Source organism: Felis catus (assembly GCF_018350175.1).
Source record: "Felis catus isolate Fca126 chromosome X unlocalized genomic scaffold, F.catus_Fca126_mat1.0 chrX_random_Un_scaffold_85, whole genome shotgun sequence".
Taxonomy (NCBI): Eukaryota; Metazoa; Chordata; class Mammalia; order Carnivora; family Felidae; genus Felis; species Felis catus.
Genome location: NW_025408531.1, coordinates 1 through 67605, shown reverse-complemented (window position 1 = coordinate 67605; position 67605 = coordinate 1). Strand labels below are relative to the sequence as shown.

Sequence of the window (67605 nt, the reverse complement as noted above, 5' to 3'; positions counted from 1 at the left end):
ATCAAGCCTCATGTCGGCCACCCCGTGTCAGGCTCCCCACTGTCAGCACGGAGCTTGCTTGGGATTCTCTCTCTCCCTCCCCCTCTCTCTGTCTGTCCCCTGCTCATGCTCTCTATATTTAAATAAATAAGAAAAATTAAAAAAAAATAAACTGCCTATCTGATCACGTCACTGCTTGGCTCAGAACACTCCAATGGCTACCTGACTCCTGTCCATGGCCTATAGGTCCTTGCCTAGTCCTCTCCAGTGCAGCTCCCACTCATGTCCCTTTCAGTGGTTCTACTCCAGGCAAGGGGCTTAGGCCTTTTTATATCTTGAAAACGCCTGTCTCAGAGGTTAAACCCTTGTTGTTCCTTTGCTTTCCCAGGCTTTTCCCCAGTACTCCCAAAATTTGGGCTCCTTTTCATCCTCTCACCTTCTTAAAGTGGCTTTTTAAACCACCCTGAATACAGTAATTCTTCTTCAATGCTTACTTTTCATCCTTTTGTTTTCATATTGACCATGATTTGCAATTATATAGATTTTCCCCTTGATTTATTGTCCATTCCCCTCATTGACTGTAAGGACCACTGGAGCAGGCCTCATTATGACATTCAGTTTGGAATCGCCAGCATCTGGTGCAAGTCTTGGACCAGAGAAGGCCTTCCAGAAATGGCTCTGAATGAAAGAGCAAGGTGGTATCAGTGTTAAGGGGGAAAGTGCTTGATGTAAGTACTCACTAGAGGGCAAACCACCATGTCTGTATGTGTGTGGTTGGGGGGAAATGGGGCAGGTTTATGCACAAATGAAATCAGAGTGCTTCTCTGCCCCACTGTCACCTTCTCTGCCTTCTCTCTGGAGCGTTTCTCTCCCCTGGCCACATCCCTGAGTTCCTGGGCTAAGGGCTGCAGCAAAGGCAGAGAGACTGGAGAAAATGGAGATGACTGGGTCCTGTGGATGGAGAGCAAAGATCTTGGAGAAAGCAGGAGCCCAAAGGGGCTGGAGAGAAAGAAGCAAAGGAGTAGAAAAACTGTGTCCATCTGGGGAAGGAGAAGGAACTGTTCCTACAAATGGCAGGGGCTGCATGGAGGAGGCCCCTAGGCCCAGCTAGCTTCTCCCCACCCCTCCACCCAACAGTCCCAGCACCCCTGAGCCCCCACGATGGAAAAGGTGCACTTGGGCCCCTCTTTGGGGGTGATGGCAACATGAAAGGGGAGCCTTGGCCCTGGGCAAGGCTGCACTGGATGGACTCGGTGGGACAGTGCCCCTCTGAACTAGGGTGTTGCGAATGCCACCACCGCTCCTCTGTACTTGAATGACAGAGAAAAGGAAGACCCCCTTCCCCTGTCCACCAAGTTGTGCCTGGACACAGCCACTAAGAGCTTAAGGTTCCTCAGGAAGTCCTGGAGAGACAGGGACATGGCCTGAGGTAACAAGTCCCAGCTTGGAGCTGTGCAGCTGGAGCCCCAGGAGAGGGAGTTGTCCCAGATCCAGCAGGGGTGTGGGCGAGGGGGTAGGGCAGAAGGGGTTGTCCTGAGGGTTGTGCCTGAGGAGGCTGAGGGCCTCCAGCAACAGGCGATGTGCTCCGCTCCGGGGCAAGGAAGCACAGCCCTGGGAACACCAAGTACAATCTAAGGGGACAGGAGCTCCTTGTTTCAAACTGCATGGTTGCTGCAGGCTGAGGGGGTCGGTGAGAGGACTGGCAAGGGACACAGGGTCCACAGGGTCCGCGTATGTGGGCAGTGGCCTGGCCCTGATCACCCCGAGGCCCTGTGGCCTCTCTGGGGCCTTACCCAGGCCTCTCCCAGGGACCAGTTTCTGCCCCAGGAAAGACCCCAAAGGCTCTGGGACAACGTGGGCAAAGGCATCCCCTCGTGCCAGCTCAAACCCACTGGCCCCACGGGGGGCTCCCCATCTTCTTGTGCAGCCTCACCTTGCTTCCTGCCCATGTGCCCAGATCCCCTCCAATTATAAAGCTGTGCCAAGCCCTTTCAGTCCTGTTCCTTGGTCTCTACTAGGAAGTCTGACTCCCAGGATGGGGTGGGAGTGGAGATGGGGACATGAGTCCTGCCTGACATGCACTTCACACCTGAACCACTGATCTGCCTCCCCTCTGGGAGTCCATTTTGCCCTGGGCTTCCACAGAGCCTGGTGCTGGTCCCCACATCTTCTGGTCTGAGGACAGCCACAGCATCAGACGGAGGGCCTGGGAAGGACATGAGGGTCCCCCAAGGTCAGGTACGGTGGGATTAGAGCCCATGTCTGCAGGCCCCGTGTCTGGCGTCTGGTGTGCTTTCCGGAACAGGGACTAAGGTGAGCCGAAAGGCCTGTTCCACTTCTGCCTTAGCCCTTCTGTTGCTCTCTTCCTTTCCATTTCCAGGGGTCCTGGCCACCCTTGCTTGTCATCATGCTTGGACCAGGGTACCATGTGTGCAACAAGTTTGACCTGGCTAAGAGTGAGCAGGTGGTGTGCACAAAAAAATGGTGCACAAGGAGACACCCAGTAGGGCCCCAAGACAGGGAAGGGATGACATCCCAGGGGACGCCAGAGAGACATTCCAACACCTGCCCCAGCAGAAAGCTGGCAACAGGGCCATGCCTAGGAGCATGTGGGAGGTGAAGACTAGGGCACACCCCACTGGGTCTCTTCTGCCACTGTGTCTAGGAGTGCACGCTTGACTAAAGGCTTCAGAAGAGAAGCTGAGAATTCACCATCATCGCATCTCATAAGCATGCAGTTGCCGTGAGTATGTGACACATGTACATCCAACCTCTTTCTTGGAGGCTTTAAAAAGACATCGACGTTCTTGAGTTTTTGCTTTGATGGCAGAAGCACCACATACTCCCCACCCAGGGAGCATCCATCACTGCTCCCCATGTGCGGTATGTCTTTCATTCAGCTATTTCTCAGGGCTGTCACCATTAGCAATCTGCCGCGTGTCCGTCGGCTCTGCTTCCGGGACCGTCACTGCTACCCACATGCCTCGAGGTTCTTTCCGTTGTTTCCAGGGGCCGGGCTGTGTGGTCTTGCCAGCCTGACCTAGAATCCCAGCACATCCACTGAGGGGCTGTGGGACTTTGAGCAAATCTCTGCATCTTTCTGCACCCAGTTCTCATCTGGAGAAGAGGGGCCACAACAGTGCCCACCTCCCGCCAGGGCTCCTCTGAGGACTCTTGGAGAGAGCGCAGGCCCAGTTGCTCAACCCAGTGCCTGCGGCATGTAATGAGAATTGATGTTACTTTTAGTTGTTGTTTGTTTTGTTTTGTTTTCATAGTTAAGGCTATGCTATTTATGTGTGCAATTTCATGTTTTGGCTTTTTTCTTTAGCACTATTAACCATGTACCTCTGTTCTTTAAGTCTTTGTTTCTTTTTTTAACTTTTTAATGTTTATTTATTTTTGAAAGGGGGGGGAGGGGCAGAGAGAGAGGGAGACACAGAATCTGAAGCAGGCTCCGGGCTCCGAGCTGTCAGCACAGAGCCCGATGTGGGGCTCAAACCCACGAACTATGAGATCATGACCTGAGCTGATGTCGGACGCTTAACCGACTGAGCCACCCAGGCACCCCTGTTTTCACTGTTTTTAAGCTCAGAATATTCTTTCCTATCCAGAGCCGATGTAAGTACTCACTGGTATTTTATTCTAATATTTGTCTTTACATTTAGCCTTTAATCCTGTGGATACATATTTTAGAGTACGCCATGTGTTAACGATCTGCTCTGTTTTCCTCCAAATTGCTAAATGTTCTGATACCATCTCTGAATCATCCCTCCATGGTGATGACTGATGTTTCCTTCATTTATATTGTACATATGTGTGCATGTGTATACCACCTGTAGTCTCTTTCTAAACCATTTGTTTGTTTATTTTGACGCCACAGTGACTTGGTGACTCTACAGTCTAGAGTTCTATGTTGTAGCACTAGGAGAAGTGTGAAATTCTGGCATCAAGTGAACCCCAGTCAAAAATAGATGAAAAACAATTTGTAAACATGAAGTTTGTTGTGAAGGAAACCTATGGTGGCATTGTGTTAGTACCTAAGTTTTAGTTTGCTTTAATGAATAGAGTTCAGTTTTGTACCGTATTTTGGCAAGGAAACTTAAGCAAGGAGGCAGGAACTCCCTCCTCCAAATATACAACCCTGAGGGCCACAGCTCCCAGAATTTACTGTCTGAGCTGCCCCACTGGCGACAACATTCAATCATTACAAGGCAATCACTAAAAGGTCTACGTGTCTTAAGTGAACCAAGTGATTAGCAGCTATGTAATGTGAAACACACAGTTAGTGAAGAGAAAGGAACCAAGGAGCATTTGGAAGAGGCCCGGAAGTAGCCAAAGCTACTGGGAGTGTAGCACAATGACACAAAGCAAGTGTTTTTAAGAAAATATGCACTGTCCAACATAGAGAAGCACAAGAGAACAAGGATGAGGGCCAGCCAATGGGGACCTCCTTCAGGAGCAGGGGTCACATGTTAAGTACACATTGGAGGAATTTGACAAATTCCTTCACACTTCATATACTAGAAAAGGGAATAGGAGTAAGTATGAAGTTCTGATTCTGATGGAAGGCAGAGAATGCATGACTTCAAGAGGAAAGGATGAAGTTGCTGAAGGGAGAGAAGACATAATAATTATGGGGACAAGGGCATGAGGACAAATTAGGATGGGCTTCAGAGTGCAAGCAGAAGGGCATGCTTTAAAGAGGAAACTAGAAGGAGTAAGAGAATCCAAATATCCAGGTTAAGGGTCTATGGTTCGCCAGATCCCCTGTCATTAAAAGGGGAGCCTGAGGGAACAGGGGAATAAAACAATAAATGGCCAATAAGCACTTGAAAAAAAAGTTCAAAATTAAAACCGTTTTTCCCCTTTTCAAATTGGCAGAGATTTTAAAAACTACAGTACATGCTGGCAGGGTATAGGGACATATGCATTCTCATATACTTCTACAAGAATGTAAACTGGAAAGCTTTTTGACAAGCAATTCATAACACAAATCAAGTACCATGAAAATTCCTCTTCTAGTTATTCTAGAGGGAAAAAACAGAGCTGTGGAGAGACATTTAAATGCAAAGATGTTCATAACAGTGTAAGTGAAAAGGGAAAAAAATTAAAATTTCCCAGAACACATAAATGATTAAAGTAATTATATATCTAGATGATGAAATAGTCATTAAATATCATGATTTTGAAGAATTTTTTAACTTTTTTTAAGAGTTTATTTATTTATTTTTGAGAGAGAGAGAATGCTCGGGAAGAGCAGAGAGAGAAGGAGAGAGAGAAAATCCCAAGCAGGCTCTGCACTGTCAGTGGAGAGCTTGATGCAGGGCTTGAACTCAAACCTTGTGACCTGAACTGAAACCAAGAGTTGGACGCTTAACCGGCTGAACCACCAAGGCACCCCTAAAGATTTTTTAATGATTTGTAAAACTGGTTATGATTATAAAATCAAACAAAAACCAGTATACATGACCATAATCTTTTGTAGTTATAATGTATAAGTACATATATACTTACATGTGTATATAAAAAATAATGGAAGGAAATACACTAAAAACATTAATAGTGCTTTCCTCTAACAAGTGATTTTATTTGCTTCTTTATACTTTTCTGCCTGTTAAAATTTTTTTCTGCAACCAACACAACATACTTTTATGATTAAAACAAACTCTGCCAACAAGAGACATTATTTACAAACAAGGAAGGGAGAAATCCCAGTTTCCTCCAGCCCTGAAGTTTAGAACTGCATGAAAGAATCAAGGTCCTATGCAAAATTGCCCACTGCCTTGAATAAGGAACCAGAAGAGACTTTTGTTCCAGAATGAGTATGGTGAACTTGGCCTTGAACAATAGGGAGGGGAAAGAGAGATGTAGAAAGCAGGATCTTGTATTAGTTCTAGAGGGTTCATTCAAACACAAGAGGCTTACATCCTACCAAATGAACACAGGTAACTTCCACATCTTAATTCAACTGAGATGCTGGGGGAGGAGGGGATTATGACTGGCTGCTCACAGAAGTTGAGTAGCTAGGGCATGGAGCACCTGTGTCTACCACCTTTGTGAGCTGGCAAGGGAAGGCACATTGGCTTAGATGAACCTGTAAGCTTCTGGAGCCAAACTGCACAGGTTTTATTCCTGGCTCAACCACATATTTGCTGTCTGAATTTGAACAAATCATTTAGTCTTTTAGGGCCTACGTTTCTTCACCAGTGAAATGAAGATGTTGGCAATTTCTACCTAAGACTTTTTATAAGATGAACTCAGCTATATTTGAAAAGTACATACCACTGCATGCCTGACACACTGTACATGCCATACAAGTGTTTGCTATTGTTATTATCTGTTGCCATTACCTGTGTACTAATTTGAGACGACCTAAAATACAAATGGTGAATGCTAAGGGGTTCAGTTCTAAAATGGGGAAAGTCATCAATCTGTGAGGGAGGCACAGAAGAAGTGAACACAATAGAGACTTGGGTGAAAATGAAGAAGTTAAAGGGAACCCCACATCCCAGTATCATCAATCTCCCTCACAGGCCTGGGGAAGCTTTTAGAAAATGTTGTCAATTACTTTTCTAAGATCAATTCACTGCATTTGGCTTTTAGTTAAAAATGATTCAGGAGTATCATGAGTTTAAAGGAAACAGCGTATTTTAGATGACTTGAACGTCACCATTTGCTCCATCAATGCCACTGCGAGGAATTTATCCATAAAAGATAGCCTGACAAGTTTGCAAAGATGTAACAGAAGGTTATTTGACTTTGGTGTTGCATAGAATAATGTAAATCTGGAAACAACCTCGTTATCAATAGTGGACTGGGGTAAATAGAGGACAACATGCTGGTAAAGTGCAATGCTATGCAGCCACTGAAGGGGATGAATACCCAGCTACACATATATATGCAATGACACGGAGAGCTGTCCACACCACACTATGAAGGCCAAATGGCAGGTAAAGGATCACAGCACGTACCTCAGAGTAGCCACATCTCCACAAGTAGTTGTGTGGGAAGAAAGGGATCAGAAGAATGCTTATACAAAGGTTGACGGTGATTGGCTCTGGGAGTTAGGCTTTCAAGACATTTGTGTTTTCTTCTGGATGTCTCTCTCATTTTTTTTTTGAGCACATATTATCTTTGTCATAGGCCAATCTGGGTAAAAAAATCTATTTGTTAAATGAATGAATGTCTTTTTAAAAAAACACAAAATGCAACAAATAGTTTTCGTTGTCACCCTACTTCCACCCTTTCTTTGGGGTCAACTTGCCTTAATTTAAAAAAAATTTAAATGCTTATTTATTTTTGAGAGAGAGAGAGAGAGAGAGAGAGAGCGAGTGTGAGTGAAGGAGGGGCAGGGAGAGAGAGGGAGACACGGAATCCAAAGCAGGCTCTGGGCTCCAAGCTGTCAGCACAGAGCCTGACACAGGGCTCAAACTCACACACTGTGAGATCGTGACCTGAGTCGAAGTCGGACGCTCAACCAACTGAGCCACCCAGGCGCCCCTCAACTTGCCATTATTAAACACGCTATTCTTTTGACTGGAATGTAAACGTCCTGTGAAGGAGAATGCAATTGGGAACACCTCACACAGAGTTATGAATGCTGAATGTGAGTAGGTAGCAGAGGCCAACAAAAACACCACACAGCATTTAGAATTCTTAAAATGTTCATTTTTCTTCTCAGAGCTAGAATTGCAAACCTTACTTCAATCCAGGGTCTCCAAATGGTCAGTTTTCACTTTCTCTGAATGGATCAGGTATGAGTACCTCCCATGGGGGATACAAAATAAACATAAAACTGCTCTCACTACCGGAAAGTGAAAAAGGCCTTGCACGCTTTTGCTAACCAGAAGGATATCAACTTACTTGGCTTTCACTCACTCACCTAGACAGAGGCTTCATGGCCCTTCTCCTTTAAGCATCCATGATTCCTCTGCTGCTCTAACTGGGAAATCATGTCTGGTTTGGGAATTGGAATCCCTGGTTTTTGAAAAATAAAGGGGACTTAGATATTTGTGCTAGGGTCACAATGGTGTCCCACAGATCCATTCCAATCACTTGGCTTCCAGGAGGAAAAGGTACTCTAGGACACCACACGGTGGTACCAAGAATATCTCCACAGGGTCCAATGTGACTTCCAAGAAGGACAGGAGGAAAGGAAGGAGGATGGGTATGGGGGCAGGAGTGGGAAACTCTCAGCTGCAAGGAACAACTAGCTTTGCCTTCCCAGATAGAATGGAAATCTGGTCATCTCCAATGGAATGTGATAGGAAAACCCCTGACCTAGAAGATCAGAGGACAGAGAGACCAAAGTCTCTGAGCACCATAAGGAAGTTTATCAACAACTCCATTTGTCACAGGTCTTGCAACAGAAAACAGAAACAGAAACGATCTGTTTCTGGCTCCATAAGAAACACAAATCAGAGCCCTGGCTCTCCAGCCCCGGCTCATAGGGTCCAGAGAAGGAATGCTGTCCTTACCGAGGGAGATCAGGGTCTTGTACTTCGCTGGTGTCCCATCCTTACCCACATCCTGCTGAGCAGGGGCCAGCTAACTACCACCCTCTTGACAAAAGTCTGAGGGCACATCTGTGAATATTACAGACTCCTAAAAGACCCAAACCATTCCTACTTACCATGAGCCTCCTTGGGGAAGGCTGGAGTTGGTAGCATTGTAGGAAGAGAAGATGGACAGGAAGGTCTCCTCGGCTCCAAGTCCGATGCCTACTGAGCACCTAGTGTATGTCTAGCTGAGTGTTTTACTCCATGGAAACTACAAAAAAAGAGTGGACACATGTCTCTCAAGAAGAAAGTCATTTAATCGGGAAGAAAACACTTAAAGCAGATTCCAATGAGCCCCTACATGCTGGGCATGGTGGAGATAGGAAATTCAGCAGCAAGGAACTGGCTTGATTTGCCCCGTGGTATATGCTGAGGACTCCCAATTCTAATCCCTTCCAGCCCCAGATCTCTGCCTGCTCAATAAATAATTGTCAGGAGAATAATTAAAACAATTTGATTTTGGGGTGTTGAGTTTGATAAGTTCTTTATAGACTTTGGATACTAACCCTTTATCCAAAATGTCATTTGCAAATATCTTCTGCCATTTGGTCAGTTGCCTTTTAGTTTTTCTGATTGTTTCCTCTGCTGTGCAGAAGCTTTTTATCTTGATGAGGTCCCAGTAGTTCATTTCTGCTTTTGTTTCCTTTGCCTCCAGAGACATGTCTAGTAAGAAGTTGCTGTAGCTGAGGTCAAAGAAGTTGCTGACTGTTTTCTCCTCCAGAATTCTGATGGTTTCCTATATTACATTTAGGTCTTTCACCCATTTTGAATTTATTTTTGTGTATGGTGTAGAAAGTGGTCCAGTTTCATTCTTCTGCATGCTACTGTCCAGTTTTCCCAGCACCTTTTGCACTGTTGGTGGGAATGCAAACTGGTGCAGCCACTCTGGAGAACAGTATGGAGGTTCCTCAAAAAGTTCAAAAATAGGGGCGCCTGGGTGGCGCAGTCGGTTAAGCGTCCGACTTCAACCAGGTCACGATCTTGCAGTCAGTGAGTTCGAGCCCCGCGTCGGGCTCTGGGCTGATGGCTCACAGCCTGGAGCCTGTTTCCGATTCTGTGTCTCCCTCTTTCTCTGCCCCTCCCCCGTTCATGCTGTCTCTCTCTGTCCCAAAAATAAATAAACATTGAAAAAAAAAATTAAAAAAAAAAAAAGTTCAAAAATAGAGCTACCCTATGACCCAGCAATTGCACTACCAGGTATTTATGCAAAGGATTTAAAAATACTGATATGAAGGAGCACATGCACCCCAATATTTATAGCAATGCTATAACAATAGCCAAAGTATGGAAAGAGCCCAAATGTCCATCAACTGATGATGAATGGATACACACACACACACACACGCACACACACACACACACACACACTGGAATATTACTCAGTGATGAAAAAGAATTAAATCTTGCCATTTGCAACAATGTGGATGGAACTAGAGTGTATTATGCTAAACTAAATAAGTCAATCTGAGAAAGACAAATATCATCATTTCACTCATATGTGGAATTTAAGAAACACAATAGATGAATATAGAGGAAGGGAAGCAAAAATAAGATAAAAGCAGAGAGGGAGGCAAACCGTAAAAGACCCTTAAATACAAAGAAAAAACTGAGGGTTGATAGTGGGGAGGTGGGAGGGTGGATGGGCTAGATGGGTGATGGGCATTAAGGAGGGCACTTGTTGGGATGAGCACTGGGTGTTATATATAAGTGATGAATCACTATATTCTACTCCTGAAACCAATACTACACTATATGTTAACTAACTTGAATCTCAATTAAAAAATATGAATGGATATAAAAAGAAAAAACAAACAAACAATTTGAGAATGAATGCCCTGATTACAAAGTCAAATGATTAGTTTTATTGTAGAGAGCATACAGCCTGCTGGAGCCACAGAGAAGGAAGAGAGATGGGGGTGGGGTATGGTGGGGGTAGTGATAATGGATTGAGAGTGGCTTTATGAAGGAAGTGGTCTTTAAGGGAGGGTAAGACTTGTAGGGGACAGTTCCCACATTTGGCCCATGGCACCAGAAATCCTTACAACAGTAGTTCAAGCCCCTTCAACTGCCATTGCTTTGTAGGGAGGCATCCCCACTGCCACAGCCTTCTGCTGGATTACTGTGATTGTTTTAGAACTGGATTTACTGCCACCTCTAATCTCATGTTCTACCATTCCATTGTCTACACCAGAGTGGCCATTCTGAAAAGCAAACCTAGGCCCAGCACGTTTATTTTTTAAAATCCTCTGCAAGCACTCCTTCAAAGATGAAACCACATTCCTTCAGGTGATATTCCAGACCTTTACCAACCTGGACCTGACCTACCTGTCTGTCCTCATCTACTCCAACTCCTGCCCACATAGACTCCATACTCCAGGAAAACTGTCCTTTTCACTGTTCTCCGAATACATATGTTACTATGCTCTTTTATGTTTCCAACGCTTTTGTAGTTGCTTTCAAACACATTCAAGTTCAAAGGTAATGACCATCTGGTCTTAAAAATATCCTCACTGTCTCCTTGGGGATTTAAAACATCTTGGGGGGGTCTAGGGGGCTCAATTGGTTAGGTGTACAACTCTTGATTTTGGCTCAGGTCATGGTCTCACGGTTCGTGAGTTCAAGCCCCGTGTCAGGCTCCATGCTGATAGTATGGAGCCTGCTTGGGATTCTCTCTCTCTCACTCTCTCTCTCTGCTCCTCTCCTGATCGCTGTCTCTCTCTCTCTCTCTCTCTCTCTCTCTCTCTCTCAAAATAAATAAAACTTTAAAAAAATTATAACACATCTAGAACCTCTTTACATGCATAAGTGGAAAAGGTGATATGATATAACAAAATAGATGTACAAATGGACAAAGATTAGAAGGAAATACACAAATTTGAAATAAGTCTTGTTGAGTAATAGAGTTATAAACAGTTTCTTTTCTTCTACAAGAAAAGATACGTTAGTGTTGCTTTAATATCTTGTTTAATGATTAAAAAACCCAGCAAGCAATAGTGTACCAAATGACAGGAAAGCTTTAAGGTAAAGAATCTGCTTTGGGGACAATTATTCAAGTGAAAGAGCACAGTGGGCTGGATTTACCACAGATGCCATCATGGAAGAGAAGAGTTTTGAGTAAAAAGTAGGAGGGAATGGCCTAAAGCACGTCACAACATCTAGAAGGAGCAGGAGGTCTTGTGCTCCAGAGACACAAACAAAGACTATAAAAGGGGGGTCAGGTACCAGAATGGAAAGGCTTTGGGAGTACAGGAAAATGGATGGAAGTCAGACAACTCCTAGACAAGAGATAATGTGACCATACTTGGGGCCTGGAATGGCCACCAATATCTAGAAATGGTACATGACTTGGTACCTGAGAACACACTGGTTCTGCTGCACAGTTACCAGAGCCATATTCTTGAGAGTGGAAGAGTGGTGAATTCCCAAGGAGCCTGTTATTCCTTTGGGAATAGCAGAAGTTTCTAAGAATAAGAGGAAGCAGGAATGAAAATAATATTTGTTGATTATCTACACATGCTAGGCACCATGGTCAGAAGTTACATATAGTAGGCTGTGAAACCTTCACAACAACCCTGTGAGGTATATACCTCTTATATCCTTTCACAACAGAAATGCATTCAGAGTGGTTCTAGAACTTGCTTAGCACCTAGCATGCAAGTGACAGAGCTAAGAAGTGCCTATGTATACTTCTGAGCCCCCTGAAAGGGAATACAGACAAAATAAAGTTAATCACATTGAACAGTGAGATCATGGGTGCTTTCCTGATGACCTCTGGTAGTTTTTCTTAATGTTGTTATAATAACATTAAAGCAATTTCTTTTGACTGTAAATGAAGAAGGAATTAGTTTGATGGATTCCTAGATGTACCCCCCCCCCTTCCATAACCATTAATGTGATCTGAAAGTTTAACAAATTTAAGTATTAGGATTAAAAGTCTCAAAAGGCGATTGTTATAATTTTTCAAGTAGTTTTTTAAAAGATAAAATAATAGGGGCACCTGGGTGGCTCAGCCTGTTAAGTGTCGGAAATCAGCTCAGGTCATGGTCTCAAGGTTGGTGCGTTTGAGCCCCACATCAGACTTTGCGTTGACAGTGCAGAGCCTGCTTCAGATCCTCTGTCTCCCTCTCTCTCTGCCCCTCTGCCTGCATGTTTTCTCTCTCTCCGTCTCTCTCAAAAATGAACATAAAATAAAATAAAATTATTAAAGCAAGATTTTTAAAACACTATACAGAAAGATCTTGAAATGTAAAAACAGCAATCATTTAACTCTATATCAACTTTTTACAAATCAGGGAATGAAAATATATGGACAGTTCCCTGAGAAGCAGCCAGAGGCCAGGGATCTTGGTTCAGACAGCTGAGCCCCTGAAGGGATTTATGTGCCTTGCCAACAGGGCAGGAGAGAATCTGGATGTTAGTGTTCCCAGAGGGAAACGAGTTTGCAGAGTGAAGCTTCTAGAGGAGGTGACTTTGTCAGAGTCTGCATTGTTGAGTCACGGGCATTTCTACAGGGGCTGACAGGGCAGATGAGCAAGCAGGCCAGGATTCAGCAAGGTCAGTACCCCACAGGCAAACAGAGCAGGTGTCAGTCCCTGTGCCTCCAAGCAAACCAGTCCCAAGAAGGAAAGACTATGGTTGGTGCTGCAAGGTCGATATCAGCTAATATGTTTATACCACACAACCCAATGCTCACATCACATTCTAAAGGCAAACAATACAGTTTTATATAATGTGGACAATAAAGACTACAAAGGTTTATGCTCTGACTAGAAAATGCAACTGAACCCTGTTTACTCTCATATCTGTGAAAGAGCTGATTCCTTTAAGCTGCTTCTCTCTCAAATTCTGTGTCTCAGGTATGTAAATCATGTTTAACAAATAAGCCTAAAGTATGGAAAGCAATAGTCTTATTTAGATCTCAGAGTCTCTGAAAACCTTGTGACAATTCACATGTCCAACACAAGAAATGGATATAAACAAAACTTGAAATCTATTCATTTATTTTTGGCTCTAAATCCACTTCCCTGGTCTTGAGAAGAGTTGCACTGATATTAGATTTGTAGATCTGAAATTATATGCAATGTGAAATTAAAAAAAAACCTGCTACTTTGAAAATTGACCTAAACTTCTTAATTTGAAAATTGACCTAAAATCACAGGGAATAAACACCTTCTTTATTGTGGCTAATACAACAGTAAAAGACTAAACTCTCTTCTGCCTGTTTTCTTGCATCCAGTCAAAAACAACTAGCTGGCACCAAAAAGCAGCCATTTCCTCCAGGTCTCTGCCTGACCAGGTTGTGCCTCGTTAGTGGACTACAGGAAACCCTTCAGGAATCCATGACTGACTACTTGAGGCAACTGCCCAGGAAAAAGTGGGGGCCTTTTCTCTTTTACACAGTGCCAACGGCCTGGAAATTAGATCTTTGAAACCCTTCTTATGTGTAAAACGATGGATTCTTGGAGGGCTTCCTGAGGCCCGCTAAAGGCTTCTCATTTAGGTAATAAGGGCTGTGGTTGTGACAGCCTTTGAGCTAAAACAAAACAAAACAAAACAAAACAAAAACAAACAAACAAAAAAAACCCCGCATACACACACAAAACCACATCAGGTCACTTTGGGTCTTCCCTCCTCTAAACACCCTATAGACTTTCCCTAAAATACTAAATGTTTCCCAGCTTCCTGATGCACACGCAGTAAGGCCCAGCGAAGCTGACTACCAACAATATACACACCAACCTGGAGGACGTTATGCCTAATGAAAAAAACCAGACACAAAAGGACACATACTATAGATTCCACTTACTAGAGCAAGATCATAGAGACAAGAGAGTCAAATGGTGGTTACTGAGATGCGGAGTTAATGTTTAATAGAGACACAGAGTTTGGGAGGATGAAAAAGTTCTGGGGATGGACAGTGGTGGTGGCCGCACAACAATGTGGATGTGCTCAGTGTAACTGAGCTATACACATAACAATGGTTAGAATGGTAACTTCTGTGTTATATATATTTTGTCACGGTAATGTTTTTACAAGAGTGTAAACACCACCTGCGTTTCTTCTTACATATAAACTTTGATTTATGCCCTCACACACCTTCTACTCCAGCCTATCTTCTCATTAGTCCTTGGAAAATCTGTTCGTTTCTGTCCCTGAGCCTTTGTCATACTCTCCTCTAGCCTGGAAACACCCTGTCATTTCTACATCTCCAAATGCAGCTTAAATTTCTCCTTCTGTTTTTCCCCAGAGTACTTCCTGTTTAAACTTCTGATATGGGTAGTTAATCATGCAGTTTCTTATTATTTCATCGTTTCATACTCAGATCTTGTCCTGTTCTCTCTCCCCCAACAGTCCCTAAGTTCCCTCATGCTCGGGACTGGGTCCCACATAGTAGAGAACGCTGAGGCACAGAGTAGATCTCAAAGGTGTGATGAATGATTAAATGGTGGGTGGAGAAGAGAAAACTGAAGAAAGGTGTCCTATGGGTTCCATCTTCTTCCAAGATGGGAAATCTATGAGGAGTCTGAGGCTCAAGCTCCTGAAGGAAACTGGCTTGGCAGAGACACTGCAGGGCAGGGACGATAATACCCTCTCTCCCTAAGAACTGAGGGGGCCTTTCAGAGAGGAAAAAGAAATCCCAGCTCACCTCTAAACACCCTCTTCTTCTGGGTCATCCTTCCGGGGTAAGAGCAGAGTCCTGGGAAGGTAGTGCTGGAAGAAGAGGAAGAAACCGTGAGAGACTCTGGCCCTTCCTGCAGCAAGGTAAGATAAAAACTCACCTTGGATTGGATACTTCTCACCCATGAAATAGTGTTATCACCTATCCTACTTGCCTTACAGGCACTGGAGTTCAAAATGAGATAAGAGACATGGCAGTGCCTTGCTAAGGGGAAGCCAGAATGAAATAAAAGGAATGACTGAAAGCCTAAATAGCAGAAACCTTGGCAAGGCAGGATTTGCACTGCCAGGAAATAGGTGACATCTGAGCTACCCCTCTATACCCAGCTCCACTGGGCTGCACTGTCCAATGGGGCAGCCATGCAGTCATGTGGCTATGGACACTTGAAATGTGCTGAGTGTGAGTTGAGATGTGCTGTACAGGTCAAATACACGCTGGATTTTGAAGACTTAGTGAAGAAAAAAAGTGTAAAATATTTCACTGATAACTTATTATATTGATCACACATTGAAATGATAATACTTTTGGATATGTTGGGTTAAATAAAACACATTGTTAAAGTTAATTTCACCAGTTTCTTTTAACTTCCCATACGGCACACATGTACCTCGCATTATGTTTCTACTGGACAGCACCGTCCCCTACGGAATGGTGGCGGCTTGACATCTTCAAGGCAACCGATGCTCTCTCTGCACCAAACATCCAGTCTTGCAGTCCTTCGCACCTCCCAACCCCAAGCATCGGTTTTCCCCTCCCTCAGTCTGGGTAAGGGCTGATCCACTCCTTCAGTTGCAGCCCGAGGGGCTCTCCTCTCTGCCCCCACTATCTGAGTTGGTTCCTCCACGTCACTCTTCCCATATGAGCAGTGGCTCTACACCACGCCTTCCAGCTAGGGCTCCAACACTAAGCCATTTAGGTTCCAAGATTTGGGGCAGAGGGACGCTCCCGTGTGCAGCTGCAGTCACAGAGTGCATTTGGTCCTTGCGCCAGCTTACCTCCAGCGCCAAGACTCGCCGATCTCCTCCAGCAAGCTCTCATCCAGCCATCATATGCTCCAAGGCACGGCCGCCACGACAGTAACTTAGCCTCACAAGCTATCAAACTCACTCAACGACAGCAAAACCGCAGCCTCGGGAAGGCCACCAAGCCTTCCACAGGCACACAGGGCGCTTGCGCTCCACTCTGCAGCTGCAGCCACAGCCGCCTCCCGAGCTCCTCCTGGACCCGCAGCCGCGTTTCCGCAGTTGCTGCCTCTCAGATGTACGCTCCTAAGATCGCACTTTTAGCCATCTCTAGCCCCCAGGACAGACGGAGGCGGTCCCGCCCTCCCGAATGATCTTGGGAGTTGTAGTCCGCAGCCCAGACGCAGGCGGGGTCGACATGAGCACCGCCCCTCCACAGGTGGCTAGCTTGGAGGCCACAGCCTTGGCAGCTGCATCAGCTGCAAGGTCCTTGAGGACGAGAATCTCGGGGATGAGCCGTCTGGCGGCTCCTTCAGCCCAGCTGCCTGCTAACACACCTGCAGCCATGGGTGTCCTGGCAGGAAAGGCACCAGCGTGGTTACAGGACAGGTACTTGGTGTTCCAGCAGACTGCAGGGGACAGAGTGAGGTCCTGAAGATTAACTCTGAGTGTCTCTCGTGGGCGAGGCACTAGCCCAGTAGGGAGGCACTAGCCCAGGCTCAGGAGAACAGAGAACCCAGACAGGCACAGGCCGCACCCTTGGGGAGTTCAGCAATTACAGGGCAGTGAGTCTAGGTGCAAGGGTGCAGGAAACTACTGAAAAGGGTAGCCAACCCTTAGCCTACAGTAACAGTAGAGGTGGGGCCCAGTAGGTAACTTTCAGCCAGAAAAATGCCTGAGATACCCAGACCTCATCTCTGCAGAGCCCAATTCGATTCTGGGTCTATGGGTCACCTTCATGTATCAAAGCACTACTATAAGGAACAACACAATTTAGCCAGACAAAGGTGAAGGACTGTAAGGGTTAAATTGTAGTGTAAGGCTAACGCTTAGCTTGAAAAATAACAACTTTGTTCTGACCCTGAAGGTCAAAAGATAACAGCCTTGCTTTTACTCTTGTAAATCATACTTCATACTCTTGTGAATCAGGCTTTACCAATGAAGGAAACAAAAGCTCAAAAAAAGAGCATCAGAGACAAGGCCAAGGAGATCCACTGGTTGCAACTTAGCGGCAGAAAGTCTAAAATAATCACCTCATTCAATAACTGTTTCTAACTCATCTGGGAACTGTTTCTCTGTTCTGTTCCCAGATAACGATAAAACGATGTGATCGGCTTTAAAAACTCTGTACCCCGGCTGTTTGGAGCCACACTCTTATCAAGAGTGTTGGTCCCGATCGGTCGGCCTTGCCTCTCATTGTAATAGACTTTGTTGTGACTGTCACCGGTGCCCGTAGCATTCTGTTTCAGGAGTCGTGTGGATGCAACAGGACAAATACCAGTTACATCAATAATCTCCTTCAACACCCCTAAACATTATCCAATCTACCTTCAAACTATTTTCAAAATTGTTTACTTTCCTCCAGTTCTTTACCTACCACCATAGTCCAACCGAGTGGCCTACAAAAATGGGGTTCATGTGCCCCTGGGGATGTGCACACTTTCCAAGGGTTGGGTGGGTGAGGCTATCTTTAATTTCCACATTCAGGTGCTTAAGAGCCTGACACTTTGGTCATGCACTCTCTCCATCTCCACAATCACGTTTCGTGTACTTACTTTATAAAGGAAAGCATACTCATTATTCATCCTGAAATACTTATACTGACAACTGAACTATATAATCCCAGGAGTTAAAAACTCCAGTGGGTTGGCAAAATAAAGGAACACCACCAATCATTAGTTTGGAAAAACCTTCCATCAGTGAGTTAATGAAATCATCAAGAAATTCCTTAAGACTTGAATTTTCCTACCGTACACACACTAATTTCTGCTGGAAATGAGGCATGGTTCAAAAACATCAGTATTTTAGCCTGTGTTGAGATATTACGATTTCAGATATATTGTATGCTAGAGCATGGGAGTGATTTGACATCTAATGTGCCGTAATATTATTACTTAATTTATATTTTCTTAAAAACAGCCTTTTATTTTTCCCCGTAACAATTATTTTGCCAGTTATTCTTGAAACTTTTGCCTAGAACATGTAAATAGCTAGGGAAAACTACAATCAAATAACTGAATCAGGTTAGAACAATCATCATTTTGTGATTATCTGGACAATATTTAATTTAATTTAATTTAATTTAATTTAATTTAATTTTACTTTATTGTTTTACATCTGGAACATTTTCTAATGCTACCAACATTCAAGATACACTGAATAATATCAACAAATAAAAAGTTTACAAGATTTTGAGATAAATTAACTTTGTAAAATAGTTAAAAACTACTTTTACCAAATTGAATCGAGAAGTGTTCCAATTATCATTACCTATTTCACTGACAAAATGTTTTATGTTTTCCACCTCCTTTTATAAAACAAAAGGCCAGCTAACAGACTGATTAAATTTTAGCAGTACATCCATTTCTCTCTTTTTTTTAATGAAATTTATTGTCAAATTGGTTTCCATACAACACCCAGTGCTCATCCCAACAGGTGCCCTCCTCAATGCCCATCACCCACTTTCCCCTTCCATTTCTCTTTCTTAATGACATGAGGAAAGGTTGCCCATAATGCCTAGTATAATTAATGAAATTATTTCTGAGATTCACATGACTGTGATTTATTTATTCCCAAAGGACAACACTAGCATGAAAAACACACAAGGATGCATGTCATGCTTTCCGTTATAATGCCTTATTTGATAACATAAAATTTTAGTTACACGGGTGCCTGGGTGGCTCAGTGTGTTAAGCGTCCAACTCTTGATTTTGCCTGGGGTCATGATCTCGGGCTCTCTTGGTGAGTTTGGGCCTCATGTTGGGCTCTGCGCTGCCAGTGTGCAACCTCCTTGGGATTCTGTCTCTCCCTCTCTCTCTCTCTGCCCCTTCCCCGCTTGCTCTCTCCCTCAGAATAAATAAATAAACTTAAAAATTTTAGTTATAGTTCACATAGGTTTATCATACACTAGGTGATGAGAAACAGCCTTATTACCCAGTTTTACAATTGATTATAAAATGGATAAAGTATGTTACCTCTGTAGTATTTAAATCTCGATATTGAAGACTCTAGTAATATCTATATTCAAAGAAGTATCCTATCATGTATTTCTTAGTGGTTTAAAAGATGTTCTTCCAAAACTGAGGGTTGATGGGGGGTGGGAGGGAGGGGAGGGTGGGTGATGGGCATTGAGGAGGGCACCTGTTGGGATGAGCACTGGGTGTTGTATGGAAACCAATTTTTTTTTCAATATATGAAATTTATTGTCAAATTGGTTTCCAGACAACACCCAGTGCTCATCCCAACAGGTGCCCTCCTCAATGCCCATCACCCACCCTCCCCTCCCTCCCACCCCCCCCATCAACCCTCAGTTTGTTCTCAGTTTTTAAGAGTCTCTTATGCTTTGGCGCTCTTCCACTCTAACCTCTTTTTTTTTTCTTCCCCTCCCCCATGGGTTTCCAATTTGACAATAAATTTCATATATTGATAAATAAATAAATAAATAAATAAATAATAAATAATAAATAATAAATAATAAAAGATTTTTTCCAACTGCATATTAATTATGCAATTATTCAAATTGCCTAAAAAAAGTCAGACTGTTCTGACAGAAATTAAGGCTGATTTGCCTCGTTGGTGTGACAATGATGAGGGCTTTCTCCAACAAAGTTCCATGGCATATATTTCCCATATATTGAATGAGCTAGATCTGCAACTTTAAAGTTTCAGCAACAATATGTGGAAAATATGCATAAGGTAAGAGCATTTTTATCAAGAATTAATTATTGTCAAAACTGTATTTAAACTAATTTTCAGTGTGCCCAGACTTTTCTGAGCAAATCAGATGAAACAGAAATTTGTTTTCTCTTTTTTTCTTTTTTAAAATGTTTATTTATTTACTTTGAGAGAGACAGAGAGAGCACTATGCATGTGTGGGGTTGGGGGTGGGGTGGCAGAGGGACAGAGAGAATCCCAAGCAGGCTCCCTGCTGGCAGCCCAGAGCCCTATCCCACAAACCGAACCGTGAGATCATGACCTGAGCCTAAATCAAGAGCTGGTCGACAAGCGACCGAGCCACCCAGGAACCCCTCTTCTTCTTTTTTTTTTAATTTAAAGTTTATATTTATTTTGAGAGAGAGAGAGAGAGAGAGAGAGAGAGAGAGCACACGTGAGCAGGGAAGGGGCAGAGAGAGAGAGAGAGAGAGAGAGACAGAATCCCAAGCAGGCTCCACACTGTCAGCGCAGAGCCCAACTTGGGGCTCGAACCGACAAACTTTGAGATCGTGACCCAAGCTGAAATCGAGAGTCAGATGCTTAACCGTCTGAGCCACCCAGGCACCGTGAAACAGAGTAGTTCTAAGTAAAAGAGTAAGAGAGAGAATTTATAGCCATGTCTTTGCAAGGGCTTTTTGGTATGTCTCAGAAATTGTGAAACAAAGGACCGTAATGAGTGGAGGACCAATCCTTTTGCAGGCCAGGTGGTTTCCAAAGGGACTTACTTGAGTTGTCAGCTGATTGATAGGTCCTTAACTGATGATGAGAGATTGTTGTGCGATTGTTGGCTGACCTCACCTCATGGAAGGAATTCAAAGAATGAGATCACATAGCACATTAAATCTTTTTTTGCTCCCATCCTCTTTTTTTTTTTCTTTTCTGATTTTGGGTGTTTTTTTTTTTAATGGAGAATAATTGAAATACAATATTATATCAGTTTCAGGTGTACAACATAGTGATTTGACACTTGTATACATTACAAAATGGTCACCACACTAAGTCTAGTTACCATCTGTCACCATACAAAGTCGTTACGATATCATTCACTATATTCCTTATGCTGTACATTAAGTCCCCGTTGTCTTATTTATTTTATAACTGGAAGTTTGTACCTCTTCACCTATTTCATCCATACTCCCTTCACTCCCCTCCCCTCTGGCAACCATCAGTTTGTCCTCTGCATCTATGAGTCTGTTTCTATTTTGTTTTGTTGGTTTTGTTTTGTATTTTTAGATTCCACGTGTAAGTGAAGTCATACGCTGTTCATCTTTCCCTGTCTGACTTATCTCACTTAGCATGATACCCTCTAGGTCCATCCATGTTGTCACAAATGGCAAGATGTCCTTTCTTTGTGTGGCTGAGTAACATTTCATTACCATATCTTCTTTATCCATTTATCTATCGATGGGCACTTAGGTGGCTTCCATATCTTGGCTATTGTAAATAAAGCTCTGATGAACATATGCCTTTTTGAATTTGTGTATTTATTTCTTATGTTTTGATTAATGCCCAGAAGTGGAATTGCTGGGTCATATGGTATTTCTATTATTATTTTTTTTTTGAGGAAACTCCATACTGTTTTCCATAGTGGCTGCACCAATTTGCATTCCCACCAACAGTGCACAAGGGTATTAAAAATAGAACTACCATATGATGCAATAATTCCACTACTGGGTGTTTACCCAAGGAAAAAGAAGAAACTAATTTGAAAAGATATGTGTGCCCCTATGTTTATTGCAGCATTATTTACAATAGCCAAGATATGGAGGCAACCTAAGAATCCATTGATAGACGAATGAATAAGGAAGATGTAGTGTGTGTGTGTGTGTGTGTGTGTGTGTGTGTGTGTATCTGCATATTAACACAATTATTCTCACACACACACATATACACAATGGAATATTACACACCCATAAAAAGGGTGAGATCGTGCCATTTGTGACAACATGGATGGACCTAGAGGGTATTATGTTAAGTGAAATAAGTCAGGCTGAGAAACACAAACACCACATGATTTCACTCACATGTGGAATCTAAACAGCAAAACAGGGGCACCTGGGTGGCTCAGTCGGTTAAGCATCTGACTTCGGCTCAGGTCATGATCTTGAGGTCCGTGAGTTCGAGCCCCATGTCGGGCTCTGTGCTGACAGCTCACAGCCTGGAGCCTGCTTCAGATTCTGTGTGTGTCTCTCTCTCTCTCTCTCTCTCTCTCTCTCTCTCTCTCTGACCCTCCCCCATTCATGCTCTGTCTCTCTCTGTCTCAAAAATAAATAAACATTAAAAAATTTTTAACAATAAAATAAAAAACCAAACCAAACAAACAAACAAAAAGCAGAATCAGACCTGCAAATACGGAGCACAAACTGATGGTTGCCAAAGGGGAAGGAGGCGGGGGTGTAGGCAAAACGGGTGAAGGCGAGTGGGAGATACCGGCTTCCGGTTGTGGGATGAGTAAGTCATGGGAATAAACGGCACAGCATGGGGTAGATACTCAATGAGATTGTAATAGTATTGTATGGTGGTAGATGGTAGCTATACTTGTGGTGACTATAGCATAAAGGATAGAGTTGAGTCACCATGTTGTACATCTGAAAGTAATGTAACATTGTGTGTCAACTGTACTTTAATAAAAAAAATAAAAATAAAATAAAAGGTTTTCCCCAAAACTCCAAAGAAAACCTACAACTCCCCCCAAAACAAACAAACAAAAAATCAAACCAAACAGAAAAACAGTGCACGAGGCTTCCCTTTCCCCCACATCCTCTCAGACACAGGTTATTTCTTGTCTTTTTGACAGTAATCATTCTGACAGGTGTGAGGTGTTGACCTCATTGTGGTTTCGATTTGCATTTCCCTGACAGTTATTTATGTTGAATATCTTTTCGTGTGCCTCTTGGCCACCTATATCTCTTCTTTGGAAAAAAATGTCTACTCGGGACCTCTGCCCATTTTTTAATCAGATTGGTGGTGGGTTTTTGTGTTTGTTTGTTTGTTTTGTTTGTTTTTTGGATATTGAGTTTTATGGCTTCTTTATATATTTTGGATGTTAACCCCTTATTGGGTATATCAGTTGTAAATATCTTCTCCCCTTCAGTAGGTTGTCTTTTTGTTCTGTTGATGGTTTCCTCTGCTGTGCAAAAGTTTTTTAGTCTGACATAGTCCAACTTGGTTTGTTGTTGTTGTTGTTGTTGTTGTTGTTGTTGTTGTTGTCGTCCTCGTCTGAGGAGACAGATACAAAAAATCACTAAGACCAATGTCAAAGAGCTTACTGCCTGTTTTCTTCTAGGATTTTTATAGATTCAGGTCTTGCTTTGAAGTCTTCAATCAATTTTGAGTTTACTTTTGTATATGGTATAAGAAAATGGTCCAGTTTCATTCTTTTGCATGTAGCTGTCCAGTTTTCCCAGAACCATTTATTGAAGAGCCTGTCTTTTCTCCATTGTATATTCTTGTCTCCTTTGTTGTAGATTAATTGAGCATACAAGTGTGGGTTTACTTATGGGCTCTCCATTCTGTTTTATTGATATATGTTTCTGTTTTTGTGCCAGTATCATCCTGCTTTGATTCCTACAACTTTGCAGTATAACTTGAAATCTGGGAGCACAATACTTCCAGTTTTGTTCTTCTTTCTCAAGATTGCTTTGGCTATTTGGGATCTTTTGTAATTCCATACAGATTTTAGGATTCTTTGTTCTAGCTCTGTGAAAAATGACATTCATTGGTAGTTTCGATAGGGATTGCACTGAATCTTTAGATTGCTTTGGGTAGTTTGGACATTTTAAGAATATTAATTCTTCCAGTCCATGAGCATGGTGTATCTTTCCATTTATTTGAGTTGTCTTCAATTTCTTTTAGCAGTGTCTTATAGTTTTCAGAGTACAGGTCTTTCATCTCCTTGGTTGACTTTATTCCTAGGTATTTTATTCTTTTTTTTTTTTTTTTGGTACAGTGGAATTTAGGATTGTTTTCTTAATTTATTCTTCTGATAGTTCATTGTTAGTGTATAGAAACACAACAGATTTCTGTATATTGGTTTTGTATCCTGCAGCTTTACTGAATTCATTTAATTAGTCCCAATAGTTTTTGGTGGAGTCTTTGGGGTATTCTATATACATATAGTATCATGTCATCTGTGAATAGTGACACTTCTACTTTTTCCTTTCCAATTTGGATGCCTTTTATTTCTTTTTGTTTTCTAACTGCGGTGGCTAGGCTCATCTGCTTCTTTAGATTAAAAAAAAAAAGGAAACAGCATTACAATTAAAGCAGAATCCTGCCCCATATTTGCACACATATTTGCATACTTCTCCATGAAAACATTAATTCATTAAAAAAAAAATCCCACCCACCTCTTCTAAAGACTCATTTCCAACCAAATTTTACTTTACATGTTGATTAATTATTTTTCAAAAGTTTTACTATCTTTGCTATTCTGAGCAACTGGGTGTCATGATCAACAATTGTGGTGATGAAAACTTCAAAAATGTGGAGTCTTAGCACAGTGAATAAAAATCACAATGAATAAAATAGCATTTCAACTTGTTTATATATTTTTGTTGCAAAGAAACACCATAGGGTTCCACAAAAGATGTTGAGGATAAAAGATAGATTACATTCAGATAAAACTATGTGAGGGAAGGGGGATGGAGATATAAGTTCATGGAGATGAAATGTGGATGTCAATTTTCCAACTTGATGGAGAGTTTTTTGGTGTATTTTTAAATAGATGATGATGGGTGTCAAATTGCCAGGATATTTAGATTTCATTGGATACCATCAAAGTAGTGATGTTAAGGTTTTGTTCTAAAATGTCAACACTTACAATGTAGCAGAAATGACACATTTACTATTTGGACTTAGAGTGAGATGTTTTAGTTGTCAACTTCCATGTGTGAGGGGATATACAGTTTCTCAGAATTGTTTGAGAGGGGTTGTGAGCAAACACTGACTACTTCCCGTCTAAGCTGTTCTCCTCTGCTGGATAGGATTCTACAGTATCCCACTAACTCGTCTCTCAAAAGACCACCTTGCCCCATCCAAAACTTTCTCCGCACTGCAGCAAGAGTGATCTCTTAAGGTGCAAATCTGATCACATTAATCCCTTGCTTAGAAAATTTTCAACGACTTCCCATTGTGCTTTGACATAGGGCTAAAATGCTTAACCCTGGTTTACACAGGCTGAGATTTCTGATACCTGTCTGCCAACCATGATGATCTCAAACCAGCCTTTCACTCTTGCTCGACCTGCCATATTTCAGTCCCTCTTAGGTAATATTGTTCCCACCACTGGACGTTTGAACATTGCTGTACCCTTGGCCTGGAATGCTCTTGCCTTCTTCCTTCCACGAGGTATGCCCTACATGTCCTTCAGGCCCCAGCACCCTGCCATTTTCTTGGGAAAGACTCCCTTGACTTCCCAGACTAATTCATACCCCCCCTTGAGAGTTCTCATACAGCATTGTGTACCTTTCTCTCATAGCACTAGTCATATTTGCCATCTTATATGTGTTAGCAGGTATGATACTTAAAGCATATCCACGAAGATTCAAGAGTGATTTTTTTTTTTAGTTTTTATTTAAATTTTAGTTAACGTACAGTGCCATATTGGTTTCAGGAGTAGAATTCAATGATTCATCCCTTACATACAATACCCAGTGCTCAACACAACAAGTGCCCTCTTTAATACCCATCAACCACCTAGCCCACACCCCCCACACCCACTTCCCTCCATCAACCCTCAATTTGTTCCCTATCATTAAGAGTCTCTTGTGGTTTGCTTCCCTCTCTCCTCTTTCCCTCTCTTCCCATAGGTTCATCTGTTTTGTTTCTTAAATTCCACATATGAGTGAAATCATATGGTATTTGTCTTTCTCTGATTGACTTATTTTTCTCAGCATAGTACATTCTAGCTCCATCCACGTCATTGCAAGTGGCAAGATTTCATTCTTTTTGATGGCTGGGTAATATTCATATATATATATATATATATATATATATATGTAGACACACACACGCACCCCACATCTTCTTTATCCATTCATCAGTCGATGGACATTTGGGCTCTCTCCACAGTTTGGCCATTGTTGATAATGCTGCTATAAACATCGGGGTGCATGTACCCCTTTGAATCTGTATTTTTGTATCCTTTGGGTAAATACCTGGTAGGGAAATTGCTGGATCATAGGGTAGTTCTATTTTTAGTTTTTTGAGGAACCTCCATACTGTTCTCCAGAGCGGCTGCACCAGTGTGCACTCCCACCAACAGTGCAAGACGGTTCCCGTTTCTCCGCATCCTTGCTAACACCTGTTGTGCCTTGAGTTGTTAATTTTAGCCATTCTGACAAGTGTGAGGTGGTATCTCATCATGGTTTTGATTTGCATTTCCCTGATGATGAGTGATGTTGAGCATCTTTTCATGTGTCTGTTAGCCATCTGGATGTCTTCTTTGAAAAGTGTCTACTCATGTCTTCTGCCCATTTCTTCACTGGGTTATTTGTTTTTTGGGTGTTGAGTTTGATAAGTTCTTTATAGATTTTGGATACCAACCCTTTATCAGATATGTCATTTGCAAATATCTTCTCCCATTCCATGGGTTGCCTTTTAGTTTTGTTGACTATTTCTTTTGCTATGCAGAAGCTTTTTATCTTGATGAAATCCCAATAGTTCATTTTTCGCTTTTGCTTCCTTTGCCTCTGGCGACGTGTCTAGTAAGAAGTTGCTACGGCCAAGGTCAAAGAGGTTGCTGCCTGTGCCCTCCTCTAGGATTTTGATGGTTTCCTGTCTCACACTGAGCTCTTTCATCCGTTTTGAATTTAATTTTTTGTGTATGGTGTAAGAAAGTGGTCCAGTTTCATTCTTCTGCATGCCGCTGTCCAGTTTCCCCAACACCATTTGTTGAAGAAACTGTCTTCCTTGCATTGGATATTCTTTCCTGCTTTGTCGAAGATTAGTTGACCATATAGCTGTGGGTCCATTTCTGGGTTTTTTATTCTGTCCCATTGATCTAGGTGTCTGTTTTTGTGCCTGTACCATACTGCCCTGATGGACTGCAGCTTTGTAATATTGCTTGAAACCTGGAATCATGATTCTTCCAGTTTTGCTTTTCTTTTTCAGAATTGCTTTGGCTATTTGGGGTCTTTTGTGGTTCCATACAAATTTTAAGATTAAAAATGCTGGTGGTAGTTTGATAGGGATTGCATTAAATGTGTAGATTGTTTTGGGTAGCATAGACATTTAAACAATGTTTGTTCTTCCAATCCATGAGCATGGAATGTTTTTCCATTTCTTTGTCTCCTCTTCAGTTTTGTTCATAAGTGTTCTATAGTTTTCAAAGTAAAGATCTTTTTACCTCTTTAGTTAGGTTTATTTCTAGGTATCTTTTTGTTTTTGGTGCAGTTGCCTAAAGTCAACAGAAGAAGGAAAATAATAAATATTAGAGCAGAAATAAATGATATAGAAACAAACAGACAAACAAAAATCAGGAGAACAGATCAACGAAACAAAGAGCTGGTTCTTTGAAAAGATTAATAAAACTGATAAACCTCTAGCCAGACTTATCAAAAAGAAAAGACAAAGGGCCTAAATAGATAAAATCACAAATGAAAGAAGAGAGATCACAACCAACACCACAGAAATATAATTATAAGTTAATACTATGAAAAATTATATGCCAACAAACTGGGCAATCTGGAAGAAATGGATAAATTCCTAGAAACTTACAAACTACCAAAACTGAAACAGGAAGAAGAAGAAAATTTGAACAGATCCACAACCAGAAAAGAAATTGAATCAGTAGTAAAAAATCTCCCAACAAACAAAAGTCCTGGGCCAGACGGCTTCCCAGGGGAATTCTACCAGACATTTAAAGAAGAGTGAATACCTTTTCTTCTTCAACCATTCCAAAAGATAGAAATGGAAGGAAAACTTCCAAACTCATTCTATGAAACCAGCACTACCTTTATTCCAAGACCAAAGACCCCACTAAAAGCGAGAATTACAGGCCAATATCCCTGATGAACGTGGATGCAAAAATTCTCAATAAAATTTGTAGCAAGTCGAATTCAACAGTACCTTAAAAGAATTATTCAACATGATCAAGTGGGATTTATTCCTGGGCTGCAGGGTTGGTTCAATATTCACAAATCAATCAATGTGACACACCACATTAATAAAAGAAAGGATAAGAACCATGTGATCCTGTCAATAGATGCAGGAAGAGCATTTGACAAAATACAGCATCCATTATTGATAAAAACCCTCAAGAACATAGGGATAGAAGGAACATAGCTCAACATCATAAAGGCCATGTAAGAAAGACCCACAGCTAGTATCATCTTCAATGGGGAAAAACCGAGAGCCTTTCCCCTACGGTCAGGAACAAAACAAGGATGTCCACGTTCACCACTGTTATTTAATGTAGTACTAGAAGTCTTAGCCTCAGCAGACACCAAAAGGAAATATAAGGCATCCAAATCGGCAAGGAAGAAGTCAAACTTTCACCATTCGCAGACAACATGACACTCTATGTAGAAAACCCAAAAGACTCCACCAAAAAAATTGCTAGAACTAATACATGAATTCAGCAAAGCTGCAGGATATAAAATCAATGTGCAGAAATCTGTTGCGTTTCTATACACCAATAACGAAGCAGCAGAAAAAGGAGTGATTTTTAAAAAATTCAAAATTACAGTTCCTCCACATGCATTCCCAAGCCATCCACTCGATTCCTTTTGAATGACAGAACAGCTCTTTGGCCTCCGTTCATTCCTTCCTACACTACAGTTTATGGGTCACTCTCCATGCTCTGAGTTCTCCTCACTTGATGAGTCTTGACACTAAAAAAAGGACACTCTTCTGTTTCATGCACCTGGCTCCGACATCCAAGAGTCATAGTTTTCAAGAGGATGGTCTTTATCAGGCCCCATAGAAGAAAGAAAAGGAGGAGGAGGAGGAGGAGGAGGAGGAGGAGGAGGAGGAGGAGGAAGAAGAGGAGGAGGAGGAGGAGGAAGAGGAGGAGGAGAAAAAGGAGGAGAAGAAGAAGGAGAAAGAGAAGAAGCGGGAGGGGATGGAGCGAGGGAGGGAAGAGGAGGAGGAGGAGGAGAATGAGGCCAAGAGTTATACCCTTTATTCTCTTTGGACGTTTCTTGTTGCACTGACTGCCCGGATCCCTGAACTCTAGAGCCATACTTGACTTGAAACAAGCACTCAGTGAATACTGGTTGATCCTTTGCAGCTCTGTACTATCCATTCCTGGAAGGAAATGTGCACAAAGAGCTTTTTCTGCCACCTGAATGGATGCCAGGACACTGGGGTAGGGGTGGGGTGAGTCCCCTTGATGGATATGACAGAGTTTATTCCTCAACGTTTGCATGGGGGATAATTTCCTTATGGTCTGTGGTCACCCCTTAGATTATGCACTGAGTTAGGGCAGGGTCTACTTCTGCTCTGATGTGCAGGCGGAGGCTCAGCACATACTATAATGAGTGGAATGTAGAGGGTACAGCTCAACTCCTTGTTGGATAAATTAAAGAAGTTCCTCACTTTGTCTGGGGAAGGCCCTCGGAGCTCCCCCAAGTTCACCAGGATGGAATTTCCTTCCCCGTGGGGGAGAAGGAGGGAAGGAAAAGATAAAACATATCTTTCCTTCCCAAGGGAAGGGATCCCCTGTACACCTGGCCCCTGGAGGCTAAAGGAACACTTGCATTTGGAGAAAGCTGGAGGTTAGTTACGAGAGAGGCAGCCCAGGAAGGAGGGCCATAGACAAGTAAGCAAAGGCTTCAGGGCTCACTGAGGTCCTGTTGGGCTGGATTGGGCTGGTCTGGCTCCTGAGGGAGAACGTGGACTCAGTCACCAGGGTCAAGGCATTATAGGGCAGGACGCACCCTTATTCCAGGCACAGAGGTGGCAGGTCAGGAGAGAGAGACTTGTGCTCCTTTCAAGGGCTTCGTTCCTAGGAGGTGGCAATGGCAATGGCTAGGCTCTGAGGAGGCAGGGCTGGGAGAGGAGCCTGCACATTACAGAGGCACTGTACTCACCATGGCAGGGAACACAATGTCACCTCAGGAGAATGCCAGAACTTGGAATCTTCCAAAACACTACCACATACACTCTCTCAGGGGATTCTCACAGCCTCCCAGTGAGACAGGCAGATGACTCCGATTGACAGATGAGGAAATAGGGGTTCTCCAGGGAAGTGTGACTTTCCCAGGCAAACACAAGGGAACCCAGGTGTCTTAGTTTATCTCAGGCCACTGTAAGGAAATACCACAGACTGGGCAGCTTAAACAACAGACCTTGATTTTCTCATAGTTCTGGAGGCTGGAAGTCTGAGATCAGGGTGCCAATGTGGTTGGTTTCTGCTGAGAGCTCTCTTCCCAACCTGTAGGTGGCTTCCATCTCTTTGTGTGCTCACAGGACCTCTTCTTTGTGCATTTGGAGATGGGGGAGAGGGGAGAAAGAGAGACAGTGTGAGAGAGAGAGAGACAGAGAGAGACAGAGACAGAGACAGACAGAGCACTACCTGGCATCTCTTCTCAGAAGGACACTACTCCTTATCGGATCAGGGCCTTATGATCTCATTTAACTTTAATTGCCTCCTTATAGGCCTTATCTCCCAATACAGTCATTGGGATTTAGGGCCCTGGCATACAAACATACGTACATACATTCATGCAAACACTGGGGAGACAAAATTCAGTCCATAGCACCAGGTGCTCTGTAACAGAGCCTTAAAGAACATGGTTCATTTTATTACTGCTGCCTCTACTCAAAGTGTACACAGTTTGATGCATTTTGAAAATTGCATCCACTCAGTGACTGACCCAGCCCTTTGTCAAGCTACAGACCATTTCTGTCTTCCCAGGAGGTACCTCTGACTGCCTCGCCAGTTGCTCCTGCCTCCCTGGAGGCAACCGCCCTCAGAATGTCCTGTGCCGCAGATCCTTTTTGCCTCCTCTTGCATTCTGTATCAGTGGAATCATACGGCGTCACACTCTGGCGTCTAACCTCTCTCACTTGGCATATTGTCTGTGAGACACACCTATGGGGTTGTGAGGGTCAGGGGCCCACTGGTTTTTACTGCTGTGTGGGATCGCCACAGGGTAGGGATTCACAGCAAGCCCCTTATCCCTTCTCCTGCTGATGGGCATTTGGGTTGGCTCCAGTGTGGGGCTATTATGATGAAAGCTGATGGGAACATTGTTGAGTGAGTCTCCTTCTTTATGTTCCATTCTCCTAGGTAAATAAGTAGGAGAGCCAGGGCTGGGTCTCAAGGTAGCTGGATGATTTGTTGAAAATGACTGCATGCAGATATTTAAAGCTGTTCTGACAATTCACACGCCTATCACCAATTCTCAACATGAGAACCATCCTAACCCCGACCCAAGGCAGAGAGAGGCTGGCAACCACTCAAGGCTGACCACACCCCGAGTCCCACATTTGCATCCCCCAGAGGGACTTCCATGAGTTACAGAGTGTGCCGTAGGCAACCGGGTCTGTGAAGGACCGAAGGAGGACATGCTGACACTTATCCAGCCCAGCAGTACCCTGAGTCGGGGAAGCATGAGTGCCACGTTGAGGTGATGCTCCAATGCGCCGTGTGAACCCAAAAGGAGCCACCTGCACTTTCGAGGTTTCAGTGGGCAGGTGGACACAGAGGGGGCTGGCAGCCAGGAAGAAGCTGAGAAAGTACTGTCCCCCATGTAGGAGCAGCCAACAAGGAGATGGCGGGTTCAAAAAGGGAGGAGAGGGCCCGCCTGGCTGCCTAAGAGCCTGTGGAAGGCTTGGGACAGGGCAGGGAGCCCCCAGAGGCTAGGAGCAAGAGCCGGGTGTGTGAGGAGAGGGGGTGGTGGAGGAAGAGGGCTGTTGAGCAGCCAGAGAAGTCTTCGGCTGGCTGGGGCCTGGTCTGAAGCCACAGTTTAGGAAGTGTGGATGGGCACTGCCTGGTAAGAAGGTAGGAGGGAACTTCAGGCTCTCCCTGGAGGAGACAGGAGGGGCCCGTTTGGCTGTGCAGGGCTTGGGCCCTTGGTGTTTGTGGTGCAAAGCAGAGAAGCTCTTCCTGGGTTGTGAGCAGACAACACTCTCACTCAACCTGTGGAAGTTAAGGGACACACCTGAGGTCAAGTGAAGCAGCCAAGTGAAGGGAAGCACCGAGATCTCCCTCTGCTGCCATGCCCATGTTCTATGTGCTCAGCTAGGCTGGCCATCCCTTGGACTTTATTCCCAACAGCTACTACTAGAGGAAGTATCTTATGGGAGCGTCCAGTCACCTAGTGGCCCGGGCCCTCTGTGAGTCTTGATGGAAGCATCTCTGCACCACCCAAAGTGAAGTGTTTCTGTGCTTATTTCTCCACGTGGTTAACATCTACTGGGTGCTGGCTCTGTGCAGGGCCCAGTACTGGAAATCAGGGGGACCAAGCCAAAAGATGGAAGACCCTGGGAGCTGGGCCAAGAAGGTGGCACAATTACAATTCCTTTACCTCTACCAGGGAGCCCAGCTGCCCACAGGGCCTGGGTGGCAGTGGGGGTAGGAGGAAGAGGGAAGAGTGTATATCTACCTGGGTGTCACACAGGCCTCTCAAATGCAAGCATGGCCACAGGAACTCATCCCCACCCCCGTCACCCCACTTCCCAACACCCTCTCTCACAAAAGGTGAGAGGAAAAGAAAGATAACTGTTGGTGTGATTCTCCATGTCAGAGAAGGACCCTCCCATCCTCTGAGCCCACACACAAGTGAAAAATCTGGGACCCTGCTTGAGCCCTCCCTGTGCCTTCTCCCTCCCTAGAGACTGTATCTTCCCCCTTTCTCTTTAAACCCTCTGCCTGAAGAGACCGAGCCCATCACCGTCTGGTCTGGCCGACTGCAGAAAACCCTGTCTGCTCCAGGCTTACCTCCCTGCTGCCCAGTTAACCACACAGCAGGTCTGATCCTTGCCACCCTCTCACTTCAAACCCATCGGGGCCCTCCACAGCCCTCAGGGTAAAGGTCCCAGGCCCGTGGCAGATGGCAGCAGGCTGACATATTCAGGTGCTTGCTCAAAACAAGGCACTGAGGGCCTCCTCTGAGCCAGGCTCTGGGATGAGACCCTGGGATGAGAAACATGGGCAAGGCCCCTTCTCCTGGGGAGCTTGCCATCTGGGGAGGGAGACCCTGATGCCCCAAAGCAGAGACCCAAATCTCTGCTTTCTATCTATCATATGATGACATATAAATCAATGCTGCTAAATATGAATGGAGAGTATTCCAGGTTCCACTTTTGTTGTGGGTGGCTGGGCAGAGGAGGCCTCTGGGAGGAGAAGGCATTTCTGCTGAGACTTGAATGAGGAAGAGGAGGAAGAGGAGGCCACCACCACAGGAAGTTCTTGGGGTGGGTTGTCCCACACAGAAGCGGCGGGAAGGCAGAGGCCACAGACGGGAAAGAGCTGGGTATGGTGCTCTGGGGCCAGCTGATAAGGCCAACGAATCAGGAGTTTGGTGAGAGGTGCTGGGGGTGGGTGGTATGAGAAGAAGAAGACCATAAGAGGAGGCCAGCTCCCGGGGGGTGGGGGTGGGGCAAAGGGGGCTTTTGGCCAGGGAAGGGACTTTGGAGTTTCCTTAGTCTAAAGAGATGGGGAGCCACAGGGAGGACTTGTCACTGGGGAGGAGCATGGTCTGGTGCTGTTGCAGAGAGTTTGCCCTGGCTTCCCTGTGGGTGGGAGTGAAGTAGAAAGAGAGGCCAGAGTGGAGGCTGGGAGAGCAGGAGACCATGGAGACGTGGAGAGGGCCAGCAGTCATCGATTAAAGTGGATAAAATCCCACATTGGGTTAGATTGGGCGTAAGGAACAAAGGAGAGGGGAGAAAGAATCCTGGCATCTTTGCTGGAGCAACCAGGTGGAAGGTGGAGCCCTTGGGGGAATCCCGGGGAAGAAGCAAGTGTGTCGAGGAGGATGAAATGCTCCTGTTTGGACATCTTCATCCTGCAGTTCCCATGGGGCATCCAAGCGTGCAGTTTGATGAGGACATGAGGAGCTCAGGGAAGGGGGTCCCACCCAGAGACAAAACATTTGGAGCCATCAGCGGGCAGATGGTCCCTCGGATGAGAGGACTTTGGGCGAGAATGGCGTTGGAGGCACCAAAGGTCCTGGGGCTGAGGCTGGGAGGCCACCTCCACCGCACTGAACTCAAGCAAAGGAGAAGGAGGAGGGAGTTCCAACGATGGGCAGGCAGGGAGGGAGGAGATTAGCCCAAAGGTGGGGGCTTACAGAAGCTGAGAAAGGAAAAGGTTGTGAGAAGGAAGGAGGGTCAACTGTGCTGAGAGGTGGAGCAAAATGAGGGCTGAAAGGTGACAAAGGAAAAGTAGTCAAGGCATCACAGTCCAGCCCTAGCGGGGGGAGGGAGTAATGGGCACCCCAAGGTAGAGCCAGACAGTCCTGGACTTGGAGTCAGCAGGTATGGAAGGAAGGAGAGTAGGAAGAGACGAGGCTGAAAACAGAGGGAAGGAATTGACAGTCGGTCTGCAGGCCAGCTGGCTGGCTGGGGACACGGGACCCATGTATGTTCCCACGGGAGCACCCTCTCTGAGGAAGGACCCCAGATAAATCATGGCAGAAACCAAGAAAGAGGACAATGTGGGGTGCGAGCCATGGCAGGGCTAACACCAAGGTTTGGTGGACAGAAATTCTCACTGTGGGTGTTTAGAGCAGCAGTTCACCTGTATTAGGAGAGGCTGTCTTGGCCCTCAGTGGGGAGAAGGGGAGGGGGTCCACACACGAGGCCGACTGGGAAAGCTGGTTTGTGACAGAACACTCGTGCTTCTTCATTTACCCAGCATTTACCACCTGAGAGACAGGAAAGTCGGGAGAGTAAGACCATATGGGCCAGTCAAGCTCCCACTATGAGACCAACTCCAATGTGGCCTGTTTCTGGGCGATGGGTGAGTGTAGAAAAAAAATGAGAGTGCCTTTGCCCTTGATGCTAGGAACTTTCTCCCAGTAACAGGCCAATGAGGCTTCTCAGCAGTGGGGAGGATATGAGCAAAGGAGATTCACAGAAGAGGAACTGGGAATGGCCAACACACTTGTGCAAGGATGCCCAACCTCACTGCCGACCAGGGAAATGCAAGGCACACAGTAATGAGGTAGCACTTCTCCCCATGGGAGTGGGCAAGTGGTCAAGGCTGGACAAGACCAAAGGCTGCTCAGGCTGTGGGGGCACACAGGACCACACCTATGCTGCCGGTGGGAGTGAACACAGGTTCAGCCACTCATGGGAGATAACAGATTAGCAACACCTGGCCATAGCTTTGATGGGCACAGCCCAAGTCCCGGAAAAACCACTTCTTGGCGTACGTTCCAGAGCCTGTCAGGCCGACAGCGGCTAAGACAGGCATGCGTGGGGTGCTGGTGGCAGCAGTGTCTGTAACAAAGACTGGGAACAGTGTGAACGCCCATCCACAGGGTCATAGACAAATAAACCAGGGCTGTGATTCAACAAGGAGCATGAGTGAGCTGGACACTCAGGAAAACCTTGACCAGTATAGCTTGAGTGTGAAAGGCAAGTCACAGAAGAGGATGTCTGGCCAGATGCCAGGCAGGCAAGGAAAGAGAAGCCAACAACACCGGGAGGTGTGACCCCAAGGGAACCTGTCTGCCATCTGACCAGTGGAGAGGCTGTCCACATGGCCCCAGACTCCCATGACAGGATGGGTGCAAGGTGGCGAGACCCAGAGGGGCTGGCACTCCATTTTGAGTTGTGGCAGCACTGCCTTGGTACAGTGACTAGCCTAGGTAGCAAAGGAAAGGGGAAGGATCTGTAGAAGAAGACTGACTCGGGGCCAGACAGAGGTCTCTGGGGAGGCACAACACCCATGCTGCCCTCAGGGGCCAAGAGAGCAGATGTCTCAGAGCTCATTAGGCTGGCGAGAGCACAGGGGGGCAGGGGACACATCCAGCGCTTCACGCCCAGCCCACTGGCTCTCCTGTACACACCCTCAGGTAGAGACCCCCAGTTCTGTCCCTCCACTGAGGCCCAGAGAAGGGGCAAGGACTTGCCCAAGGACACATGGTAAGATACAGGCCCAAGGGGTTGAGCTCTAAGTAGCAGAAGCCCGTTCTTGGGATTGGGACATGAAGTGAGCAAAACAGGAAAGTCCTTGACACCCTCCTTGGGGCAGGGCCCTGGCACTGGGGCAGCGACGCATCTTGGCCCGTCGTGTGCCCACAGCGGCCACGGCCCCCGCGCGAGTACGGGGACTGCTGACCCCCGGTTGCGGTGGTGTGTGCGAGCGCTCATGTGCGCAGGTGGCATCTATTCCACGTAGTAGCACCCGGACGAAGTGCTTCTCGCCTAGCTGGGACAGGACCCGTTCTGGGTGGAGGGGAGGAGGGGCGGAAACAGGTGAAGGAGCCCCAGAACGCGCCCCCATCCCGCGCTCCACCCATGCCAGAATGCAGCGCTGGCGGGCGCATCTCGGGCCTGCCCAGCGGCTCTCTGGTGGGCACCCGGGGATATGGACCCCTCGCCAGGCTGACGCCCCGAGAGCATGTTCCGGGAGGGGCGGGAGGTGGGCAGGGTTGGGTCTAGGATGGGGGCACTGGCTCTCGGGTCCCCAGGATCCCCACCTGTGCCAGCGCCCCCTCGGGGGCGGGGGAAGGAGCAGGTGACGTCACGCGCAGTCCCGGGGTGCCCGCGGCGGTGGCCACAGCCTGGCCGCGTGACCCGCGCGCGCCAATGGCCCGGCGGTCTCCGGGGCGACGCGGAGGGTCCGCGCTCCGCCGCCACTGCGCCCCCGCCCCGAGTCCGCACTGCAGAGAGTGGTGGCGAGCAGGCGCCGGCGCGCTAGCCCACGTGCCGCGCTGAGAGAGGGACAGGGAGAGGAAGAAGGAGAGGGAGTGAGAGGCAGCCAGGAAAAGAGGGGCGCACGACCCCGCTGCCGCTCGGCGCAGCCCCTGCGCCCCACCTGCTGGGACCTCGACGAGGAAGGACCCCGACCCAGAGGAGGGTAGGTGCCAGAACCGGGGAGGGTGCGCTCAGCCCTCCGGGAGACCCGCCCGCCTGCCGCCTGCCCTCCGCCCGCCCCAGTAGGACTGCGGCAGCCCGCGGGGGCGAGAGGGACGCGGTGGGGAGGGGGCCGTGGCCCCGGCGGGCGGGTGGAAGGCGGGGCAGGGGTCTAGCCTGGGCTGCAAAGGCACCGCCCCGGGGGAGGAGGGTCACCTGGGGGGTGGGCGCGGCGGGGCGGAGGGGGGGGGCGCTTAACTTCGCTCTCACCTCGTTTGTATTCACAGGCTGTGGAGACCTGGGCGGTTCTCTCTGAGTCCTAGGCTCCCTCACTAATTCACCCCCCCCGCCCCCTCCACCCTGCCCAGTGTCACCCTGGTCCGCGCCGGGAACCGTTTCCTACGGCTGATATTAACCCCGCGCCGGCGGAAATTGCACGCGATGGCGGTGACGATGCTGCGGGACTGGTGCAGGTGGATGGGCATCAGCGCTCGAAGGGGTCTGCTCATTCTGGGCATCCCGGAGGACTGTGATGAAGCCGAACTCCAAGAGTCTCTGGAGGCCGCCCTGTGGCCCATGGGTCACTTCACCGTGCTGGGCAAAGTGTTTCGAGAGGAGGATAATGCCACTGCAGCCCTGGTCGAGCTTGACCGGGAAGTTAACTATGCTTTGGTCCCCAGGGAAATCCCGGGCACCGGGGGTCCCTGGAACGTAGTCTTTGTGCCCCGTTGCTCAGGCGAGGAGTTTCTCAGTCGCGTGTTCCACTTCCTGGAGCAACAGGGGCAGACGGTGGAGAGTGTGGCTGGGGCCCTGGGGCTGGGACTGCGCCGGGTGTGCTGGCTCAGATCGGTCAGTCAGGCAGTCCAGCCCTGGGTGGAGACCATGCGGTACCAGCGCCTGGGCGTGTTTTCTGGGAGGGATCAGCCCGCCCTGGGGGAGGAGTCCTTTGAGGCCTGGCTAGACCACACCACAGACATGCTACATGTATGGCAGGGGGTCTCAGAAAGGGAGAAGAGGAGGCGGCTGATGGAAGGCCTTCGAGGGACGGCCCTGCAGCTCGTGCACGGGCTCCTGGCAGAGAACCCTGCCAGGACGGCTCAGGACTGCCTGGCGGCCCTGATCCAGGTGTTTGGAGACAACGAGTCGCAGGCAACCATCCGGGTGAAGTGTTTGACAGCTCAGCAAGAGTCAGGCGAGCGGCTCTCTGCTTTCGTGTTGCGGCTGGAAGTTTTGCTGCAGAAAGCCATTGAGAAGGGGGCCCTGGCCAGAGCCTCAGCTGACCATGTACGCCTGAGGCAGGTGCTCGCCAGGGCCAACCTTATTGAGCCGCTGGATGAAGCGCTGAGGAAGTTGAGAATGGTTGGGAGGTCTCCAAGTTTCCTAGAGATGCTGGGGCTTGTTCGGGAGTCTGAGGCCTGGGAGGCCAGTCTAGCCAGGAACGAGAGAGCCCAGGCAGAGGAAGGGGCTGGTGCCCGGGCCAATGCCCAGGCTGATGCCAGAGTCGGTGCTAAGGCGGAGGATGACAAGGTGGAGGAGAAGGAGCAGGAAGAGCGGGAGTCTGAGGGGGAGGACAGTGACGATCATGACGCTGTCCTTGCGGGCCTAGGTCAGGCAAGACCCTCAGAGGCCCCTGGGGGCCCTACCCCTGCCCAGATGGGCAGCGCTTCCAGGGAAGGCCCGGGAGGTCCTGGCTGTGAGCCAGAGGGCCTCGCCCAGGCAGGAGACCAGGAGACTGGGGAGCCCCTGGAGGAGGGGCTCAAGCCCATCCCAGAGGAGTTGGGAAATGAGGACGGGGCTGGGGAGATGAGCCCCGCCAAGTCCTCCTCGGGCAGATAGGCTCAGAAGGCCCAGAGGCCCCCTCTCCTCTCAGACAGCAGAGCTCTGGAGGCAGGGGGAGGCCACTCCAGGGAAGCAGCCTCACCCCACATGTGGAGCAGGGCCAAGGGAAGGACCCACCCAGCCCAAGCCAAACCCCCGGGCACTCCACCACCCCCACGGGGACCTGATCACCACCATCAGCCCTTCCAACGGACCAGGATGACCATACTTGATGCAGAATGGGGCAGGGAGAGGTGCCCCCTCCCATGGCAGCTCCACCCCAGCCCCAGCCCCAGCCCCAGCCCGAAACCCTGCCAGTCCAGGCAGCCAGCCTGGGAAGCACCCCTGAGTGGCTGGCCCTAGCCTAGGTGAGGGGCACCTGAAAATGTCTGCCACCCACACTGGCCTGGGAGATGTTAGGAGCCGTCTCAAGGGTGCCGGCCCCTTGGGCCGCCCAAGAGGGGGACCCTCATTCACTGACCCCTGGAGCACGTCGCTCCATGCTCTGGGAAGCCCACTTGTGTCTCTGTAGGCCCCTTAGTGACCCCCGTGTCAAGTGGCACCACCCCTCCCCCGCTCCCACTACACGCACACTAGTTACCATTCTCATGCAGAGCCCTGAGGTGTGCAGGAGCCCGCGGCCGGTGTCCTGGCCTAACGCAGCAGCCACCTCTCAGCCCGGGTGTGTGGCACGAGCTTCAGTGCGAGCCCAGGCTCTGCTTGCTGTCGTCTGGTGTCGTGAGCTCAGCCTCTGCTTCCTCGGTGTAGATTTAGGCCAACTGCTGCTTGTTCTTGTGGAGATGTATGTGTGTTCTTATCTGAGCAGCCACCCCCACCCCACCCCAGAGACCTCTCGAGCCCAGTCCCAGGAGATGGCGGGAAGGACAGAAGAGAGCATGGCTGGTGCTCACCCCGTGACCTCAGGAAGAAGGAACTGGACCAAGGACAGAGGTGGCCTGTGGGAGTCTCCACGGAAACCGTGCTCTGATGTGCCACTCTCTTGTTACTTGTGACTCAGTTTCTTCGGCTTGTCCCAGTGCCCCGTGCTGCGTTTTCCAGCATCCTGTGACTGTCCTGTGCAGGCCATAGGGCAGGACCAGGCCCCAGCATGTCGGCCAGAGTGGAGAGTGCCCTGGAGTGAGGGGCCATGGCCAGCATCCGCATCCATCATCCTGGCCAAGGGCCGATCGTGGGGCCCTCAGGAAGGGAGACTATGGCAGGAGGGCCACGGTGTTGGGGGAAACAGAGGCACCTCATTTGGGACCCCAAGAGGAGGGGGTCCGTGACCTATGGGCTGTAGTGGCCGTCAGACGTTCCTCTCTGTGTTGTCATTCCCTCTCTTCAATGGTTTCAGTAAATGTTTCTCTTCAATAAATTTCATTGAATGTTTCAGCCGAGTCTTGCCTCTGCTGTGGGCAATTGAGGGAAGGGTCTACTGGGGTTGGGAGAGGGAGCCAGAGAAAAGATTCTTGTTCAGCACCCATGGGAGGCTTCTCCAGTGACAGGGTAGGGTAGGCACTTTGACAGGAAAAATAGAATGTGTTGAGGGCCATTGTTCTATTTTATAGGTGAATTATAAAGTTTTGGGGTTCCACTGGTCCTCATCTTGGGTTGGTCCTGTCACCTTTGATTTTTGAAATGTGTGAGGGTTTTCATAGTTTTCTCCTTTACTAGGGGGAAGTGTACACTGGCATCCAGCTGCTGGGATTGAATATTGTTTCAGGTGCGTGATGCATGGAGTGGGGCCATGCAACAAAGAACTGTCTTGTCCCAAAGGGTTATAACATCCTTGGTGAGAAAGCCAAATTAGACTGATGGGGTTTTAATTTTTTTTTTTATTTTCAGTTTTTGTTTCAATTCTAGTTAATTAACATACAGTGTTATGTTTGTTTCAGGTGTACAGTATAGTGATTCAACACTTCCATACATCACCCGATGCTCATCAGAAGGGCCCTCCTTAGTCCCCATCATCTATTTGACTCATCACCAACCCACCTCCCCTCTGGTAACCATCAGTTTGTTCTCTATAAATAAGAGTTTGTTTCTTGGTTTCTCATGGAATACTACTCGGCAATCAAAAAGAACGCAATCTTGCCATTTGCAGCAATGTGGATGGAACTAGAATGGATTATGCTAATCAAAATAAATCAGGCAGAGAAAGACAAAAGTCATAGGATTTATCTCATATGTGGAGTTTAAGAAACACAACAGATGAACATAGGGGAAGGGAAGGAAAATAAGATAAGACCAGGGTGGCAACAATGGTATGGTACTGGGGTATGTTCAGGGTTGCATCCAAGATAGGCTGTGTGACTGGAACTTAGCACAAGCTGTGGCTGGCTGAAGCACCTAGAAACCTCAGGGAGTCCCAGGAATAATTAGGTTCAACTTTGAAGGGAGGGGAATGGACATCCGGTAGTACCTGAGGCTCCAGAATCTGTGGAAGGGCTGCATGGCTCAGGGCATCCACAGGCTCAGAGAGTTCATGTGTGTAATCCCAGAACCAAACAGTCACGGAATGGCCTGGTCATGATGTTGGGTGCCCATACGAGGAGCTGCATGCTGGAGTCTGTGGTGAGGGGCTATCCCATGCATTTGTGATCAGTAACCATAAGAGACTATTAAGTACAGAGAACAAACCCAAGGCTGATGAAGGGTAGGTGGATGGGGTTTGGGCTAAATGGGTGATGGTCATTAAGGAGGGCACTTGCTGGGATGAGTACTTGGTGTTATATGGAAGTGATGAATCACTGGGTTCTACTCCTGAAACCAAAACTACACGGTATATTAACTAACATGAATTTAAATAAATAAAATTTAAAAAAGAGTCTGCTTCTCGATTTCTCTATCTCTTATTTTTCCCCTTTGTTCATTTTGTTTCTTAAATTCTATATATGTATGAAATTATATGGTGTTTGTCTTTTCTGACAGACTTATTTCACTTAAAATAATACTCTCTAGCTAGAACCATGTTGTTGCAAATGGCAAGATTTCATCCTTTTTATGGTTGAATATTATTCCAGGATGTATGGATGTGCATGTGTGTGTGTGTGTGTGTGTGTGTGTGTGCGTGTGTGTGTGCATGTGTGTATATGAGAAGCTTCGTAGCTGGTGTGAGGGAGACAAGAGAGAGGAGGGTTATTGTGTAGGATGACTTTCACTATCAGTAATGGAATCACTGCTACCTATTTACTCAGTGGAACCTTTTCCTGCTTGGGGGCCACTGTATATGCTTGCACGGATGTTGACTACAGTACAGCATTAATAAACTCTGGTCATATGCTGTATTTAATGTAACTGGCAATAAGGCAGCAAAGGAAAGGGTCTCTATCTGCAGGCAGCCTGACCTAGAAGGAAGCAAAGCATTCCTAAGCTTACCCTTGTGTGCAAAAGCAAAGGACTGTCCATAGATGCTTTGAAGTGATTAAAAAAAAAAAAAAAACACTAGTACCAGGTGTGGGCACCTTCCAACGTTCTGAAAAATCACTGATTTCTGCCAAACCCTGTGGCCCACCCCAATCCCACAATCCCACAGCGAGAGAGAGAGAGAGAGAGAGAGAGGGTTATGGCTGATTTATGATCGTTTGGCGTTCGGTGTCACATACTAGTATTGCCAGACATAGCTCATTTATCAAGTTAAAATTTATTAGAAATTTTATTAGAAATTTATTAGAAATGTTTGCTTGTCTGGTGGAACGCCTGAAGAACGAATTACTTGCAATCCAGGTTTTGATACACACACACACACACACACACACACACACACACACACACACATCACATCTTCTTAGACTGATAGGGTTTTTAAACAAACAAAAAAACCCATATTGGTTTTAATTTCAGGTATTCTAAGTGTGACAATCTCATTATGGAACAATAATTTAAAAAGTTACTAAGCGACAGAAAATCTCTAGGCTCTAGACCTGTGTGGTATCTTATATACAGCAGGAATGTCTGAAACATGGAAATACTGTGGTGGCCTTCCAAGAATTTCCTCCTGCTGCACAAGGCACGAAGGATGTGGAACCCACCCTGTCCTACCCTTCATCCCTAGGGCATCCATGCCCTAGACCATGACTAGCCCTAGACAGCTCTAGACCACGATACATCAAACTATCTAAGTAGTTTGCAGAGAGAGTGATATTTGTGCCCACCCTCCCCCAAAACCTGTAAGCCAATGGTGCGCTCTCTCTCTCTCTCTCTCTCTCTCTCTCTCTCTCTCTCGCTGTGGGATTGTGGGATTGGGGTGGGCCACAGGGTTTGGCAGAAATCAGTGATTTTTCAGAACGTTGGAAGGTGCCCACACCTGGTACTAGTGTTTTTTTTTTTTTTTTAATCACTTCAAAGCATCTATGGACAGTCCTTTGCTTTTGCACACAAGGGTAAGCTTAGGAATGCTTTGCTTCCTTCTAGGTCAGGCTGCCTGCAGATAGAGACCCTTTCCTTTGCTGCCTTATTGCCAGTTACATTAAATACAGCATATGACCAGAGTTTATTAATGCTGTACTGTAGTCAACATCCGTGCAAGCATATACAGTGGCCCCCAAGCAGGAAAAGGTTCCACTGAGTAAATAGGTAGCAGTGATTCCATTACTGATAGTGAAAGTCATCCTACACAATAACCCTCCTCTCTCTTGTCTCCCTCACACCAGCTACGAAGCTTCTCATATACACACATGCACACACACACGCACACACACACACACACACACACACACACACATGCACATCCATACATCCTGGAATAATATTCAACCATAAAAAGGATGAAATCTTGCCATTTGCAACAACATGGTTCTAGCTAGAGAGTATTATTTTAAGTGAAATAAGTCTGTCAGAAAAGACAAACACCATATAATTTCATACATATATAGAATTTAAGAAACAAAATGAACAAAGGGGAAAAATAAGAGATAGAGAAATCGAGAAGCAGACTCTTTTTTAAATTTTATTTATTTAAATTCATGTTAGTTAATATACCGTGTAGTTTTGGTTTCAGGAGTAGAACCCAGTGATTCATCACTTCCATATAACACCAAGTACTCATCCCAGCAAGTGCCCTCCTTAATGACCATCACCCATTTAGCCCAAACCCCATCCACCTACCCTTCATCAGCCTTGGGTTTGTTCTCTGTACTTAATAGTCTCTTATGGTTACTGATCACAAATGCATGGGATAGCCCCTCACCACAGACTCCAGCATGCAGCTCCTCGTATGGGCACCCAACATCATGACCAGGCCATTCCGTGACTGTTTGGTTCTGGGATTACACACATGAACTCTCTGAGCCTGTGGATGCCCTGAGCCATGCAGCCCTTCCACAGATTCTGGAGCCTCAGGTACTACCGGATGTCCATTCCCCTCCCTTCAAAGTTGAACCTAATTATTCCTGGGACTCCCTGAGGTTTCTAGGTGCTTCAGCCAGCCACAGCTTGTGCTAAGTTCCAGTCACACAGCCTATCTTGGATGCAACCCTGAACATACCCCAGTACCATACCATTGTTGCCACCCTGGTCTTATCTTATTTTCCTTCCCTTCCCCTATGTTCATCTGTTGTGTTTCTTAAACTCCACATATGAGATAAATCCTATGACTTTTGTCTTTCTCTGCCTGATTTATTTTGATTAGCATAATCCATTCTAGTTCCATCCACATTGCTGCAAATGGCAAGATTGCGTTCTTTTTGATTGCCGAGTAGTATTCCATGAGAAACCAAGAAACAAACTCTTATTTATAGAGAACAAACTGATGGTTACCAGAGGGGAGGTGGGTTGGTGATGAGTCAAATAGATGATGGGGACTAAGGAGGGCCCTTCTGATGAGCATCGGGTGATGTATGGAAGTGTTGAATCACTATACTGTACACCTGAAACAAACATAACACTGTATGTTAATTAACTAGAATTGAAACAAAAACTGAAAATAAAAAAAAAAAATTAAAACCCCATCAGTCTAATTTGGCTTTCTCACCAAGGATGTTATAACCCTTTGGGACAAGACAGTTCTTTGTTGCATGGCCCCACTCCATGCATCACGCACCTGAAACAATATTCAATCCCAGCAGCTGGATGCCAGTGTACACTTCCCCCTAGTAAAGGAGAAAACTATGAAAACCCTCACACATTTCAAAAATCAAAGGTGACAGGACCAACCCAAGATGAGGACCAGTGGAACCCCAAAACTTTATAATTCACCTATAAAATAGAACAATGGCCCTCAACACATTCTATTTTTCCTGTCAAAGTGCCTACCCTACCCTGTCACTGGAGAAGCCTCCCATGGGTGCTGAACAAGAATCTTTTCTCTGGCTCCCTCTCCCAACCCCAGTAGACCCTTCCCTCAATTGCCCACAGCAGAGGCAAGACTCGGCTGAAACATTCAATGAAATTTATTGAAGAGAAACATTTACTGAAACCATTGAAGAGAGGGAATGACAACACAGAGAGGAACGTCTGACGGCCACTACAGCCCATAGGTCACGGACCCCCTCCTCTTGGGGTCCCAAATGAGGTGCCTCTGTTTCCCCCAACACCGTGGCCCTCCTGCCATAGTCTCCCTTCCTGAGGGCCCCACGATCGGCCCTTGGCCAGGATGATGGATGCGGATGCTGGCCATGGCCCCTCACTCCAGGGCACTCTCCACTCTGGCCGACATGCTGGGGCCTGGTCCTGCCCTATGGCCTGCACAGGACAGTCACAGGATGCTGGAAAACGCAGCACGGGGCACTGGGACAAGCCGAAGAAACTGAGTCACAAGTAACAAGAGAGTGGCACATCAGAGCACGGTTTCCGTGGAGACTCCCACAGGCCACCTCTGTCCTTGGTCCAGTTCCTTCTTCCTGAGGTCACGGGGTGAGCACCAGCCATGCTCTCTTCTGTCCTTCCCGCCATCTCCTGGGACTGGGCTCGAGAGGTCTCTGGGGTGGGGTGGGGGTGGCTGCTCAGATAAGAACACACATACATCTCCACAAGAACAAGCAGCAGTTGGCCTAAATCTACACCGAGGAAGCAGAGGCTGAGCTCACGACACCAGACGACAGCAAGCAGAGCCTGGGCTCGCACTGAAGCTCGTGCCACACACCCGGGCTGAGAGGTGGCTGCTGCGTTAGGCCAGGACACCGGCCGCGGGCTCCTGCACACCTCAGGGCTCTGCATGAGAATGGTAACTAGTGTGCGTGTAGTGGGAGCGGGGGAGGGGTGGTGCCACTTGACACGGGGGTCACTAAGGGGCCTACAGAGACACAAGTGGGCTTCCCAGAGCATGGAGCGACGTGCTCCAGGGGTCAGTGAATGAGGGTCCCCCTCTTGGGCGGCCCAAGGGGCCGGCACCCTTGAGACGGCTCCTAACATCTCCCAGGCCAGTGTGGGTGGCAGACATTTTCAGGTGCCCCTCACCTAGGCTAGGGCCAGCCACTCAGGGGTGCTTCCCAGGCTGGCTGCCTGGACTGGCAGGGTTTCGGGCTGGGGCTGGGGCTGGGGCTGGGGTGGAGCTGCCATGGGAGGGGGCACCTCTCCCTGCCCCATTCTGCATCAAGTATGGTCATCCTGGTCCGTTGGAAGGGCTGATGGTGGTGATCAGGTCCCCGTGGGGGTGGTGGAGTGCCCGGGGGTTTGGCTTGGGCTGGGTGGGTCCTTCCCTTGGCCCTGCTCCACATGTGGGGTGAGGCTGCTTCCCTGGAGTGGCCTCCCCCTGCCTCCAGAGCTCTGCTGTCTGAGAGGAGAGGGGGCCTCTGGGCCTTCTGAGCCTATCTGCCCGAGGAGGACTTGGCGGGGCTCATCTCCCCAGCCCCGTCCTCATTTCCCAACTCCTCTGGGATGGGCTTGAGCCCCTCCTCCAGGGGCTCCCCAGTCTCCTGGTCTCCTGCCTGGGCGAGGCCCTCTGGCTCACAGCCAGGACCTCCCGGGCCTTCCCTGGAAGCGCTGCCCATCTGGGCAGGGGTAGGGCCCCCAGGGGCCTCTGAGGGTCTTGCCTGACCTAGGCCCGCAAGGACAGCGTCATGATCGTCACTGTCCTCCCCCTCAGACTCCCGCTCTTCCTGCTCCTTCTCCTCCACCTTGTCATCCTCCGCCTTAGCACCGACTCTGGCATCAGCCTGGGCATTGGCCCGGGCACCAGCCCCTTCCTCTGCCTGGGCTCTCTCGTTCCTGGCTAGACTGGCCTCCCAGGCCTCAGACTCCCGAACAAGCCCCAGCATCTCTAGGAAACTTGGAGACCTCCCAACCATTCTCAACTTCCTCAGCGCTTCATCCAGCGGCTCAATAAGGTTGGCCCTGGCGAGCACCTGCCTCAGGCGTACATGGTCAGCTGAGGCTCTGGCCAGGGCCCCCTTCTCAATGGCTTTCTGCAGCAAAACTTCCAGCCGCAACACGAAAGCAGAGAGCCGCTCGCCTGACTCTTGCTGAGCTGTCAAACACTTCACCCGGATGGTTGCCTGCGACTCGTTGTCTCCAAACACCTGGATCAGGGCCGCCAGGCAGTCCTGAGCCGTCCTGGCAGGGTTCTCTGCCAGGAGCCCGTGCACGAGCTGCAGGGCCGTCCCTCGAAGGCCTTCCATCAGCCGCCTCCTCTTCTCCCTTTCTGAGACCCCCTGCCATACATGTAGCATGTCTGTGGTGTGGTCTAGCCAGGCCTCAAAGGACTCCTCCCCCAGGGCGGGCTGATCCCTCCCAGAAAACACGCCCAGGCGCTGGTACCGCATGGTCTCCACCCAGGGCTGGACTGCCTGACTGACCGATCTGAGCCAGCACACCCGGCGCAGTCCCAGCCCCAGGGCCCCAGCCACACTCTCCACCGTCTGCCCCTGTTGCTCCAGGAAGTGGAACACGCGACTGAGAAACTCCTCGCCTGAGCAACGGGGCACAAAGACTACGTTCCAGGGACCCCCGGTGCCCGGGATTTCCCTGGGGACCAAAGCATAGTTAACTTCCCGGTCAAGCTCGACCAGGGCTGCAGTGGCATTATCCTCCTCTCGAAACACTTTGCCCAGCACGGTGAAGTGACCCATGGGCCACAGGGCGGCCTCCAGAGACTCTTGGAGTTCGGCTTCATCACAGTCCTCCGGGATGCCCAGAATGAGCAGACCCCTTCGAGCGCTGATGCCCATCCACCTGCACCAGTCCCGCAGCATCGTCACCGCCATCGCGTGCAATTTCCGCCGGCGCGGGGTTAATATCAGCCGTAGGAAACGGTTCCCGGCGCGGACCAGGGTGACACTGGGCAGGGTGGAGGGGGCGGGGGGGGTGAATTAGTGAGGGAGCCTAGGACTCAGAGAGAACCGCCCAGGTCTCCACAGCCTGTGAATACAAACGAGGTGAGAGCGAAGTTAAGCGCCCCCCCCCTCCGCCCCGCCGCGCCCACCCCCCAGGTGACCCTCCTCCCCCGGGGCGGTGCCTTTGCAGCCCAGGCTAGACCCCTGCCCCGCCTTCCACCCGCCCGCCGGGGCCACGGCCCCCTCCCCACCGCGTCCCTCTCGCCCCCGCGGGCTGCCGCAGTCCTACTGGGGCGGGCGGAGGGCAGGCGGCAGGCGGGCGGGTCTCCCGGAGGGCTGAGCGCACCCTCCCCGGTTCTGGCACCTACCCTCCTCTGGGTCGGGGTCCTTCCTCGTCGAGGTCCCAGCAGGTGGGGCGCAGGGGCTGCGCCGAGCGGCAGCGGGGTCGTGCGCCCCTCTTTTCCTGGCTGCCTCTCACTCCCTCTCCTTCTTCCTCTCCCTGTCCCTCTCTCAGCGCGGCACGTGGGCTAGCGCGCCGGCGCCTGCTCGCCACCACTCTCTGCAGTGCGGACTCGGGGCGGGGGCGCAGTGGCGGCGGAGCGCGGACCCTCCGCGTCGCCCCGGAGACCGCCGGGCCATTGGCGCGCGCGGGTCACGCGGCCAGGCTGTGGCCACCGCCGCGGGCACCCCGGGACTGCGCGTGACGTCACCTGCTCCTTCCCCCGCCCCCGAGGGGGCGCTGGCACAGGTGGGGATCCTGGGGACCCGAGAGCCAGTGCCCCCATCCTAGACCCAACCCTGCCCACCTCCCGCCCCTCCCGGAACATGCTCTCGGGGCGTCAGCCTGGCGAGGGGTCCATATCCCCGGGTGCCCACCAGAGAGCCGCTGGGCAGGCCCGAGATGCGCCCGCCAGCGCTGCATTCTGGCATGGGTGGAGCGCGGGATGGGGGCGCGTTCTGGGGCTCCTTCACCTGTTTCCGCCCCTCCTCCCCTCCACCCAGAACGGGTCCTGTCCCAGCTAGGCGAGAAGCACTTCGTCCGGGTGCTACTACGTGGAATAGATGCCACCTGCGCACATGAGCGCTCGCACACACCACCGCAACCGGGGGTCAGCAGTCCCCGTACTCGCGCGGGGGCCGTGGCCGCTGTGGGCACACGACGGGCCAAGATGCGTCGCTGCCCCAGTGCCAGGGCCCTGCCCCAAGGAGGGTGTCAAGGACTTTCCTGTTTTGCTCACTTCATGTCCCAATCCCAAGAACGGGCTTCTGCTACTTAGAGCTCAACCCCTTGGGCCTGTATCTTACCATGTGTCCTTGGGCAAGTCCTTGCCCCTTCTCTGGGCCTCAGTGGAGGGACAGAACTGGGGGTCTCTACCTGAGGGTGTGTACAGGAGAGCCAGTGGGCTGGGCGTGAAGCGCTGGATGTGTCCCCTGCCCCCCTGTGCTCTCGCCAGCCTAATGAGCTCTGAGACATCTGCTCTCTTGGCCCCTGAGGGCAGCATGGGTGTTGTGCCTCCCCAGAGACCTCTGTCTGGCCCCGAGTCAGTCTTCTTCTACAGATCCTTCCCCTTTCCTTTGCTACCTAGGCTAGTCACTGTACCAAGGCAGTGCTGCCACAACTCAAAATGGAGTGCCAGCCCCTCTGGGTCTCGCCACCTTGCACCCATCCTGTCATGGGAGTCTGGGGCCATGTGGACAGCCTCTCCACTGGTCAGATGGCAGACAGGTTCCCTTGGGGTCACACCTCCCGGTGTTGTTGGCTTCTCTTTCCTTGCCTGCCTGGCATCTGGCCAGACATCCTCTTCTGTGACTTGCCTTTCACACTCAAGCTATACTGGTCAAGGTTTTCCTGAGTGTCCAGCTCACTCATGCTCCTTGTTGAATCACAGCCCTGGTTTATTTGTCTATGACCCTGTGGATGGGCGTTCACACTGTTCCCAGTCTTTGTTACAGACACTGCTGCCACCAGCACCCCACGCATGCCTGTCTTAGCCGCTGTCGGCCTGACAGGCTCTGGAACGTACGCCAAGAAGTGGTTTTTCCGGGACTTGGGCTGTGCCCATCAAAGCTATGGCCAGGTGTTGCTAATCTGTTATCTCCCATGAGTGGCTGAACCTGTGTTCACTCCCACCGGCAGCATAGGTGTGGTCCTGTGTGCCCCCACAGCCTGAGCAGCCTTTGGTCTTGTCCAGCCTTGACCACTTGCCCACTCCCATGGGGAGAAGTGCTACCTCATTACTGTGTGCCTTGCATTTCCCTGGTCGGCAGTGAGGTTGGGCATCCTTGCACAAGTGTGTTGGCCATTCCCAGTTCCTCTTCTGTGAATCTCCTTTGCTCATATCCTCCCCACTGCTGAGAAGCCTCATTGGCCTGTTACTGGGAGAAAGTTCCTAGCATCAAGGGCAAAGGCACTCTCATTTTTTTTCTACACTCACCCATCGCCCAGAAACAGGCCACATTGGAGTTGGTCTCATAGTGGGAGCTTGACTGGCCCATATGGTCTTACTCTCCCGACTTTCCTGTCTCTCAGGTGGTAAATGCTGGGTAAATGAAGAAGCACGAGTGTTCTGTCACAAACCAGCTTTCCCAGTCGGCCTCGTGTGTGGACCCCCTCCCCTTCTCCCCACTGAGGGCCAAGACAGCCTCTCCTAATACAGGTGAACTGCTGCTCTAAACACCCACAGTGAGAATTTCTGTCCACCAAACCTTGGTGTTAGCCCTGCCATGGCTCGCACCCCACATTGTCCTCTTTCTTGGTTTCTGCCATGATTTATCTGGGGTCCTTCCTCAGAGAGGGTGCTCCCGTGGGAACATACATGGGTCCCGTGTCCCCAGCCAGCCAGCTGGCCTGCAGACCGACTGTCAATTCCTTCCCTCTGTTTTCAGCCTCGTCTCTTCCTACTCTCCTTCCTTCCATACCTGCTGACTCCAAGTCCAGGACTGTCTGGCTCTACCTTGGGGTGCCCATTACTCCCTCCCCCCGCTAGGGCTGGACTGTGATGCCTTGACTACTTTTCCTTTGTCACCTTTCAGCCCTCATTTTGCTCCACCTCTCAGCACAGTTGACCCTCCTTCCTTCTCACAACCTTTTCCTTTCTCAGCTTCTGTAAGCCCCCACCTTTGGGCTAATCTCCTCCCTCCCTGCCTGCCCATCGTTGGAACTCCCTCCTCCTTCTCCTTTGCTTGAGTTCAGTGCGGTGGAGGTGGCCTCCCAGCCTCAGCCCCAGGACCTTTGGTGCCTCCAACGCCATTCTCGCCCAAAGTCCTCTCATCCGAGGGACCATCTGCCCGCTGATGGCTCCAAATGTTTTGTCTCTGGGTGGGACCCCCTTCCCTGAGCTCCTCATGTCCTCATCAAACTGCACGCTTGGATGCCCCATGGGAACTGCAGGATGAAGATGTCCAAACAGGAGCATTTCATCCTCCTCGACACACTTGCTTCTTCCCCGGGATTCCCCCAAGGGCTCCACCTTCCACCTGGTTGCTCCAGCAAAGATGCCAGGATTCTTTCTCCCCTCTCCTTTGTTCCTTACGCCCAATCTAACCCAATGTGGGATTTTATCCACTTTAATCGATGACTGCTGGCCCTCTCCACGTCTCCATGGTCTCCTGCTCTCCCAGCCTCCACTCTGGCCTCTCTTTCTACTTCACTCCCACCCACAGGGAAGCCAGGGCAAACTCTCTGCAACAGCACCAGACCATGCTCCTCCCCAGTGACAAGTCCTCCCTGTGGCTCCCCATCTCTTTAGACTAAGGAAACTCCAAAGTCCCTTCCCTGGCCAAAAGCCCCCTTTGCCCCACCCCCACCCCCCGGGAGCTGGCCTCCTCTTATGGTCTTCTTCTTCTCATACCACCCACCCCCAGCACCTCTCACCAAACTCCTGATTCGTTGGCCTTATCAGCTGGCCCCAGAGCACCATACCCAGCTCTTTCCCGTCTGTGGCCTCTGCCTTCCCGCCGCTTCTGTGTGGGACAACCCACCCCAAGAACTTCCTGTGGTGGTGGCCTCCTCTTCCTCCTCTTCCTCATTCAAGTCTCAGCAGAAATGCCTTCTCCTCCCAGAGGCCTCCTCTGCCCAGCCACCCACAACAAAAGTGGAACCTGGAATACTCTCCATTCATATTTAGCAGCATTGATTTATATGTCATCATATGATAGATAGAAAGCAGAGATTTGGGTCTCTGCTTTGGGGCATCAGGGTCTCCCTCCCCAGATGGCAAGCTCCCCAGGAGAAGGGGCCTTGCCCATGTTTCTCATCCCAGGGTCTCATCCCAGAGCCTGGCTCAGAGGAGGCCCTCAGTGCCTTGTTTTGAGCAAGCACCTGAATATGTCAGCCTGCTGCCATCTGCCACGGGCCTGGGACCTTTACCCTGAGGGCTGTGGAGGGCCCCGATGGGTTTGAAGTGAGAGGGTGGCAAGGATCAGACCTGCTGTGTGGTTAACTGGGCAGCAGGGAGGTAAGCCTGGAGCAGACAGGGTTTTCTGCAGTCGGCCAGACCAGACGGTGATGGGCTCGGTCTCTTCAGGCAGAGGGTTTAAAGAGAAAGGGGGAAGATACAGTCTCTAGGGAGGGAGAAGGCACAGGGAGGGCTCAAGCAGGGTCCCAGATTTTTCACTTGTGTGTGGGCTCAGAGGATGGGAGGGTCCTTCTCTGACATGGAGAATCACACCAACAGTTATCTTTCTTTTCCTCTCACCTTTTGTGAGAGAGGGTGTTGGGAAGTGGGGTGACGGGGGTGGGGATGAGTTCCTGTGGCCATGCTTGCATTTGAGAGGCCTGTGTGACACCCAGGTAGATATACACTCTTCCCTCTTCCTCCTACCCCCACTGCCACCCAGGCCCTGTGGGCAGCTGGGCTCCCTGGTAGAGGTAAAGGAATTGTAATTGTGCCACCTTCTTGGCCCAGCTCCCAGGGTCTTCCATCTTTTGGCTTGGTCCCCCTGATTTCCAGTACTGGGCCCTGCACAGAGCCAGCACCCAGTAGATGTTAACCACGTGGAGAAATAAGCACAGAAACACTTCACTTTGGGTGGTGCAGAGATGCTTCCATCAAGACTCACAGAGGGCCCGGGCCACTAGGTGACTGGACGCTCCCATAAGATACTTCCTCTAGTAGTAGCTGTTGGGAATAAAGTCCAAGGGATGGCCAGCCTAGCTGAGCACATAGAACATGGGCATGGCAGCAGAGGGAGATCTCGGTGCTTCCCTTCACTTGGCTGCTTCACTTGACCTCAGGTGTGTCCCTTAACTTCCACAGGTTGAGTGAGAGTGTTGTCTGCTCACAACCCAGGAAGAGCTTCTCTGCTTTGCACCACAAACACCAAGGGCCCAAGCCCTGCACAGCCAAACGGGCCCCTCCTGTCTCCTCCAGGGAGAGCCTGAAGTTCCCTCCTACCTTCTTACCAGGCAGTGCCCATCCACACTTCCTAAACTGTGGCTTCAGACCAGGCCCCAGCCAGCCGAAGACTTCTCTGGCTGCTCAACAGCCCTCTTCCTCCACCACCCCCTCTCCTCACACACCCGGCTCTTGCTCCTAGCCTCTGGGGGCTCCCTGCCCTGTCCCAAGCCTTCCACAGGCTCTTAGGCAGCCAGGCGGGCCCTCTCCTCCCTTTTTGAACCCGCCATCTCCTTGTTGGCTGCTCCTACATGGGGGACAGTACTTTCTCAGCTTCTTCCTGGCTGCCAGCCCCCTCTGTGTCCACCTGCCCACTGAAACCTCGAAAGTGCAGGTGGCTCCTTTTGGGTTCACACGGCGCATTGGAGCATCACCTCAACGTGGCACTCATGCTTCCCCGACTCAGGGTACTGCTGGGCTGGATAAGTGTCAGCATGTCCTCCTTCGGTCCTTCACAGACCCGGTTGCCTACGGCACACTCTGTAACTCATGGAAGTCCCTCTGGGGGATGCAAATGTGGGACTCGGGGTGTGGTCAGCCTTGAGTGGTTGCCAGCCTCTCTCTGCCTTGGGTCGGGGTTAGGATGGTTCTCATGTTGAGAATTGGTGATAGGCGTGTGAATTGTCAGAACAGCTTTAAATATCTGCATGCAGTCATTTTCAACAAATCATCCAGCTACCTTGAGACCCAGCCCTGGCTCTCCTACTTATTTACCTAGGAGAATGGAACATAAAGAAGGAGACTCACTCAACAATGTTCCCATCAGCTTTCATCATAATAGCCCCACACTGGAGCCAACCCAAATGCCCATCAGCAGGAGAAGGGATAAGGGGCTTGCTGTGAATCCCTACCCTGTGGCGATCCCACACAGCAGTAAAAACCAGTGGGCCCCTGACCCTCACAACCCCATAGGTGTGTCTCACAGACAATATGCCAAGTGAGAGAGGTTAGACGCCAGAGTGTGACGCCGTATGATTCCACTGATACAGAATGCAAGAGGAGGCAAAAAGGATCTGCGGCACAGGACATTCTGAGGGCGGTTGCCTCCAGGGAGGCAGGAGCAACTGGCGAGGCAGTCAGAGGTACCTCCTGGGAAGACAGAAATGGTCTGTAGCTTGACAAAGGGCTGGGTCAGTCACTGAGTGGATGCAATTTTCAAAATGCATCAAACTGTGTACACTTTGAGTAGAGGCAGCAGTAATAAAATGAACCATGTTCTTTAAGGCTCTGTTACAGAGCACCTGGTGCTATGGACTGAATTTTGTCTCCCCAGTGTTTGCATGAATGTATGTACGTATGTTTGTATGCCAGGGCCCTAAATCCCAATGACTGTATTGGGAGATAAGGCCTATAAGGAGGCAATTAAAGTTAAATGAGATCATAAGGCCCTGATCCGATAAGGAGTAGTGTCCTTCTGAGAAGAGATGCCAGGTAGTGCTCTGTCTGTCTCTGTCTCTGTCTCTCTCTGTCTCTCTCTCTCTCACACTGTCTCTCTTTCTCCCCTCTCCCCCATCTCCAAATGCACAAAGAAGAGGTCCTGTGAGCACACAAAGAGATGGAAGCCACCTACAGGTTGGGAAGAGAGCTCTCAGCAGAAACCAACCACATTGGCACCCTGATCTCAGACTTCCAGCCTCCAGAACTATGAGAAAATCAAGGTCTGTTGTTTAAGCTGCCCAGTCTGTGGTATTTCCTTACAGTGGCCTGAGATAAACTAAGACACCTGGGTTCCCTTGTGTTTGCCTGGGAAAGTCACACTTCCCTGGAGAACCCCTATTTCCTCATCTGTCAATCGGAGTCATCTGCCTGTCTCACTGGGAGGCTGTGAGAATCCCCTGAGAGAGTGTATGTGGTAGTGTTTTGGAAGATTCCAAGTTCTGGCATTCTCCTGAGGTGACATTGTGTTCCCTGCCATGGTGAGTACAGTGCCTCTGTAATGTGCAGGCTCCTCTCCCAGCCCTGCCTCCTCAGAGCCTAGCCATTGCCATTGCCACCTCCTAGGAACGAAGCCCTTGAAAGGAGCACAAGTCTCTCTCTCCTGACCTGCCACCTCTGTGCCTGGAATAAGGGTGCGTCCTGCCCTATAATGCCTTGACCCTGGTGACTGAGTCCACGTTCTCCCTCAGGAGCCAGACCAGCCCAATCCAGCCCAACAGGACCTCAGTGAGCCCTGAAGCCTTTGCTTACTTGTCTATGGCCCTCCTTCCTGGGCTGCCTCTCTCGTAACTAACCTCCAGCTTTCTCCAAATGCAAGTGTTCCTTTAGCCTCCAGGGGCCAGGTGTACAGGGGATCCCTTCCCTTGGGAAGGAAAGATATGTTTTATCTTTTCCTTCCCTCCTTCTCCCCCACGGGGAAGGAAATTCCATCCTGGTGAACTTGGGGGAGCTCCGAGGGCCTTCCCCAGACAAAGTGAGGAACTTCTTTAATTTATCCAACAAGGAGTTGAGCTGTACCCTCTACATTCCACTCATTATAGTATGTGCTGAGCCTCCGCCTGCACATCAGAGCAGAAGTAGACCCTGCCCTAACTCAGTGCATAATCTAAGGGGTGACCACAGACCATAAGGAAATTATCCCCCATGCAAACGTTGAGGAATAAACTCTGTCATATCCATCAAGGGGACTCACCCCACCCCTACCCCAGTGTCCTGGCATCCATTCAGGTGGCAGAAAAAGCTCTTTGTGCACATTTCCTTCCAGGAATGGATAGTACAGAGCTGCAAAGGATCAACCAGTATTCACTGAGTGCTTGTTTCAAGTCAAGTATGGCTCTAGAGTTCAGGGATCCGGGCAGTCAGTGCAACAAGAAACGTCCAAAGAGAATAAAGGGTATAACTCTTGGCCTCATTCTCCTCCTCCTCCTCCTCTTCCCTCCCTCGCTCCATCCCCTCCCGCTTCTTCTCTTTCTCCTTCTTCTTCTCCTCCTTTTTCTCCTCCTCCTCTTCCTCCTCCTCCTCCTCCTCTTCTTCCTCCTCCTCCTCCTCCTCCTCCTCCTCCTCCTCCTCCTCCTTTTCTTTCTTCTATGGGGCCTGATAAAGACCATCCTCTTGAAAACTATGACTCTTGGATGTCGGAGCCAGGTGCATGAAACAGAAGAGTGTCCTTTTTTTAGTGTCAAGACTCATCAAGTGAGGAGAACTCAGAGCATGGAGAGTGACCCATAAACTGTAGTGTAGGAAGGAATGAACGGAGGCCAAAGAGCTGTTCTGTCATTCAAAAGGAATCGAGTGGATGGCTTGGGAATGCATGTGGAGGAACTGTAATTTTGAATTTTTTAAAAATCACTCCTTTTTCTGCTGCTTCGTTATTGGTGTATAGAAACGCAACAGATTTCTGCACATTGATTTTATATCCTGCAGCTTTGCTGAATTCATGTATTAGTTCTAGCAATTTTTTTGGTGGAGTCTTTTGGGTTTTCTACATAGAGTGTCATGTTGTCTGCGAATGGTGAAAGTTTGACTTCTTCCTTGCCGATTTGGATGCCTTATATTTCCTTTTGGTGTCTGCTGAGGCTAAGACTTCTAGTACTACATTAAATAACAGTGGTGAACGTGGACATCCTTGTTTTGTTCCTGACCGTAGGGGAAAGGCTCTCGGTTTTTCCCCATTGAAGATGATACTAGCTGTGGGTCTTTCTTACATGGCCTTTATGATGTTGAGCTATGTTCCTTCTATCCCTATGTTCTTGAGGGTTTTTATCAATAATGGATGCTGTATTTTGTCAAATGCTCTTCCTGCATCTATTGACAGGATCACATGGTTCTTATCCTTTCTTTTATTAATGTGGTGTGTCACATTGATTGATTTGTGAATATTGAACCAACCCTGCAGCCCAGGAATAAATCCCACTTGATCATGTTGAATAATTCTTTTAAGGTACTGTTGAATTCGACTTGCTACAAATTTTATTGAGAATTTTTGCATCCACGTTCATCAGGGATATTGGCCTGTAATTCTCGCTTTTAGTGGGGTCTTTGGTCTTGGAATAAAGGTAGTGCTGGTTTCATAGAATGAGTTTGGAAGTTTTCCTTCCATTTCTATCTTTTGGAATGGTTGAAGAAGAAAAGGTATTCACTCTTCTTTAAATGTCTGGTAGAATTCCCCTGGGAAGCCGTCTGGCCCAGGACTTTTGTTTGTTGGGAGATTTTTTACTACTGATTCAATTTCTTTTCTGGTTGTGGATCTGTTCAAATTTTCTTCTTCTTCCTGTTTCAGTTTTGGTAGTTTGTAAGTTTCTAGGAATTTATCCATTTCTTCCAGATTGCCCAGTTTGTTGGCATATAATTTTTCATAGTATTAACTTATAATTATATTTCTGTGGTGTTGGTTGTGATCTCTCTTCTTTCATTTGTGATTTTATCTATTTAGGCCCTTTGTCTTTTCTTTTTGATAAGTCTGGCTAGAGGTTTATCAGTTTTATTAATCTTTTCAAAGAACCAGCTCTTTGTTTCGTTGATCTGTTCTCCTGATTTTTGTTTGTCTGTTTGTTTCTATATCATTTATTTCTGCTCTAATATTTATTATTTTCCTTCTTCTGTTGACTTTAGGCAACTGCACCAAAAACAAAAAGATACCTAGAAATAAACCTAACTAAAGAGGTAAAAAGATCTTTACTTTGAAAACTATAGAACACTTATGAACAAAACTGAAGAGGAGACAAAGAAATGGAAAAACATTCCATGCTCATGGATTGGAAGAACAAACATTGTTTAAATGTCTATGCTACCCAAAACAATCTACACATTTAATGCAATCCCTATCAAACTACCACCAGCATTTTTAATCTTAAAATTTGTATGGAACCACAAAAGACCCCAAATAGCCAAAGCAATTCTGAAAAAGAAAAGCAAAACTGGAAGAATCATGATTCCAGGTTTCAAGCAATATTACAAAGCTGCAGTCCATCAGGGCAGTATGGTACAGGCACAAAAACAGACACCTAGATCAATGGGACAGAATAAAAAACCCAGAAATGGACCCACAGCTATATGGTCAACTAATCTTCGACAAAGCAGGAAAGAATATCCAATGCAAGGAAGACAGTTTCTTCAACAAATGGTGTTGGGGAAACTGGACAGCGGCATGCAGAAGAATGAAACTGGACCACTTTCTTACACCATACACAAAAAATTAAATTCAAAACGGATGAAAGAGCTCAGTGTGAGACAGGAAACCATCAAAATCCTAGAGGAGGGCACAGGCAGCAACCTCTTTGACCTTGGCCGTAGCAACTTCTTACTAGACACGTCGCCAGAGGCAAAGGAAGCAAAAGCGAAAAATGAACTATTGGGATTTCATCAAGATAAAAAGCTTCTGCATAGCAAAAGAAATAGTCAACAAAACTAAAAGGCAACCCATGGAATGGGAGAAGATATTTGCAAATGACATATCTGATAAAGGGTTGGTATCCAAAATCTATAAAGAACTTATCAAACTCAACACCCAAAAAACAAATAACCCAGTGAAGAAATGGGCAGAAGACATGAGTAGACACTTTTCAAAGAAGACATCCAGATGGCTAACAGACACATGAAAAGATGCTCAACATCACTCATCATCAGGGAAATGCAAATCAAAACCATGATGAGATACCACCTCACACTTGTCAGAATGGCTAAAATTAACAACTCAAGGCACAACAGGTGTTAGCAAGGATGCGGAGAAACGGGAACCGTCTTGCACTGTTGGTGGGAGTGCACACTGGTGCAGCCGCTCTGGAGAACAGTATGGAGGTTCCTCAAAAAACTAAAAATAGAACTACCCTATGATCCAGCAATTTCCCTACCAGGTATTTACCCAAAGGATACAAAAATACAGATTCAAAGGGGTACATGCACCCCGATGTTTATAGCAGCATTATCAACAATGGCCAAACTGTGGAGAGAGCCCAAATGTCCATCGACTGATGAATGGATAAAGAAGATGTGGGGTGCGTGTGTGTGTCTACATATATATATATATATATATATATATATATATATATGAATATTACCCAGCCATCAAAAAGAATGAAATCTTGCCACTTGCAATGACGTGGATGGAGCTAGAATGTACTATGCTGAGAAAAATAAGTCAATCAGAGAAAGACAAATACCATATGATTTCACTCATATGTGGAATTTAAGAAACAAAACAGATGAACCTATGGGAAGAGAGGGAAAGAGGAGAGAGGGAAGCAAACCACAAGAGACTCTTAATGATAGGGAACAAATTGAGGGTTGATGGAGGGAAGTGGGTGTGGGGGGTGTGGGCTAGGTGGTTGATGGGTATTAAAGAGGGCACTTGTTGTGTTGAGCACTGGGTATTGTATGTAAGGGATGAATCATTGAATTCTACTCCTGAAACCAATATGGCACTGTACGTTAACTAAAATTTAAATAAAAACTAAAAAAAAAAATCACTCTTGAATCTTCGTGGATATGCTTTAAGTATCATACCTGCTAACACATATAAGATGGCAAATATGACTAGTGCTATGAGAGAAAGGTACACAATGCTGTATGAGAACTCTCAAGGGGGGGTATGAATTAGTCTGGGAAGTCAAGGGAGTCTTTCCCAAGAAAATGGCAGGGTGCTGGGGCCTGAAGGACATGTAGGGCATACCTCGTGGAAGGAAGAAGGCAAGAGCATTCCAGGCCAAGGGTACAGCAATGTTCAAACGTCCAGTGGTGGGAACAATATTACCTAAGAGGGACTGAAATATGGCAGGTCGAGCAAGAGTGAAAGGCTGGTTTGAGATCATCATGGTTGGCAGACAGGTATCAGAAATCTCAGCCTGTGTAAACCAGGGTTAAGCATTTTAGCCCTATGTCAAAGCACAATGGGAAGTCGTTGAAAATTTTCTAAGCAAGGGATTAATGTGATCAGATTTGCACCTTAAGAGATCACTCTTGCTGCAGTGCGGAGAAAGTTTTGGATGGGGCAAGGTGGTCTTTTGAGAGACGAGTTAGTGGGATACTGTAGAATCCTATCCAGCAGAGGAGAACAGCTTAGACGGGAAGTAGTCAGTGTTTGCTCACAACCCCTCTCAAACAATTCTGAGAAACTGTATATCCCCTCACACATGGAAGTTGACAACTAAAACATCTCACTCTAAGTCCAAATAGTAAATGTGTCATTTCTGCTACATTGTAAGTGTTGACATTTTAGAACAAAACCTTAACATCACTACTTTGATGGTATCCAATGAAATCTAAATATCCTGGCAATTTGACACCCATCATCATCTATTTAAAAATACACCAAAAAACTCTCCATCAAGTTGGAAAATTGACATCCACATTTCATCTCCATGAACTTATATCTCCATCCCCCTTCCCTCACATAGTTTTATCTGAATGTAATCTATCTTTTATCCTCAACATCTTTTGTGGAACCCTATGGTGTTTCTTTGCAACAAAAATATATAAACAAGTTGAAATGCTATTTTATTCATTGTGATTTTTATTCACTGTGCTAAGACTCCACATTTTTGAAGTTTTCATCACCACAATTGTTGATCATGACACCCAGTTGCTCAGAATAGCAAAGATAGTAAAACTTTTGAAAAATAATTAATCAACATGTAAAGTAAAATTTGGTTGGAAATGAGTCTTTAGAAGAGGTGGGTGGGATTTTTTTTTTAATGAATTAATGTTTTCATGGAGAAGTATGCAAATATGTGTGCAAATATGGGGCAGGATTCTGCTTTAATTGTAATGCTGTTTCCTTTTTTTTTTTAATCTAAAGAAGCAGATGAGCCTAGCCACCGCAGTTAGAAAACAAAAAGAAATAAAAGGCATCCAAATTGGAAAGGAAAAAGTAGAAGTGTCACTATTCACAGATGACATGATACTATATGTATATAGAATACCCCAAAGACTCCACCAAAAACTATTGGGACTAATTAAATGAATTCAGTAAAGCTGCAGGATACAAAACCAATATACAGAAATCTGTTGTGTTTCTATACACTAACAATGAACTATCAGAAGAATAAATTAAGAAAACAATCCTAAATTCCACTGTACCAAAAAAAAAAAAAAAAGAATAAAATACCTAGGAATAAAGTCAACCAAGGAGATGAAAGACCTGTACTCTGAAAACTATAAGACACTGCTAAAAGAAATTGAAGACAACTCAAATAAATGGAAAGATACACCATGCTCATGGACTGGAAGAATTAATATTCTTAAAATGTCCAAACTACCCAAAGCAATCTAAAGATTCAGTGCAATCCCTATCGAAACTACCAATGAATGTCATTTTTCACAGAGCTAGAACAAAGAATCCTAAAATCTGTATGGAATTACAAAAGATCCCAAATAGCCAAAGCAATCTTGAGAAAGAAGAACAAAACTGGAAGTATTGTGCTCCCAGATTTCAAGTTATACTGCAAAGTTGTAGGAATCAAAGCAGGATGATACTGGCACAAAAACAGAAACATATATCAATAAAACAGAATGGAGAGCCCATAAGTAAACCCACACTTGTATGCTCAATTAATCTACAACAAAGGAGACAAGAATATACAATGGAGAAAAGACAGGCTCTTCAATAAATGGTTCTGGGAAAACTGGACAGCTACATGCAAAAGAATGAAACTGGACCATTTTCTTATACCATATACAAAAGTAAACTCAAAATTGATTGAAGACTTCAAAGCAAGACCTGAATCTATAAAAATCCTAGAAGAAAACAGGCAGTAAGCTCTTTGACATTGGTCTTAGTGATTTTTTGTATCTGTCTCCTCAGACGAGGACGACAACAACAACAACAACAACAACAACAACAACAACAAACCAAGTTGGACTATGTCAGACTAAAAAACTTTTGCACAGCAGAGGAAACCATCAACAGAACAAAAAGACAACCTACTGAAGGGGAGAAGATATTTACAACTGATATACCCAATAAGGGGTTAACATCCAAAATATATAAAGAAGCCATAAAACTCAATATCCAAAAAACAAACAAAACAAACAAACAAACACAAAAACCCACCACCAATCTGATTAAAAAATGGGCAGAGGTCCCGAGTAGACATTTTTTTCCAAAGAAGAGATATAGGTGGCCAAGAGGCACACGAAAAGATATTCAACATAAATAACTGTCAGGGAAATGCAAATCGAAACCACAATGAGGTCAACACCTCACACCTGTCAGAATGATTACTGTCAAAAAGACAAGAAATAACCTGTGTCTGAGAGGATGTGGGGGAAAGGGAAGCCTCGTGCACTGTTTTTCTGTTTGGTTTGATTTTTTGTTTGTTTGTTTTGGGGGGAGTTGTAGGTTTTCTTTGGAGTTTTGGGGAAAACCTTTTATTTTATTTTTATTTTTTTTATTAAAGTACAGTTGACACACAATGTTACATTACTTTCAGATGTACAACATGGTGACTCAACTCTATCCTTTATGCTATAGTCACCACAAGTATAGCTACCATCTACCACCATACAATACTATTACAATCTCATTGAGTATCTACCCCATGCTGTGCCGTTTATTCCCATGACTTACTCATCCCACAACCGGAAGCCGGTATCTCCCACTCGCCTTCACCCGTTTTGCCTACACCCCCGCCTCCTTCCCCTTTGGCAACCATCAGTTTGTGCTCCGTATTTGCAGGTCTGATTCTGCTTTTTGTTTGTTTGTTTGGTTTGGTTTTTTATTTTATTGTTAAAAATTTTTTAATGTTTATTTATTTTTGAGACAGAGAGAGACAGAGCATGAATGGGGGAGGGTCAGAGAGAGAGAGAGAGAGAGAGAGAGAGAGAGAGAGAGACACACACAGAATCTGAAGCAGGCTCCAGGCTGTGAGCTGTCAGCACAGAGCCCGACATGGGGCTCGAACTCACGGACCTCAAGATCATGACCTGAGCCGAAGTCAGATGCTTAACCGACTGAGCCACCCAGGTGCCCCTGTTTTGCTGTTTAGATTCCACATGTGAGTGAAATCATGTGGTGTTTGTGTTTCTCAGCCTGACTTATTTCACTTAACATAATACCCTCTAGGTCCATCCATGTTGTCACAAATGGCACGATCTCACCCTTTTTATGGGTGTGTAATATTCCATTGTGTATATGTGTGTGTGTGAGAATAATTGTGTTAATATGCAGATACACACACACACACACACACACACACACACACACTACATCTTCCTTATTCATTCGTCTATCAATGGATTCTTAGGTTGCCTCCATATCTTGGCTATTGTAAATAATGCTGCAATAAACATAGGGGCACACATATCTTTTCAAATTAGTTTCTTCTTTTTCCTTGGGTAAACACCCAGTAGTGGAATTATTGCATCATATGGTAGTTCTATTTTTAATACCCTTGTGCACTGTTGGTGGGAATGCAAATTGGTGCAGCCACTATGGAAAACAGTATGGAGTTTCCTCAAAAAAAAAAATAATAATAGAAATACCATATGACCCAGCAATTCCACTTCTGGGCATTAATCAAAACATAAGAAAATAAATACACAAATTCAAAAAGGCATATGTTCATCAGAGCTTTATTTACAATAGCCAAGATATGGAAGCCACCTAAGTGCCCATCGATAGATAAATGGATAAAGAAGATATGGTAATGAAATGTTACTCAGCCACACAAAGAAAGGACATCTTGCCATTTGTGACAACATGGATGGACCTAGAGGGTATCATGCTAAGTGAGATAAGTCAGACAGGGAAAGATGAACAGCGTATGACTTCACTTACACGTGGAATCTAAAAATACAAAACAAAACCAACAAAACAAAATAGAAACAGACTCATAGATGCAGAGGACAAACTGATGGTTGCCAGAGGGGAGGGGAGTGAAGGGAGTATGGATGAAATAGGTGAAGAGGTACAAACTTCCAGTTATAAAATAAATAAGACAACGGGGACTTAATGTACAGCATAAGGAATATAGTGAATGATATCGTAACGACTTTGTATGGTGACAGATGGTAACTAGACTTAGTGTGGTGACCATTTTGTAATGTATACAAGTGTCAAATCACTATGTTGTACACCTGAAACTGATATAATATTGTATTTCAATTATTCTCCATTAAAAAAAAAAACACCCAAAATCAGAAAAGAAAAAAAAAAAGAGGATGGGAGCAAAAAAAGATTTAATGTGCTATGTGATCTCATTCTTTGAATTCCTTCCAAGAGGTGAGGTCAGCCAACAATCGCACAACAATCTCTCATCATCAGTTAAGGACCTATCAATCAGCTGACAACTCAAGTAAGTCCCTTTGGAAACCACCTGGCCTGCAAAAGGATTGGTCCTCCACTCATTACGGTCCTTTGTTTCACAATTTCTGAGACATACCAAAAAGCCCTTGCAAAGACATGGCTATAAATTCTCTCTCTTACTCTTTTACTTAGAACTACTCTGTTTCACGGTGCCTGGGTGGCTCAGACGGTTAAGCATCTGACTCTCGATTTCAGCTTGGGTCACGATCTCAAAGTTTGTCGGTTCGAGCCCCAAGTTGGGCTCTGCGCTGACAGTGTGGAGCCTGCTTGGGATTCTGTCTCTCTCTCTCTCTCTCTCTCTCTGCCCCTTCCCTGCTCACGTGTGCTCTCTCTCTCTCTCTCTCTCTCTCTCTCTCTCCAAAATAAAATATAAACTTTAAATTAAAAAAAAAAGAAGAAGAGGGGTTCCTGGGTGGCTCGGTCGCTTGTCGACCAGCTCTTGATTTAGGCTCAGGTCATGATCTCACGGTTCGGTTTGTGGGATAGGGCTCTGGGCTGCCAGCAGGGAGCCTGCTTGGGATTCTCTCTGTCCCTCTGCCACCCCACCCCCAACCCCACACATGCATAGTGCTCTCTCTGTCTCTCTCAAAGTAAATAAATAAACATTTTAAAAAAGAAAAAAAGAGAAAACAAATTTCTGTTTCATCTGATTTGCTCAGAAAAGTCTGGGCACACTGAAAATTAGTTTAAATACAGTTTTGACAATAATTAATTCTTGATAAAAATGCTCTTACCTTATGCATATTTTCCACATATTGTTGCTGAAACTTTAAAGTTGCAGATCTAGCTCATTCAATATATGGGAAATATATGCCATGGAACTTTGTTGGAGAAAGCCCTCATCATTGTCACACCAACGAGGCAAATCAGCCTTAATTTCTGTCAGAACAGTCTGACTTTTTTTAGGCAATTTGAATAATTGCATAATTAATATGCAGTTGGAAAAAATCTTTTATTATTAATTATTTATTATTTATTATTTATTTTATTTATTTATTTATTTATCAATATATGAAATTTATTGTCAAATTGGAAACCCATGGGGGAGGGGAAGAAAAAAAAAAGAGGTTAGAGTGGAAGAGCGCCAAAGCATAAGAGACTCTTAAAAACTGAGAACAAACTGAGGGTTGATGGGGGGGGTGGGAGGGAGGGGAGGGTGGGTGATGGGCATTGAGGAGGGCACCTGTTGGGATGAGCACTGGGTGTTGTCTGGAAACCAATTTGACAATAAATTTCATATATTGAAAAAAAAATTGGTTTCCATACAACACCCAGTGCTCATCCCAACAGGTGCCCTCCTCAATGCCCATCACCCACCCTCCCCTCCCTCCCACCCCCCATCAACCCTCAGTTTTGGAAGAACATCTTTTAAACCACTAAGAAATACATGATAGGATACTTCTTTGAATATAGATATTACTAGAGTCTTCAATATCGAGATTTAAATACTACAGAGGTAACATACTTTATCCATTTTATAATCAATTGTAAAACTGGGTAATAAGGCTGTTTCTCATCACCTAGTGTATGATAAACCTATGTGAACTATAACTAAAATTTTTAAGTTTATTTATTTATTCTGAGGGAGAGAGCAAGCGGGGAAGGGGCAGAGAGAGAGAGAGGGAGAGACAGAATCCCAAGGAGGTTGCACACTGGCAGCGCAGAGCCCAACATGAGGCCCAAACTCACCAAGAGAGCCCGAGATCATGACCCCAGGCAAAATCAAGAGTTGGACGCTTAACACACTGAGCCACCCAGGCACCCGTGTAACTAAAATTTTATGTTATCAAATAAGGCATTATAACGGAAAGCATGACATGCATCCTTGTGTGTTTTTCATGCTAGTGTTGTCCTTTGGGAATAAATAAATCACAGTCATGTGAATCTCAGAAATAATTTCATTAATTATACTAGGCATTATGGGCAACCTTTCCTCATGTCATTAAGAAAGAGAAATGGAAGGGGAAAGTGGGTGATGGGCATTGAGGAGGGCACCTGTTGGGATGAGCACTGGGTGTTGTATGGAAACCAATTTGACAATAAATTTCATTAAAAAAAAGAGAGAAATGGATGTACTGCTAAAATTTAATCAGTCTGTTAGCTGGCCTTTTGTTTTATAAAAGGAGGTGGAAAACATAAAACATTTTGTCAGTGAAATAGGTAATGATAATTGGAACACTTCTCGATTCAATTTGGTAAAAGTAGTTTTTAACTATTTTACAAAGTTAATTTATCTCAAAATCTTGTAAACTTTTTATTTGTTGATATTATTCAGTGTATCTTGAATGTTGGTAGCATTAGAAAATGTTCCAGATGTAAAACAATAAAGTAAAATTAAATTAAATTAAATTAAATTAAATTAAATTAAATATTGTCCAGATAATCACAAAATGATGATTGTTCTAACCTGATTCAGTTATTTGATTGTAGTTTTCCCTAGCTATTTACATGTTCTAGGCAAAAGTTTCAAGAATAACTGGCAAAATAATTGTTACGGGGAAAAATAAAAGGCTGTTTTTAAGAAAATATAAATTAAGTAATAATATTACGGCACATTAGATGTCAAATCACTCCCATGCTCTAGCATACAATATATCTGAAATCGTAATATCTCAACACAGGCTAAAATACTGATGTTTTTGAACCATGCCTCATTTCCAGCAGAAATTAGTGTGTGTACGGTAGGAAAATTCAAGTCTTAAGGAATTTCTTGATGATTTCATTAACTCACTGATGGAAGGTTTTTCCAAACTAAATGATTGGTGGTGTTCCTTTATTTTGCCAACCCACTGGAGTTTTTAACTCCTGGGATTATATAGTTCAGTTGTCAGTATAAGTATTTCAGGATGAATAATGAGTAT

The 67605-nt window shown here is 46.8% G+C and overlaps 2 protein-coding genes and 1 long non-coding RNA gene across 6 annotated transcripts; 1 reads left to right on the top strand and 2 right to left on the bottom strand.

Moving 5' to 3' along the window:
- Window positions 1–5541: 5541 nt before the first annotated feature.
- LOC111559181 lies at window positions 5542–16558 on the bottom strand. Of its 2 annotated transcripts, XR_002740161.2 has the most exons (4): window positions 16212–16558; window positions 15184–15248; window positions 8612–8748; window positions 5542–7128 (listed from the first exon to the last, which is right to left on the bottom strand). It is a non-coding gene; the product is annotated as an uncharacterized LOC111559181 (long non-coding RNA). The 2 variants fall into 2 exon arrangements; XR_006593626.1 differs by lacking the exons at window positions 5542–7128; window positions 8612–8748 and adding an exon at window positions 9581–9639.
- A 20234-nt stretch (window positions 16559–36792) lies between these two features.
- LOC123383686 (paraneoplastic antigen-like protein 6B) lies at window positions 36793–40292 on the top strand. 2 transcript variants are annotated; one of them, XM_045051680.1, is made up of 2 exons: window positions 36793–37089; window positions 37454–40292. In XM_045051680.1, exon 2 carries the CDS (start codon window positions 37527–37529, stop codon window positions 38919–38921), a length of 1395 nt encoding a protein of 464 aa, XP_044907615.1. In that variant the 5' UTR covers window positions 36793–37089; window positions 37454–37526; the 3' UTR covers window positions 38922–40292. The 2 variants fall into 2 exon arrangements, with proteins under 2 accessions (XP_044907615.1, XP_044907614.1); XM_045051679.1 differs by having other exon boundaries at window positions 37373–40292.
- Window positions 40293–45277: 4985 nt separating this feature from the next.
- On the bottom strand, window positions 45278–48777 carry LOC123383687 (paraneoplastic antigen-like protein 6B). 2 transcript variants are annotated; one of them, XM_045051682.1, is made up of 2 exons: window positions 48481–48777; window positions 45278–48197 (listed from the first exon to the last, which is right to left on the bottom strand). In XM_045051682.1, exon 2 carries the CDS (start codon window positions 48041–48043, stop codon window positions 46649–46651), a length of 1395 nt encoding a protein of 464 aa, XP_044907617.1. In that variant the 5' UTR covers window positions 48044–48197; window positions 48481–48777; the 3' UTR covers window positions 45278–46648. The 2 variants fall into 2 exon arrangements, with proteins under 2 accessions (XP_044907617.1, XP_044907618.1); XM_045051683.1 differs by having other exon boundaries at window positions 45278–48116.
- Between the last annotated feature and the right edge of the window lie 18828 nt (window positions 48778–67605).

Bases quoted from the DNA above. Each gene is read 5' to 3' on its own strand.
- LOC123383687 (XM_045051682.1), bottom strand. From the start codon at position 48,043: ATGGCGGTGACGATGCTGCGGGACTGGTGCAGGTGGATGGGCATCAGC.
- LOC123383686 (XM_045051680.1), top strand. From the start codon at position 37,527: ATGGCGGTGACGATGCTGCGGGACTGGTGCAGGTGGATGGGCATCAGC.